Source organism: Eublepharis macularius, chromosome 17, assembly GCF_028583425.1.
Source record: "Eublepharis macularius isolate TG4126 chromosome 17, MPM_Emac_v1.0, whole genome shotgun sequence".
Taxonomy (NCBI): Eukaryota; Metazoa; Chordata; class Lepidosauria; order Squamata; family Eublepharidae; genus Eublepharis; species Eublepharis macularius.
In genome coordinates this window covers 18,786,256-18,857,423 of record NC_072806.1, presented here as the reverse complement: position 1 = coordinate 18,857,423, position 71,168 = coordinate 18,786,256, and the positions used below count along the sequence as shown (strand labels likewise).

The 71,168-nt window shown below is 45.7% G+C and overlaps 2 protein-coding genes across 2 annotated transcripts; both read left to right on the top strand.

Annotated features, from left to right (window-relative positions):
- Nucleotides 1-20,748: 20,748 nt before the first annotated feature.
- LOC129344897 (uncharacterized) lies at nt 20,749-26,096 on the top strand. The gene is made up of 2 exons (XM_055001811.1): nt 20,749-21,445; nt 25,954-26,096. The coding sequence occupies exons 1-2, from the start codon at nt 20,749-20,751 to the stop codon at nt 26,094-26,096; spliced, it is 840 nt and encodes a 279-aa protein (XP_054857786.1).
- A 5,056-nt stretch (nt 26,097-31,152) lies between these two features.
- BAZ1B (bromodomain adjacent to zinc finger domain 1B) lies at nt 31,153-64,553 on the top strand. The gene is given in 20 exon segments (XM_055001351.1): nt 31,153-31,398; nt 38,707-38,823; nt 39,580-39,724; nt 39,997-40,198; nt 41,493-41,614; nt 41,889-42,086; nt 43,417-44,028; nt 44,030-45,080; nt 47,262-47,400; nt 47,744-47,895; nt 48,390-48,501; nt 49,793-49,891; nt 51,080-51,254; nt 52,145-52,330; nt 54,686-54,833; nt 56,054-56,201; nt 56,895-57,016; nt 60,121-60,275; nt 61,847-61,950; nt 62,627-64,553. Coding segments are annotated over 20 exon segments (4,518 nt in total). The 5' UTR covers nt 31,153-31,237; the 3' UTR covers nt 62,997-64,553.
- The last annotated feature ends 6,615 nt before the right edge of the window (nt 64,554-71,168 follow it).

The following is a 71,168-nucleotide window of genomic DNA, read 5'->3' as shown; positions in this document are numbered from 1 at the left end:
TGCAGACCAACATGGCTACCCATCTAAAACTTCACCAGCTCTTTCACTGGTCTGAATCCCCATGAAAGGACAGGAGCCTCTGCTTCTGAGGAAAATATTTATTCTCTCCTATATACAAAACAGAAGCTTTGTTTTCAGGCCTATTCCTTGACAGATTTCTGTCAATCTGTCACAGGCTTTTTCCGTTTGCAAGCCAATATTCGTGGGAACATTCGAGAAAAAGCTTTGAAGACTCTCTCAAATCTAGCAGATCGTTTCTGGGTGGCGGCAGTTGCCGATGCATTCTTGAGATCTTGGTCAACGGTACAGGAAATGTCCGGAATGGTTAAGATGTTTAGGTCCTGCATATTGGAACAAAATGGAGGCTCTACTTCGGTTGCGACAAAAGCTTCCAGTCTTTCTAAGGAAGCTTGCACGGCAGCCAAATCATCAGCTCGGTTTTGTTTTGATGGAAGGGTGTGGATTTGAGGCTGATTGCCCCAGCTAAGATCATCAGCGGTGGGATGAGATGAAACAGTAAGTGAAACTTTCTGGAAAATGGTTTTCACCAGAGTGCCTGCCAAATTATTAACCACAGAATCTGGGATGGGAGTCTGGCTGCTGAACTGAATATACTCTTTAGAAGCAGATGGTTCCTCTTGTCGATGCCTGTTGTTTTTGCAGTGGGCAAAAGATAAAGCAGGGGTAGCTGGTGGCCCAGTACACTTGTCAGCCCTTAAATGCAGGAAAATTTCATTTAGGAGTTTCCGCACCATGTCAACAATCACAGGTAGTTCTTCCTCTTGAAACCTTTCTTCCATTTTTTCCAGAGCCTGACATATAATACCACTTGTAGCCTTTGTTGGTTGTCCAGTGCCTGGTATCTGATGTGGAAATGTGACCATTGGCTCCTTTTCAAGAGAGAGGAAAATGGCATCTTCCACCAGATTTTCTAAGCTACTTCCCTTCTTCTCTAAACTTTTTGGTTCCACATTTTTTTCTTTCTCCAGAAATGCTTTTGTGCCCCATGGGACTGATTCAGGGCTGGCTTCCCCGCTATATGCGGATTCAAGGTCTAAACTCTCATATTTTGCTTTGCCATGAGTCTCTTCCATGACCAATACTTTCTGCTCACTGGTGACAGAGGAGAATGTTCCAGACGGCTGAGTTTTCTCTTCTTCCTGCTCTTCAAATATTGCCATTCCAGGATAGTTAATGGGTGGACGTAGAAGTTTCCTCATCTCTTTCTCAGTAGCTGTGGTCAGTGCTGCAGTTTGTGTCTCATAGTCTGGAAATCCCCCCTGGAGTTCTAGGCCAGCTCTGGATACTACCGGTGGAGAAAAATCCTTGAAAGAATCTCTTGAGATAAAACTCTTGAGAAAAACAAGTTTTTCTGTACCCAAGTTCTGAGACGCATCACTCACGAGGTGAAGGAGAACGGCGCTCTCTCTTGGTGGAAGCAGTCCTTCCTGACTTGTCTGCTTCTGAATGTAGCTGAGGACTTTCCCGATAATTTCCTCCAAACGTTGGAGGATGTTTGCCTCTAGAGAACTCATGGTTTTGGAGTTTGGTTTACCAGCAACTGCTTTTACACTGAGTGCTTCTGACTGAATGCTATGCGGTTGAATTGGCACAAAAAGCTGCTCTAGAGGTTTTGTTTTGGCTGACAGCTCAAACAGTTTTACTTGACTCAAAGTAGCAAATACCTTGAGTTTATCCAGAATCATCTGAAAAATGTCCTTGTTAACCCTACTCACCAGTTCAGAAAACGGGGGGATCTGAGCTGAATCTAGAAAGCCATGTTTCCCAGGACCTCCTGGGCCCATCTTTTCGCCTCCTGCAACAAAGCCATTCTTGGAGAGGAAGTCATAATGCAGCGTCTCAGAAGCAGAATTCAGCTTGTCGAGCACGTGGTCAACAATGTCACTGGCCACAGAACTGGCGATCCTTGAGATGGAGCCGCTTTCATGGTGGCCTGGGTGGGGTTTGCCTAAGATGCTTTCCGAGACGGATTCAAGGAGATCCTCTGTGGTTACAGAGGCAGAAGTACCGGTGAAACCCAGATCGCCCAATATCCTTATGAAACAGTTTTCAAGATGAATTGCAGTAGCTTTGGCGATTTCGGGCTTCATTCGGTCAAAAATGTTCCCGTGGGGAGGGGGCGGAGCAACGCTTGGAAATGGTGGCTGCTCCTTTCTAGAGCTCTGGGCCCGGCCTGCTTCCAGCCTCAAAACAAAGCCATAAAAGCATCCTGATATGATGGGAAAGACAGGGGCAGGTAAGCCAAAGCCTCCCCACGCGCAGTCAGCCACAGTTAAAGCTTTTTTTGCCCCTGAAGAAGCCAAAAACTGCAATAAATCTTCAGCAGAAAACGGAGCTAAAATGGCCGACGGGGAAAGCAGTGTGGTGGGGTTAACAAAACAAGAGTTCTCAAAAGCTATCCAAATATTGGAAAGCAATATTATTGCCACCATTTCTGAAAAAATAGATGAAAAGATAAACAGCAGCCTAGAGCCCATTACAAAGCAACTCAAGGACATTAGTGAAACTATAGCTGCTGTTACTCAAACAGCTGAAAAAGCCCTTGAACTAGGGATTAATCTGCAAAAAGATTTAAATCAAACCCAGCAAATAGAAGAAGCACTATCAGTGAAAATAATCGACTTGGAGATGAAAATTAAAGCTAGAAATCTGAAGATGAGGGGTCTCCCTGAAAATGAGGAAGAACATACAGAGCTTCCCATTTTTATAATGTCCTGGCTTGCAGAAGTACTCCAACTGGAAGAAGGGGTTGCTCCCAACATTGAAGCTGCTTTTAGATTGGGATCTAGGGCAGCAAATAAATCACGCCTGCCAAGAGATATTTTGGTAATCTTTGGAGACCTACGATCAAAAGAAAAGATTCTAAGAGAGGCGCGCAGACGTGGATATTTGCTCTACAAGAACAAAGAAATTCAAGTGTTCCCTGATCTGCCATCAGAAATATTAAAAATGCGCAGAGACCTAAAGCCAATTACCAATGCACTTGCAAAAGCTAACTTGAAATACAGGTGGATTGGATCGACTTCCAAGCTCTCAGTGCTTCATGATGGAAATCTGATTGTTGCTAAGGATTTGGAAGAAGGACATGCTCTATTAAATACTTTGAACCTCACTGCTGAGCATAACCCACCTTTGAAAGATCTACAGGAAGAATCCAAGATACCAAGAAAGACTGAGAGTTGGAAGAGAGTCAGCTCTGCTTTGCAAGACAAACGTTGAAAACTAATCGCATGCAGTCAGCAGACCCAGGGTGCCTTTGTTACAAGACAAACTTTATGATCACAAAGAGGTTGGAGTGGAGGCCGGGATTCAGAGTCTAGGCAGTCTCCCCCCTATTTTCCTTTTTTGTCTCCTGGTTTAGGGCTGTAAAGCTCTTTTGTTTTCACCTTGTTGTAAGGTGGAAATCAGGGTGGCATATGTTATTTCAGTCAGCCGTTGCTGACTTTTCTTTTTTCTTTTGTCTTATCTTTTTCATTTTCAATCTAGTAAAAATTGTTGCTGTAAAGGATAGAAAAGGGGAGAGAGGGGGGGAATTAACAGAGGGAGGGAATGGAATTAGGGAGGGGGTGGAAGGAATTGGAAAATTGTCCTGGGGATTTGAGGTTTTGACTTGGTTGGGATGTATTGGTGTGTTAATGGATTTGATTTATGAAATCATAGTTCAAAACTGGCCACTGAACATACAAGTGGTGTTCTCTTTGTTTAGACTAACAAAAGCACAGGGAGATCTGATGGCAGATTTAGCTACATTTTTTGCTATGCACTATAAGATGATGGGGCCAAAATTAAGAGGGTCTAAAAGAACTTTGTTATATTTTCACCCTAGCCAAAATAATATTGATCTATCGCTAGACTTCTTACATAGATAATGGGTGACCAGAAATATAAAATTATTTCGGTAAATTGTAGGGGTCTAAACAATAAAATCAAACTTAAAAGAATATCAACTGCCCTTACAAGACAGAAACCTTCAATATTATTTCTTCAAGAAACACATCTGAAAACCTCTAACCTGCCAGTTTTTAAGACTTGCTGGTTTAACCAGCAGTTTCAATCCCCTGGGTCATCAAAATCCAGAGGGGTGGCTATACTATTCTCAAAAGAAACTAATTTTTCTTTAAAGGAATCAAAAATAGATCCACAAGGCAGATTTTTATTTTTAAAGGGCAGTTTAGATCATATGCTGCTAACATTGGCTGTAATTTATGCACCAAATCAAGACCAAATAAGCTTTATAGACAACACCCTAACACTTTTAAACTCTTTTGCAGAAGGAGAAATAGTTCTTGCTGGGGACTTCAACTTTATTATGAATTATGATTTGGACAAAACCCGAAAACACCACTGCCATCAAGTTAGGAGGACAGGTATCTCTGAACTATCAGGTATAATAAATAAGGCAGGCTTACAAGACATTTGGCGTATCCAACACCCAAGCACAAGGGATTATACTTACTACTCATCTGTTCATAACGTATATACACGAATAGATTATATTTTTTTGACACCTAAACTCTGTGATCTAGTTTGTTCAACTGATATAGGTGAGAAACTATGGTCTGATCATGCTTGGACGGAATGTGTTTTCAGTTTAGGGTGTAAAATGCAAAGGAAAACAAATTGGAAATTAAATACTTCACTTTTATTCAACAAACAAATCTATTCAAAAATATCCTCAGATATAAAGCAATATTTTGAACTAAATGCAGCTTGCGGTGTCTCCCAAGAACTGGTGTGGGACGCTATGAAAGCTGTTCTTCGGGGGCAAATTATATCAGCAGCCTCCTATCACAAAAAACAAAGAGAGAAAACTAGAAACGAGATAGTTGCCAAAATTAAAAGCTTGGAGCAGGAACATAAGAAATCTTGTAGCAAACTGATTTATAAACAGTTAACCTTAGAAAGGAAAGCCCTAGAAAGCTTAGAAACTGCTCAGATTCGGAAAAAATTACTTTATGTTAAGCAAAAATATTGGGTCAGGTCACCTAAATCCACTAAACTCCTTATTAAAAAAGTTAAAGAGAAAACCATGACATACGCCATAAAGGCTATCAAAGATAAAGCAGGACAAATGCATTCAAAATCTGAAGAAATAGTAAATATTTTTGCAGATTTTTATCAGACTTTATATACCTCAGACTCGCCAGAGCCTGCTAGGTTAATAGATTATATATCTAATAGAAACCTAGTTAGTAGCATTTCAGATGAACACAAATCAATCATGGAACAACCAATATCAGAATCAGAAGTTAAATTGGCAATTAAATCGCTCAAAAATAACAAAGCCCCTGGAAGGGACGGTTACCCTCCAGAATTCTACAAAAAATATATAGATCTGATTCTAACCCCATTGACAGATACTTGCAACTTTGTACTGAAGTCAGGCAAGATCCCCCCATCCTGGAAGGAGGCAGAAATTACTGTGATACCTAAAAAAGGCAAGGACACTACTGACCCCAAATCATATAGGCCAATTTCCCTTTTAAACCAAGACCAAAAAATTTTCACTTCTATACTAGCAAAAAGACTAACCTCCTTTATCACTAATTATATACATCTGGATCAGGCCGGCTTTATGCCCACGAGAAATCTCTTTGACAATATAAGAAAAACCATAGATTTAATTAACCATTGCACCCTAAAAAAGCTACCAGCTTTTCTACTATCGTTGGACGTGGAGAAAGCGTTTGATAGGGTGGAGGTCCCTTACTTATTAGGCTTACTTGAGCACATGGGATTTGGCAGATATTTTTTACAAGCTATCAGAGCACTTTACGACTCTCCTAAAGCCATAGTAAGAGCCAATGGTACTTATTCACCAGAATTTCAAATTAGAAGAGGTACCAGACAAGGTTGCCCCCTTTCCCCTATTTTATTTGCCTTAGCCATAGAACCCTTAGCAACATCAATAAGATTACACCCCAACATAAAAGGAATCACGATTGGAAAACAAACCTATAAGACTAGCCTCTTTGCAGACGATCTAGTGTTGTATTTAACAGACCCTAGTAGCTCATTACCAGCTGTGGAAAAATGCTTAACAGACTTCAAATTGGTCTCCGGTTTGGCCATTAATCACCTAAAGTCTGAACTATACCCCATGAATTTACAGCAAGACACTACCCAGTTCATTAAAACAAACTACAAATATAAGTGGATTAAATCCAATTGGTCCTATCTTGGTGTAAAAATACCATTAAATTTGAATGAAATATGGGACTTGAATTTCAATGAGCTCTATATTTCTTTATCTAGAACATTAAGTAGCTGGAAAAGGCTACAACTAACTTGGCTAGAAAAAATCAACTTAATAAAAACTTTAATACTCCCACAGATACTATTTTATTTTCGAGCACTACCCATCTTTATTAAACCACACACCTTAGAAAGATGGCAGAAACTGCTGAATAAATTTATTTGGGCAGGAAAAAAGCCTAGGATTAGTTTTGTTACCCTGAGAAGTCACACCAAACAGGGTGGGTTAGGAATGCCTGATATTAGACTGTATTATGAGGCTACCCAACTTACTTACCTGGTCCTTATGTTGCAGTCTGACTTTAAGGCTGACTGGAAAGCTATTGAACAGCACTACACACTACCCAAAACAATGCAGGAAACTATTTGGAACTCAGCACCTGAACGTCCCAAGGCAATTAAAAACCACTTACTTTTAGCTCCGGCACTAGGGATTTGGGACAAAAATAGGGCTTCAGTAGCACCGTCCTTTTCTCCTTTTTCATGTTTTACAGGACAAAAGTGGTTTATACCTGCCCTCAGTAAAGACTCCTTTGCAGAATGGAAATCTAAACAGCTTACAACGTTTGTCGATATAACCTCAAGAGGGCAGCTCTTATCTAAACAACTGATTGAAGCACGGTTGCAAGCCAAGATTTCTTGGCTCCAATACCTGCAGGTTCAACACCTTATAGCTGCTCCTGAGATACAAAGCTCCCTAAAGCGTGAGATAACTGAATTTGAAGAAATACTGAAATCAGGTGGCAGTGGAAGTAAGGGTCTTCTATCAAAGATTTACAAAATAATGTTGAAAGCCCAAAAAAGCAAGCCTTATTCATACCAACTGGCTTGGGAAACATACTGCGGTATTAAATTTTCTGAGGCACAGTGGTCAAGCATTTGGAACTCCCCAATATTTAAGACTAATTTAATTTCTGTAAAGTCACAATCTCAAAAACTTTTGACACGTTGGTATATCACTCCTCAGAAGCTTAACTATGCCAATAAAATAATATCGCCCAAATGTTGGAAAGGATGTGGTGAGGTGGGGTCCTTTATTCACTGTTGGTGGACATGTCCTTTGATAAGCAAATTTTGGTCCGATGTAACAACTGTTATCAAACAAATGTTGGGTATTATAGTTCCTTTTAAACCTGAAACAATTTTACTTAACTTATGGTCAAGCTATGATATACCCACTATTATAAGGAAAAGGGTGGCTATGCTTTTAGCTGCAGCTAAAACAGCCATCGCTTTGAGGTGGAAGGACCCTAGACCCCCTACACTACCCCTGTGGTTTAACAAAGTTTGGGACCAGTATTACATGGAGAAGGTAACATATCAAATCTGTTGTTCTGAATCGCCAATGATACAATCAGACTTTTGGGAAGACTGGCTTCCAGTACTAGATCATTTGATTACAGAAGACATTGGTCCCAGCAAAAAATATCCAATAGACCCTTTCTTATTGTAACCTTAATAGTGTGAAACTTTTGGCTCTCCAAATATGTACGTTTTATTGTAGGCTACATGTAGGCACTTCAAATCTCTCTCTCTCTCTCTCTCTCTGTTTTTGTTTTACCAATTTACCTGTACTGTTAAAACTTGTTTACTTTTGTTTACTGTTGATAAATTTGTTAAATCAAAAAATTGTTGAAAAATAAAAAATGTTGTAACAGGTTGATGAATAAACTTCGTATACCATAAAAAAAAAAAAAAAAAAAAAAAAAAATGTTCCCGTGGTCCTTTGAACCCATTCTGTCTGCCAGGGCACAGGAAGGTTTGCGTCCTCCTCCAGCGGAGGCAATTCCTTCTGATTCAGCCCTAGCTTCATGCAGGCATTCTAGAACTGTCCTAGACTTTGTGACCTTCCTTGGTTCTGCTAACGTAATGTTAGTTACTCCTCCTACCAAGGTCTCAAGCGTTCCATTCAAAGAGAAATCTACTGATGCCCACTTCCACGGCTGCCCAGTTCCGAGGAGAACAGTGCCAACTTAGTTAAAATCAGAAGCTTGTGTTGCTCCTGGAAAAAATGTAATTGGCTATTTCTTTGTGACGTGAAGAGTGGTTCCAGATGGAGACTGTTCCAAAGCATGATGCTGAATGTTGCTTTAAATATGTGCACCTATGGGCCAAGCTACAAGTGATGAATGACACTTGAATGGCAAGTGAACAGACTCACATGTATTCCTGTTCACTTGCACTCCACTTGATCACTGATCGAGTGGAGCGCAAGTGGAGTGCAAGTGAACAGGAATACATGTGAGTTTGTTCACTTGCCTTTCAAGTGTCATTCATCACTTGTAGCTTGGCCCTGAGCCAGCCCTAGAATTGCTTATATTCTGTTGCAGCATTTCTTCAACTCTGTATTGGATTCTTGCTAATGTTATGTCTTTGTAAACTTGCATTTATTTACCCTACGGCATTGTTTATGAAATTGTTCTTGATACTGACTGTACTACTCTTACACTGTGTAGTCCGCCTTGAGTCTCAGTGAGAAAGGCAGACTATAAATGACATAAATAAATGTTGACATGCTGAATGTAGATTGCATTTATTACCCTACAGCATTGTTTATGAAATTGTTCTTGATACTGACTGTACTACTCTCATATAGTGTAATCCGCCTTGAGTCTCAGTGAGAAAGGCAGACTATAAATGACATAAATAAATTAAATAAATGTTGACATGCTGAATGTAGATTGTGAACAGCACTCTTTAAGCTGAATTCCTGAAACTGACTTTGAGGAAGACTTTGTTTGAAACAAGATTCTGCCTAGGCTTCTGTTAGTTTTAACTCGGGTTCATTAAGTCATATGTTTAGAACCATTCCACTTGGGGTTTATTCATTTCCAGAAGTTTCTTGATGATTTCTATATACACTTGTAATTGATTTTGTTGAGTTGTGTACAATAATTGTTTGCATAGTTTTGTATGTTGTAATGTATCATTATAACTCTACTGCTGTCGCAACATTTTTATGTTATTGTCTTTGAATATTGTACAAGATTTGTTTTGGTTTTACAAGCCAATAACTTTATAGGAATCCCCCATGGCGTTTTTCTCTTTATTCAGTTCCATTTTAACAAAAATGTTATCACATTTTTCTGCTGCAACAGCCATCAAGTTCAATTTTACTTACAGGTTCCATAGGAAACAATATAAAATGAAGTTTAAAAATGATCATCCAACTAACAAAAACTCAACTCGTACAGCAGCCATTACAAAGAACCAAATAGTGGCATCTGAAAGCAAATTAATGTTAATTATGGTTAAAGACCCAAGCGAATAGGATGGACTTACTTTGGCCTTTAGAAGCTGACAGTGGCTGGGCAAATAAGACTGGCAGGGGCATCTTTCAAACCCTGGGGGCCATCGCAAAAAGGCAGGCAATAGCGCCCACAGCAATAATCTGCCCCCCATGAGGCTTGGGAGGGGCTTCCTCCCCAAAGACTTGCATCTGACCCCAAAATACTAGGCTAAGATAGGACACTCACTGGCCCCAAGGAAAATCCACCAAACTTAAACCAATTATCAGGGATTATTTTAATATGTTTCAGGTTTTTGCTGTCAGCAAAGGTCGGAAAGCAGAAGCTAGGACACTTGCTGCCTTCAGACTGTGATTCAGAGGCAAAATACACATTAAACAAAAATGCTGTAATGAAGCCACAACCCAGGGTTTTTTAAAAAAATGAAAAGCAGCCTTCAAGGCTGCAATTTGGAACAGAGGAAAAGGGTGCAAGGCGAATCCCTTCCCTGCCTTTTCTTGTTTGCACTCAAAATCTCCCCCTGCTGCTTTCCCCATAAATTAAATTATTATTATTTTACTCATCTGGAGGGGAAGCAACTTGGAGGGGCATTTTGAGCAGAAGAAATGTCAGCAGGGAAAGAAGGAAAGAGATTGCAACCTCTTGCTTGCCTTTAAAAAACACCTGTTGACACTTTGTTATGTTTATGTGTGGGAAGTCCAGCTTGGCTATAGTAAGATATGAAAATGAACAGCCTGGCCAAGAGAGGGGGAGAAAAGAGTCTTCTAGCCGCTTTTCTTCCTGGCTTGGTGGTGATGGTGGTTTGCTTTCATGCTCCCCTGGCTAATGGCAGGAGCTTTCCCAGGATGTGGGCTGGATTGTACTTGGGAGTCAAATCTTCAGGAAGAACTAGAAGAAACAGGCTTAGTTCTCTGTCCTCCCCATACACAACCTCTAGCCTAACTTGGCCCAAGTGGACTCTGTTTATTGACCTTCCGGTTGGTCTCAACAGACAAGGGATTATGTGACTTTTGCTTTGGAATTTTTCTGTGGATCAGTGTAGCAGCTTACCAGTATTGCCCTGCTAGGGGCAGACAATAATGGGGAACAGGGTCGTGGCAGGGTGCACCATGGTGACACGTAATAACAACATTTGATTTATATACTGCCCTTCAGGACAACTTAATGCTCACTTAGAGCAGTTTACAAAGTGTGTTGTTATTATACTCACAACCAGGGCTTTTTTTCAGCAGGAACGCGGTGGAACGGAGTTCCGGAACCTCTTGAAAATGGTCACATGGCTGGTGGCCCCGCCCCCTGATCTCCAGACAGAGGGGAGTTGAGATTGCCCTCCGCGCCGGCGCAGAGGGCAATCTCAACTCCCCTCTGTCTGGAGATCAGGGGGCGGGGCCACCAGCCATGTGACCATTTTCTCTGAGGGCAACCCACTGAGTTTCACCACCTCTTTTCCCAGAAAAAAAGCCCTGCTCACAACAATCACCCTGAGAGGGTGACTGACCCAAAGTCACCCAGCTGGCTTCAAGCAGAAGAGCCAAGAATCAAACACAGCTCTCCAGATTAAAGTCCTGCCGCTTAACCACTACACCAAACTGGCTCCCCAACATGGGCCGTTTCCACACCTCTTACCTGCCTGCGGAACATTGCGCGAAAGACCTGGAAGACACCGTCTTCTCATGCGAAATTGCACCAGGAAGACGCTGTAATCTGGGAGTTCTGAGCAAAGTCGTGCAAAACTCCTGGATATCATCATCTTCCTGGGGCGAGAAGACGGTGTCTTCTGGGTCTTTCACGTGAAGTTCCGCAAGCAGGTAAGACGTACGGAAACGACCCTGGTGCCATAATGTCCATTTCTTGACACCCATGACTTCTCCCTGCAAAGTAAAGAGCCAATCTTGGCCTTCTTCCACCTCACCAGAGCAGGAGGTGCTTCAGAAGACTCAGGACCAATCACCTTTGGGCTGCAAGGAGTGACCGTTCAGAAATAGTGGCATCTTCATAAGTCAGACCTTCCAACTGTTTGAAACTATCCTCCACAGCAACCATTCAGTGCTGGCATCTGCTACCCTGTCTCAAAGTCCCAAAATTGCCCGTGGGTCCAACAAAGCTGGGGACCCCTGCACTAGAGTTCATGGAGGAGAAAGGGGGGGGCACTCGAGAGATCCCTGTTTGTTTTGGCTTGCTTTTCCCATATGTTAAATAATTGAACTGATTTGCTTGCTGCAACCTACTATGTAAATCATGCACAGCATTTAAGATTTCCCCCCACACAAAATAAGGTAGGTCACAGCTGCAAGCCTAGGCCTTAAACAGGAAAAAAATGATAATGCTTCTCTCCTTCTGCTGTCACACAGATGTGCCCACTTTTGCCTGGAAGCACATGATTTTGTTTCTAAACTGGGAACAGGCAAAGAGTTTGGATTTTTTCCCCTTTGGAGAGGAGGAGGAAGCTGGAAATGTTTTCCAGCGCTGATCATAGAGTTCAAGCAGGTGAACAGGTGCACAACACAACCTGTGCTATGCCAGGATTGTTCGGGGGGCCTCCCACCTGTATAAGACTGGGCATGGCCCAGGTCTTTTGCACTGTATGGCCACAAGAATGCCTTTTGGATTTTTGTAAAATTTTATTTTGGCTCGCAGCTGAAAATCCAGATGGGCACAAGAACTGGAAAAGAAATGCAGACACCACATTAGGAGAACAGCATCAAGAATATATGTAGAATTATTCATAGCTATATAGACAGGATTGTGCATACATGATAATTTACAGCACCATCTTAAGTAGAACAAGATTTCAGTTCAGTATCACCTTAAAGACCAACAAGAGTTTCTAAGGTATAAGCTTATGAAAGTCAAGCTGCCTTCATCAGATACTAGATGTGATTCTCAAAAGCTTATACATTGGAAAATCTTGTCGGTCTTTAAGGTGCTACTGGATGCAAACCTTGCTCTTCTACTGCAGATCAACAGGGCTACCCACTTGAAACTATCCTAAGCAAAGTTACCCTCTTGTAAGTCCACTGAAGTCAATGGGTTTAGAAGGGGTGGCTCTGCTTAGGAGGTTAAAATACTGATATACTACTTTCACACAAAGCAGTGTCCAGATACATGGATAACATCATAAATATGAAAAACAACCTTAGATCAAAACAACCAGCACAACCACAGGTTAATTTTCAAGGATCCTTCCTTGCCTTTTTCTTCCTTAATAATTGCTAGAGATTACCCTTCTCAAGGCAGCCCCTTCCAATGGACTCAAGATGCCACTGGAAAAGCATGAATAAGACGTAAAACCGTCTTGACTTCAGCCACCATTGGGACTGTAAGCAGCCCCTATTGTGACAAGCGCAGATCTCTTCAGAACCCAGACTGGGAGAAATGGTCCAGGAGGTATGTAGCTGCTCCCAGGCTATCATGAGCTTTAGAGCTTATAACCAGCACTTTGGATTGAGCTATACCGGCAGCCAGTATAGATGCTTCAAGATTTCAGTTATATGGCCAGTCTTGCTAGCTCCCGTCTGCAGTCGGACATCTGCATTGTCTACTGGTGGAAGCTTCCAAGTTTTCTCAAAGGCAGCCCCATCATACAGCCCCTTACAGTAATCTAACCTTGGGGTTACGGTAGCACAGATCAGAGTAGCTGTGTGTGTGTGTTGAGCTGCTTCTCTAGACTATTCTGCACACATTGGATAATGCACTTTCAATGCACTTCAGCTATCGTTTGGAAGTTGATTTTTTGTTTCACACTCGAAAAATTCAGTTCCAAATGATCTCTAAAGAGGATTGGAAGTGCATTATCCAATGTGTGCTGAATCAGCTTCTGTCTGCAAATGCAGAAATACCCTGACACCTAAATGAATCCTTTCAATACTCACTGGAAGCCTGTAAGGGACTGCTAGAGGAATAAATCACTGGGAAATGCCCCCCACCCAATTTCACCTGTGTGTGTTCTCTTCTCCTTGTGGGTACCTAGCCTGGGTAGGGCCAGAGATACAGCCCACTGGGAGTGAACTAAGGGCTCTTAGGCCACGGCTCATAGCCTGAGGCTTGCAGTAGGCAGCTCAGTGAACCAGGACTAGCCCAGGTATATTTGTACTTTCTTTGTTGGCCTTATTTGTCAAAATTTGGAATTTTCTATATGCCACTTTGAGTGTCTTCAGAGGGAAAAAGCAGCACAGAAATGCTCCAGTGTTAAATAAATTAACTCAAATGTTCACAGTCAGAATGTAATAAGCTTTCAGCAACTAAAAGCTTATATATTCTGTTACTTATAATTAATGTGAGTTATATAATCGGCCACAGAAATTACTAATTTTCTCTTTTTTAATATTATTTGTATTATTATGTTCTTAGTAGGTTCTTATTCTTACTGTGTTCTTTTTGCATGATTAGATCAATTGTTTTATATATACAATAGGTCAATCTATCAAATGTAGAATGGGCAATTAATATTAAAATAGACTAACAGTTAAGCTAAATAGTGAAACTAGTAAATTAATAAGCCAAATATTGTGAGATAGAATGTAATGCTGAATACAAAATGTTTAAAGTCTCTCCTGTGCTGATTTCCCCCTCAAGCCCTCTGACATCCACATCCAATCAATTCAATCCCATGTTACTTCAGTTGCTGCAAAAATGAGTGTCTTGCGGCACTTCAAGGACCTGACAGGTTTCCATTCCAGCATCAGCCTTTGTGGACCGGACTGCTTATTGGATATCATGCACTATGCACTATCCACAAAAAGTTCACAAAAGCTGATGCTCAAATATAAAGGTATCCCAATCCTCCTGATACTTAATTTGTCCACCCACTTCAATAAAGCACAAAGTAGAGTTTTCACCGCAGCATCTCCATAACTATCTGCCCCCCTCACATACCTACCTTAACCAAGTAGGGAGGAAGAAGCACTGGCAGGGTTCGGCGCTTCACACAGGAGGATTGTTGTAGAAGTAATAGCCTCCATATGCCACTGTTCCGGCTGACAGCATGGCTCCAAATATCTGAATCAGTTTTGATTTGTCCAACCACATGGAGCTGGCTGTGGGGAGGGGGGGGAAATAAGAGCCTGAGAATTGCGGTCATAGATCCAGAGGAGTTCGTCGTGTTAGTCTGTAGTAGCAAAATTGAAAAGAGTCCAGTAGCACCTTTAAGACTAACCAACTTTACAGTAGCATAAACTTTCGAGAATCACAGTTCTCTTCGTGAGATGCATCTGACCAAGAGAACTGTGATTCTCGAAAGCTTATGCTACAGTAAAGTTGGTTAGTCTTAAAGGTGCTACTGGACTCTTTTTGAGAATTGTGGGTAATCTTCTTAGGGAATTTTCCGAGCTACCCTAAAAGCACTTTCCAGGAAATAAGCCCAATGGAATAGATCTGAGTCGGATTCCGTGTAGAGCTCCTTAGGGCAGCTCTCCTGCTATGGAATGGGGATGCCAGGTATGGAGGACGTTTCCAAAGTCCCTGGGTGATTAGACCAATGAACAGTTTGGTAAATTGGCCCTGCTGACATGGGTGACCAAGGTTTATTCCCCTAAATGTTCTCTGAAAGCCAGGGCTCAACTACAGAGATACGAGATTTTAAAGTCTCTGGTATAAGCAGGAACTTCCCCGCCCCATAAATAGCTCAGCACCAAGTATATTTATTTTAAAAATCACATTTTGCCAAATCAGCCAAAAAAAGGAGCACCCAAGGCATCTTAGCAATAAAGCAAGATCACCGAAATACCCAGAACCTAGTACATCAATTTATGTACGGTTCCTTCTGTACACTCTCATTTATTCCTGAAGAATTTAAAGTCTATGAAAGAACACACTTGCAATGCTAAGTTTAATTGATCGTGAGCCAGAAGAACTATGGGCTGAAACCTATCAATAAAGAATGGGCAAAGACTATTCCTGTGGCCAAAAGAAAAGAGAAGTCTAAATGAATAGCTGAGGAAACTCTTAAATTGCTAAAGACAGATGAGAAGCAAAAGCAAAGGGTAACAGAAATAGAGTCAGAATTCTAAATGCAGCTTTTCAGTGACTTGCACACAGGGACAAAGAAATTTATTATAATAACCAGTGCAAAGAAATAGAAGACAACAACAAAAAAGGAAGGACAAGAGATCTGTTTTACAAGATCCAGGAAATCAAAGGCAAATTCAAGACACAGCTTGGGATGCTGAAAGATCAAAACTGAAATACAGTATCTAATCAGGATGAAATAAAGGAAAGATGGAAACAATACACTGAAGAACTATACAGAAGAGATGGAAGGATGACCAATACCTTCGAAGAAGACTCTTTTGACAAAGAACCAGAAATCTTAGAAACTGAAGTAAAAGCTGCACTCAAAGCAATTGGAAGAAACAAAGCACCTGGAATATATGGAATACCAATAGAGATATTTCAAGTTACAGAAACTGAGTCCATCAAAATCTTAACAAGAATCTGTCAACAAATATGGAAAACAAAACAATGTTCTATAGACTGGAAACGCTAAGTCTACATTCCAATTCCAAAAACAGAGGATGCCAAAGAGTGCAGCAACTATTGAACTATTGCATTAATTTCCCATGCAAGCAAAATGATGCTCAAAATACTACAGCAAAGACTCTTAGCGTATATGGAATGAGAAATGACAGATGTTCAAGATGGATACAGAAAAGGAAGAGATATCAGAGATCACATTGCAAATTTATGATGGTTAATGGAACCTACCAGCGAATTTCAGAAGAAAATCAGCTTGTGTTTTATAGAATTGAGAAAACTTCTGTGAGGATCATGAAAAGCTATGGAGAGTGTTAAAAGAAATGGGGGTGCCACAACATCTGATTATTTTGATGTGCAAGCTGTACTCTGGACAAGAGGCTACTGTCAGGAGAGAATATGGGGAAACAGAATGGTTTCCATTTGGCAAAGGTGACAGACAAGGATGCATATTTTCTTCCTACCTGTTCAACCTCTATGCAGAACATATACAGAAAGCGGGATTAGATCTAGAAGGTGGAGTGAAAATTGGTGGAAGGAACATTAACTATTTGAGATATGCAGATGACACTAGGTTACTGGCAGAAAATAGCTAAAGACTCGAAATGACTACTGATGAAGGTTACAGGAGAAAGCACCAAAGCAGGATTACAGCTGAACATCAAGAAGACAAAAGTAATGACTACTGAGGAATTGCACAATTTTAAAGCTGTCCATGAGGAAATTGAAATTGTTCAAGATTTTTTATTCCTTGGCTCAATCATCAACCAAAAGGGAGACTGCAACCAAGAAATCAGAAGATTGAGACTTGGAAGAGTTGCTGGGAGAGAACTAGAAAAGCGCCTTAAAGATAAGGATGTTTCTCTGGGGACCAAGATCAAGATAATACAATGGTATTCCCTATTACTACGTACGGATGCGAAAGTTGGACAATGAAGAAAGCCCACAGAAAGAAAATTGATTCATTTGAAATGTGGTGCTGGAGGAGAGTTTTGCGGATATTATGGACAGCCAAAAAGACAAATAAGTGAGTTCTAGATCACATCAAGCCTGAATTTTCCCTAGAAGCCAAAATGACAAAACTGAGGCTATGGTACTTTGCTCACATCATGAGAAGGCAAGATTCTCTGGAAAGGACAATAATGCTAGGAAAAGTGGGAGGCAGTAGAAAAGAGGAAGACCTAAAACGACATGGCTTGACTCCATAAAGGAAGCCAACTAGAAACACTCCCCACTCAACGCAGGGCTCAGACGGGTCACCTCGCCCGGGCCATCGCTCACCCGAGGCCTGGGGGCTTGACGAGCTGCCGCCGACGCGCTTGACCTCGAGGGCGCCCTGGGGTCTGCCAGGCTTGAAGATGGCCGTGTGCACCTCGACGGGCGCGGCGCCTTCGACGTGGAAGACCTCGCGGAGCAGATCTTCGAGGCGCTCCCGCGCCTCCGCCTCCTCGTCCTCCCGCGGCTGCACGATCACGCCGACCAGGGCGGCCGGGGCGCCGCGACTCTGCTCTCGCACGCCCTGCAGCACTTCCCGCAGTCGCGGCAGCCGCTCCCGCAGCGACGACGCCCGGCACAGGAAGAAGATGAGCTGCCCGCTGGCCTGTCCGGGCGGAGGGGGCGCGGCAGAAGGCGGCTGGGGCAGGTCTGGCTCGCCCGTGCTAAGCGCCGGGGCGCGTCGGGCCGGGCTGCAGAGGCTGCTGGTAGGGGGCAGCACGTGGTGCGCGAAGGAGCTGAGCACGGCCTGGGCGCCGTCGGGTTCCCACGACTCACCCGCCAGCAGCACCACCTGCGTGCGCTGCACCACCGCTTCGGGCTCGCCCTCGCCCTCGCCCGGCCCGCTGCCTCGCCCGGCCCGCCGACCCGGGCTCCCGCTCCGCTGCTCTTTGCGCTCCATCCCGCCTGGCTTGGCGCCCGCGGACGCCGCTGCCCTCCTCCTCCGCCGCCTCTTGCGACGTGTCACAATCGCCTCCGCGGTCCACTCCACGTAAGGTGCTGCGTGCGCGCCTGTCCCGAGAAAGGCTACGCTTGGCTAGCCCGTGCGCCCCTCTCCAAGCCTTGCGCCCAGGGCGCACCAGCTCTCCAGCAACTAGCCCGTGTGCCCCTCTCCAAGACTTGCGCACCTGCTCCGTTAGCGCCCAAGAGGACGGAATGTCCTTTCTTCCAAGGCTCCTATTCTTTTGCAAAGGGTTGGATGCTGGGAAACCCCGCCAGCTCTCTGGGGCAACGAGCGCATCCTAGACTAGCTTCCTGCAAAGTCTTGCCAGTTGAAGGAAAAGGACCAAGCGCATCAGGAGAAGCCCGGCCTTTCGATTGTCTGCCTTCCTGGTTAGATCGTGTTGGGATTTACAAAAGGTTTTTGAAAAAGTTCTTGATGCTGGGCAGTCCACCCGCGCAGTACATACATAACCTTGTGGAATTTGCAATCAGTGTTGAGAAGGCCTTAAAGGGAAGAAAGACAGACCTGATCTATCAAAAGCAAGCAAGTAAATAGGGAAGCTTAGATGCTTACCTTGCTTCTGAGTAATCCTATGGACATATCTGTGGAAATGATCTGATTCCTGAATAAAACCTTTTAACCAAGAGCTTGGACTCTGTTATTTTGAGGAGGTTTGTTTCTCTGTTAAGTAGCAGTCTCAATAAGGGCCGGATAAGGTCAGCCTTCAGTGACTGGGAAGTTTAGACCATCGAGTCTTGAGGATTAAAACAGGTCATACCATGTCTTGCTTGTGTGAACTTCTCTGTGGCTGAATTCAGAGCTAGTGTGCCGCTATGAACCTCAATGGCCTAGCAGAACTCTGTGGTTTTTGATGGTGAGATGGCAGAAGGGCTTTCCACAAGGAAGTTTTGACTGAAGAGAGAAGAGGCCGCATCTTTTTCAGAGATGTCCGAATGTGCTTAAAACCAGAGGGGCCATTGGAGTTCACAGCACAGAAAGGGATTCATGGATCGTGGCCAGTTGGTCTTGCTGTGCTGCCAATGGTCTCTTAAGGTATCTCCTCTCAGTGCCAATGCCCCAGTTTTGGTCTACTGGCCCCACAGACATTCAAACATAATGATGATGATAATTGCAATAATTTTTTTAATTATGTCATTCATAGTCCACCTTTCTCACTGAGACTTAAGGCGGATTACACAGTATGAGATTAGTACAATCCATATCAAGGACATTTCCATAAACAATGTCGTAGGGTAAATAGATACGAGTTTTAAAAGATACAGTGTTAGCAAGAATCCAATACAAAGTAGAAGAAAATGGTGAAACAGAACATAATCAGTTCTAGGATTGACATTAGACAACATAAAGCAAACATAAAGCACAGGTAGTATACAGGAGTACATACTTAAAGCAACAGATAATATGTAAGGCAACATAATGGTGAAGTCTATGGTCCCTAACACATTAGCGAAGCATCTGAGACCCCATCCCAACAATACAGCCCTCCCATTTGAGTAAAAAGCCTTTTTGAGTAATTCAGTATGACAACAAGATAATCATTGCAATGATAATAATGAGAATAATAATAACAATAACAACAGCATTCAGTTTATATACTGCCCTTCAGGACTTGCACAATTATTTTTTTCTTTAAGTCTCTGAGACTTCAGGGACAGTCACAGCTTAGGTGATATGCAGTAAAATCTTAAGCGGAGTTACTCCAGTCTACGCCCATTGATTTCGATGGGCTGAGACCATAGTAACTCTGGTTCGGATTTCACTGTTGGTGATGGATGCCACCCATGTGACTTTGGGAAGAGTCTGAGGATTCATTTAGATCACAGCCTAAGGTCTAACTCTATGTTATATGATCCGGATGCCCACTCAGCCCTCCATGTCCACTCCAGTCCTGCCAGCCAGACGAAAGCATAACCGAGACGATTTCCAACTAAAATAGAACAATCCAGGAACGTTTTTGCCTTTGAATGTTGCTGATCGCACACACTGGCCTCATCAGCAACCCACTCCTGAAGCCCAGCGATCCCCCATCTGACGGGTGCCAGCTGTTGGTTTTCAGTCCAGCCCTATAAAGCCCCATGCGGACCAGCGTATCTGCAGGACCGCCTCTCCCTGTATGTGCCCCAGAAGACGCGCCGGTCATTAGGAAAACAACTATTGGTGGTCTCCGGCCCCAGGGAGGCCCGCCTGGCCCCGACCAGAGCCAGGGCCTTTTCAGTCCTGGCTCCAACCTGGTGGAACTCTCTGTCTAATGAGACCGGGGCCCAGCAGAATTTATTATCCTTTCGCTAGGCTTGTAAGACAGAGAAGTTCCACCAGGCGTATGGTTGACGCCAGGCTAGGTCTCCCCTACCAACCCATAGAGTGAAGAAGAAGGAATGTCTGATCCCTCCCTGTCAGAGGTACCCACCACCCGCTAGTTTTTAAGTGGATCGATTGCCTCCTATTAGCTGAGTTGATTGCTGCCTTTTGTGAACTTTTGAGTATTTTTACTGCTGTGTTGTTGTATTGCTTCGGTTTTTAACTTTTTAAAATGTAATTTATATGTGTGTTTTATTGGATGTAATCCGCCCTGGGCCTGCTTGTGAAGGGAGGGCGCAATAAACATCAAAAATAATAAATAAATAAAATGTTAAAGGTGGGGCTGTGCCCCTCTGGCCTGGCTTATGGGGAGGGTCTGCACTGAGCTTTGTGTGCCTGCCCGTGTGTGTGTATTGTGACATCATTGGAGGGAAGGTAACTGGAAACCCTTCAGGATTAGCCAAGAGCAGAAGGCAGTTGAATCCATGCTAGCAGGACATGAGCAAGGAGGGGCAGGGCCCAGGGCAGCCTCCCAGTACACCATGCCCAGGGGAAAAGGCTCTCCAGGACTTCCAGGTCCTGGCACAAAAGATCGGGGGGCGACCTGAGGTCCTCCTCATTGGGGAGACCGTGGGGGGCAAGGATATCCATGCTCTCATGGGCACTTTTGTAAAGGACCTGTTTGCGACCACCTGCCACTCCGTTGCCCCTGGGGAGGTCCTCAAGAACCACTGCAATGCCTTGTGCCCCCCTGGAATCAAGCCATGCCAGCTCATCTTCTTCCTGTGCCGGGCCTCCAGCATGAAAGGCAAGCAGGCCGAACTGCGGAAGGTCTTGAAGGACGTGAAACAGTTCGTCCAAAAAGCTCCGTGCGCCTTGGTGGGAATCGTCATGGAACCGCAGAAAGGAGAAGAAGTGCAGGCCCGTTGCCAGCTGGAGAAGCTGATCCGGGGCGTCTTCCCAAAGGTGCCGCACAAACGGGGCCGGCAACCAGTCAGCAAGGGGGACCAAGGCAAGGCGCTGGAGCTGGAAGACGTTGAGGTGGAGGTCGAGATCTACATCCCTGGCCACCCACACGGAAAGTTGGCCATCATGAAGGCGGCCTGCCGTGCGTCAGAAGCCCTCTCCAAATGTGGAGGTGCGACAAGCGCTGGGAGGGCTATCGAGCAGGGCGAGGGATTGGACACTGGCAGGGGTAAGGCAGGAGGGGGGGACCAAAAGGTACATCGCAACTCCCTTCAAAGATGTTGCCATTCTCTCTTGCACATGATACTGGCAACTCCCCCTTCCCACAAACACTCACGCTGCTGCTGTCTCTCGGAAGCTCATCAGTCAAGCCACCCTCTCAACTGAAATTAAATCAAAAGGCAGTCATGGGTCACTTTCCCCCGATTCATTTTTAAAAGCAAAACGGAGCCACAGAGGCTTCAATATGTGGTGAAAGACATACCTGCAGAGGGAAAAGCAGAAACACCACCAGAGGGGAAAGGGTTAAGAGGGGGAAGGGCGGCACTCCAGAGTGCAGCTGCCTCTGCTGACTGATGCCCGACTTCTCTACCTTCATGAAGACGAGCGTTCACCCTCACCCTGCCACCCAATTTGTTTCTCGCATATTTTAAGGGCCAAACTAGATATGACAAGATCCACAAGCTTGTGCGTAAGTTGAGGGAGGTATTTGATAAATAAATTGTATGTTGGCTCCAGAAACCTAATTAAAGTATTCCATGGTTGTTGTGGGTTTTCCGGGCTGTATTGCCGTGGTCTTGGCCAAGACCACGGCAATACAGCCCGGAAAACCCACAACAACCATCATTCTCCGGCCGTGAAAGCCTTCGACAATAAAGTATTCCATGTTTGCAGGGGTCATTTCATAGAAAAAAGAGCTGGAGGAACTCATTAGCATAACTCATTAGCATAACTCATTAGCATATGCCACACCCCTTGCCATCACCGGAAGTGTATCATTAGCATAACTGATTTGCATATGCCACACCCCCTGACATCACCTATCCTGGCTGTTTTGAACCCAATCCTGGCCATTCAGTGCCGAAATTGGGCCCAAAATGGCAAAAAGGGGCTGAAAATGGCCGCAAAAGGGCCCAAAATGGTCAGGATCAGGCTGCTGCTAAATGGGAGAGTGATCCACCACCCGTTAGAGACCCAATCCAGGCCGTTTCGGCCCCAATCCAGGCTGAAATGGGCCCAAAATGGCCGAGAGTCAGGTGGGCAGGGCCACCTGACATGTGACCTCTTTGGGGAATTGCCGGAACTGTGTTCCGGCGCGTTCCCCCTCAAAATGAGCTCTGCATGTTTGGGCTGTTAGCAGAGATTATCGTTTAGCAGTGATCATAAGTGGTTGTGAGCTGGTTCTGCTGGCTGGTGCGTGTGCAGGAAAGGAAAATAACAAAGCATACACTTGTTTATATTTAGAAAGGAAATAAGAGTTCTTTATTGTGGGAACTCCATACTCTGATAGAAGAGATATTCTATCTACCTATCTAGTCTAAGGATTGGCATGGAAGCTAGGACAAGTCCTACATCCATGCTGCCAAGATGGAGGGAGGAGAAGGAGAGAGAGAGATGTTACCGGGATCAATGCCAGGAAGAGAAGAGTGAGGATGTCATGAGGAGGAAGTCCTGAAAGTAGCAATCTACATATCAAAGGGATAGTCAGAGCAGTAAACAGTAAACAGAGTGCCCTAACCAGGGCCGGTGCCAGAATTTCTGGCGCCTGAGGCCAGGGGGCAGCTTCAGGGCTGTTGCCGACCCCACACACATGTGCACCTGGACTGCGTGATTATGTCACTGTGTGTGATGTCATCACGCAGCATGCCACTGTGAGCTGGCCCTTGGCACAGCTGGCAGCTGGGACAGCACGCAGGTGGCCTCCCAGTCCTCCCCCTCAGTTGCCCCGTGCCACCTTGCCGCCTGCTGCGCCTGGCCTGCAGCCAGAGGTGGCGCAAGGGTTTACCACGCTCGCGGCCGGCCAGGCACCCCTGCGTGCACGCGTGCGCGCACGCACGCACACACCAGCCTGCGTGATGATGTCACGTGTGACGTCATCTCGGGACTGCACGCACCGCCGCTGGCCCGATTGCTGCGGTGGGCGGCCTCCGAGCTCTCCCGCTCGGTTGCCTGCGCCGCCGCAGATGCCTGCCCGTGGTGGCTGCGCCTGGCCGGGGGCTTGTGCTGGCGGCGGCAGCGGCGCGGGGTGGGAGGGATAGGAGGCTGGTGCTTTGTGGCGCGCACTCCCACGCGCCGCGCCTCCTCCGGCACTCCCTCCGGCACCCCGTGCCTGCGGCCACCGCCTACCTGGCCTCAATAGGCCCGCCGCCCCTGCCTGCAGCTGTGTGCAGGCGGTGACGGCAACACGGGGCAACTGAGCGGGAGGACTGGGAGGCTGCCCACTCAGATTGCCCCACACAGCTTCCACCAGCACGCGCTCCCGGCTGGGCACAGCAGCTGCGGGCCAGGCACAGCAGGTGGCTGGGGCAGCACATGGGCGATTTCCCAGCCCTCCTGCTCAGCCGCCAGCACTGCCGCCGCCAGCTCTGCAGCACGCGCCCCCGGTGCCCCCTCCGGCACCTCAGCGCTCAAGGCAGCTGCCGGACCCGCCTCCATGGACATGCCGGCCCAGGCCCTGACCTTTCTGTCTTTTTAACTCTCTGGTTTGTCCTCCTCTGAAACCAGAGGAAAGGGACAGCCCTGAGTCCTCCTCTTCCAACAGTATTTTTAGCTATACTTACTATGACATGCTCCGTTGCTTCCAGCTTGGTTTACCTGTGATACTGTAGCTAGATGTAGAAAAAAATGTATAAAGGCATTTAAGAGGGGAGAACAGAGCAGGGGTTTGCTCTTGTTGTGGTCCTGTATGCTCCATTGTGGGTTAAAAACAGGGATGCTCGAACATTCTCTCATTCAGTTCACTACTTATATGCCAGTTTCTCAACCACTGTTTGCAACCTGTTGGTGACTGTTTTGCATGAACTGGCAAGGTGCAGCCCAGGATCAGAAACCAACTCCCAGCTGATTGCCAATCAACTGAGAGTATGCACAAACCTGCCTGGCAGCTGTTCACATTGTTTGGCATTGTTTGGCTTACAGTCTGTGTTCTATGTTCGGTGTGAAATTGGGATAAAACTAGAAAACCCACCCTCTCACACATGAACAGAAGGAGATGTGAATGAATACATATGGATCTTCCTCTCATGTCTGATTTGACACTCGGAAATAGTGACGGGAATACAAGAGACAAAGCAGACCGGTTACCTGCGGAACTGCTATGCGGGTTTATTTGTTTACATTTGCGTATTTGTAATGCTGGTATATTGTATCTTCTGACGAAGAAATAGAAATGATCGATAAATGCAATTATAAAGAAAATAAAGGATGAAGTCTGTCAAAAGCCTGCCCTAATAGCATCAAGAATGGTCCTCTGTGCTAAAACAAATTACCACTAGGAAAGGGCTCCTCTCTTATTTATTTATTTACATTATTTATGGTCCACCTTTCTCATATATACTCAAGGCGGGCTACTCAGTGTGAGTCAGTACAGTCAATTTCAAAGGCATTTCAATAAACAATATAATAGGACTCGCAAAGATTTTAACTAGCAAGAATCCAATGCAGGGTTGAAGAAATACTGAAATAAAACATTAGCAATTCTGAGACTGATACATAGGACAACATAGAAATTATCCAGTAGGATCATACTTACAGCAACAGACAGTACATAGTAGTAAAGTCTATAGTCTCTATCTCTTTACTGATGCATCTCTTTGAGACCACTTCCTTACTTTAAAGCCCTCCTATCCAAGTAAAAAGTCATCTTGAATAATTCAGTTTGGCACATTGTGGAAAGCCAGGAGAGTGGGAACTTTCCTGACCTTTTCAGATAGGCTGTTCGATAAGGTGGGGGCCACCAGAGAGAATGCATGTGTATGGGCAGCTGTTGATTTTCCCTCTCTGCGAGTTAGCACCTGCAGAAGGCCCTGTTCAGATAAGTGAGGCTGTCATGGTAGAACATAGGAAAAGAGGCATGCCTGTAGATAAGCTGGACCAAGACCATGAGGGGCTTTATATGTGATAGCTGATACTTTGAACTGAGCCCTGTAGCTGGTAGGCAGCCAATGGAGTGACTGCAGAATGGGAGTGATATTCATGTTCCACCTAGCGCCTGATAATAACTAAACTGCAGTGTTCTGCATGAACAGGAGTCTCTGAGTTAACTCAAGAGGAGACCTATCTACAGTTCATTACAGTAGTCAAGTCTCAATGTTATCATAGCATGGATCCATCTTGAAGGCCTGGCAGAATGAAAATTAAAATGTCAGCTTCTAAAAGGTCAGGGATTCAGGCATCTCTTGGAGGAAGGGCACTCCAGAATTGGGGTAACTACTGCTCCTAGTATGTGCATTTGGTGCTCTCAAGTCAGAGTTGACTTATGGCAACCCCTGCTGGGGTTTTCATGGCAAGAAACTATCAGAGGTGGTTTGCCATTGGCTGCCTCTGCAACTCTGATCTTCGTTGGAGGTCTCCCATCCAATTACTAACCAAGGCTGACCCTGCTTAGCTTTTGAGATCTAATGAGATAAGGCTCACCTGGTCTATCTAGGGTAGGGCCTGTTTCTAGTGGGAGGGCTAACAATATTGTGCCCACCAGAAATAACAGGTGTCTAAATATTTAATGACCCTTGCTTGCAGGTAAATCTTGGAGGTCGATAGCTCTCAAATGCTTACTGGGAACGGTGTTTATGGCCAGCCTTGCCTCTGCAGGGTGGTATTTCTACGACCAAGGCATGATCCCATCGAACATCATTCCATCAACCCTGTACCCTTTTGCTTGAGGTAGGTGTGTTTTCTCTCACAGCCAAAAGCCTTGCTAGAAACCAGCATTTGTCTTTGAGCAAGAGAACTTGTTCATTCCAACCCCAAATACCTAAACAACGGATGTCCCCCAACAAATGTGGTTGGTAAAAAGATTCAGCTCCGGGGAAAGAACCGCTTTCTTTCACACACAGTGTGCAGTGCAGTGTAGTGGTTAGAGTGGCAGACTAGGATCTGGGAGACCCAGGTTCGAATCTACATTCTGCCATGGAAGCTCACAGGGTGACTTTGGGCCAGTCACACACTCTTGGTCTAACCTACCTCACAAGGTTGTTTTGAGGATAAAATGGAAGGAGAATAATGCAAGCTGTTTGGGGTTCTCATTGGAGGAAAAGGCAGAATATAAAGGTAGCAAATAAATATATGAACTTAATAAGAGGAGGATAGTTGCTAGATTAGATGGCTTTGGAAAAGGGATTAGGATAATTTATGAAGGAAGAGATGCCTATGATTAACCAGGACAGCTTGAAATGGAGCCTCCAGGTTCAGAAGCAGGTGCAGCACCAGGTGCAAAAGACAGCCTCACCTTTGTACTATGCTTCCCAGAGGAATCTGGATAACCTTTGATGGAAGTAGAATGCTGCGTAAAGATGAACCTCTGTTGCCTTGCTGGATCAGGCCATTCTTATGTTCGTAAATATTCAAGTTGATGATAAATAATAATAATATAGGATCGATATAATGGATGTGGGGAAGGGGGTAAGCTGGTGTAGTGAAGTGGCCATGAGCTAGTGAGATGGGAAATTCCTGGTTCAAATCTCACCCTAACCATAAACCCGCAGGCCTTTTTCTCTCACTCAGTCCTAGCCTTTCACAGAAAACATCAATTGTTGCCTATGCCAAGGTAAAAATGCAAGTCTCCCCATACCCAGAGTTTTTGTGATGCACGTAGATCACTAGAAACATTTTCTATCCCTGCCAAGTATTTATTTGGACACTTGAAGATTGCCTTATACTGAATCAGACCGTTGGTTAGTGTTGCCAGCCTCCAGGTAGTGGCTGGAGATCTCCTGGAATTACAACTGGTCTCCAGACCACAGAGATCAGTTCACCTGGAGAAAAGGGTTACTTTTGGGGGTGGACTCTATGGGATTATGCCATGCCAAGGTCCTTTCCCTCCCCAAACCCCCCTTTCTCCAGGTTTCACACCCCAGATCTCCAGGAATTTCCCAACTTGGAGCTGGCAACCCTACGTTGGTCCATCAAGGTTAGTATTGTCTGCTCAGCCTGGCAGGCTCTTCAGGGTCTCGGGTGGAGATCTTTCACATCGTCTCCTGGAGATGCTGGGGATTGAACCTGAGACCGTATGCATGTAAAACAGGGGCCCTGCCATTGAGCCACAACCTTTCCCCATTTGTTGGGTTATAGCCCACTTTTCTTGCTGAGACTCAAGGCAGATTACACAATATTTAAAATGCACGAGACCTCCAACGAACAATGCCATAGGACTAGGATCTCAAAAATGAGAAACAATGCAAAAATATAGTATCAGACTTGATAAGTCACAATTAATAAGACTTAACACCACAGACTGGGGACTTGCTCTTTAGAAGGGCTGATGGGGTCACAACAGTCAAATTGGGCTTCCTGTGGTCCTTTGGCCACTTGACTATCTTGGCAGGTATCTCTGTTACTTACTCAATAATTTCGCTGGGTAGCCTGTGCTATCCCAGGGGCATAAGGTAGATTTGGCCATCTCTGTGTTCAATATAGATCTATGGTATTAACAGTTCAATCCTAAACATATTTACATGCTTGAGTCAATGGGCTTAGAAGAGCGTACCTCTCCGTGGGACTGTACTGCAAGTTGTTTTTATGCTTGTGGTGAGTCTGTTCTGTTTTAAAGGAATGCAGGTAGCCTTCTCATTGGTTCTGAATGTTAAAATGGTGAACTCTGTGCTCCAAGAATTAGGCATAAAGATGGATCCAGACATAAAACAGGGCTGGTCGCAGTTCCCTTGGACTCTCAATTCCCCCTCCTGCTGCTCCTCAGATTAGTTACTCTCACAAGGAAAGGTGACTCGCAATCTTTCAGCTTCTGTAAAGTTGTGAATAATGCAGGCCTACTATGCAGGGTATAGGTAAGAATTGCATAGACAGTGTAGTTCTCTGAATGGCAAATATCGTGTTTCTAGAACGTTACTGAAACACTGCAAAGTGTATGTTTTCGTACTTCTCAACATGTGGATGCTTAATGAAAACTTGGTTGTGGTTTGTTTGTTTTTTCTCTCCAGAGCCTGAATTTGCCTGGATTTCAGCTGTCCTTCAAAATAAACCAACAGCATGGCACAGTCTGTATGTGTGTGTGAATATCATATGGAGCTGTTGTCTTGAGATTCTAAGACCCGCGATTCTAGCACCCTCTACTGGGGAAGAATTTGCTATCTTTCTTTGCAAAATCCTCGACTCTGTGGGCATTGACTATAGATCATCTCCCCCACCACTGCCCTGCCCCCATTCTAAATGCTCTCAATATTGCAATTTCCTCCACCCCGGAATGGATTTCTAAATAATAGCAAGCTATCTCCTGCTCCTTGAGCTGTGATGAAGTTCACAGCAGCAGCCTGATTTTCAGAGGTAGTAAACAAAGCATGTTATGAGTCTTTACAGAAAACATTTACATAGTTTCAAATTGATCAATATTGGCTGAGAGACAGCTGTTACCACAGAGAATACCACTTCAAATGTAGAATCAATACAGATCCTAGAGTCCAAGAAACTCAGTGTATACCAGATGTTCCTGTCCAGCCTGTTTTCAGCACTAAATGGTAGGCCCTAAAGTATAAGTTTTTCTCCTAGATCCAGATTTAAATCCTATGTATGACTTCTCTCAATATATCTACTTCTCCATGGCCAAATCTATGGATATTTAAATCCAGAGACTAAATCCATGATCACACAAGACAGATCTTTCTATGAACCTGAAAAAGCCCTGGGTTTGCAGGGAAATCTGATATATATTTCATATTTTTCTGCAAATCTAGGTCTTTCAGGTTTGTAGAAAGATCCATTTTGTCTGTTTATGGCTTCAGTCTTTGGATTTAAGTGTCATGGGGCAGAGGGGAGAGAGAGAAGATCCAGCTTTGAATCACCACTCTACCATGGAAGGTCACTGGGTGACCTTGGGCCTGTAGTTTATATATGTACAAGAAAATAAATTTCTCAAATTATTTCTAGACATATTACATGTAATAATAGTTTGTGCATATCCATTGCTATGTATTCCATCTGCAGTATGGATGCATACGACTGAAAAGTGCTTTGACCTTCAGATCTGTAAAGAAATGCTGTTTTTGGATGACAATGCCCCTATTTAAAGTGCTCCTGGCCACAGTCTGTGCTTTTCAAATGAAGACAGTAATGTGAGAAGCTGAGGTTTGGCTCTGTCCTGTGTAATGTCAGCTATCAAAAACTAACATCTGCTGATGGGCCATCCAGTATATAATTGATCACTTGGAGAGGACCATCAGGAGTGCTGTGAGTAAACTGCTGAGTAACTGCTAAAGAATTACAGTGCTTGTTTGCATTAACATGCCATTTCTTAGAGTTTCTCAGATCTGCTCCTAATTAGTGGGAACAGATGCAACTAAAATCTGCAGAGGTAGCCCACTGCTAAATGTTTTAAAAGGAGGGGTGTTGGAAAGACTGCAAACCACACCCAAAAATGTCAGGGCGGTAGTTAGTGGCTTTTCAGATAAGAAGGGGCTTTAGAAGCAACTTTCTTATGCGAACTCCCTTCTACATATGCTAAGGATGCTATCTTTGGGTTGAGACATCACTCTCCAAAACAGCCATTTTCTCTGGGGGAACTAATCTCTGTAGACTGGAGTGGAGATCAGTAGCAATTCCAGGTGATCTTCAGACACTAGTTGGAGATTGTCTCCCAGCAGGCTTGTCAACCTCCAGGTGGTAGCTGGAGATCTCCCAGAATTACAGCTGATCTTCACGCAATAGAAACCAGTTCCCTGGAGAAAATGGTTGCTTTGGAGGGAGGAGTCTCTGGCATTATACCCTATAGGCAGCTCCTCTTCCCAAACCCTAGTCTCTCCAGGCTGCACTCCTCAAATCTCTAGGAATTTCCCAATTTGGAGCTGGCAACCCTATGTGGAAAAGCTGGTCATTTGGTGGAGGAAAGCATTTTGTGCATATTTGGAGGAGGGAGACCAGAGTTCAAATTGTTCCTCAACTATGAGGAACTGCATGACTTTGTCACCCTCACAGGGTTGCTGTGAGGAAAAGGAGAACCATATGTACTCCACCCTAGGGTTAAAAATGTTAAATATGAGAATTCTGCTCCTAGGAGACTTTGTGTATGCTCAGAGAGGCACTCTTTTGGTGACTGATACTTTCCAGGTTTGGATCATAAGAGCATCACCTGTCTACTGAGCTTTAGAACTGCGGTTACATGGGGAAATTGGTCCATCTTTCTTTCCCGTGATGCTGAGGCTTCCTTCTCTTTAAGAACGCTGCCCCTTTAAGGCAAGTCCGCGCGCCGTTAACCCAGACAAAAGCCGGCGGAGCGGGCTTTTTTTTCCTTTTTCTTCTTCAAGGTCCCGGATAGAGCGGCCCGTTCCCATTGGTCACGGAAGGCGGGACATAATCAGCAGCGACGCACAAAATGGCACCTCCAAAGCGCTCCTTTCTTGCGCTTACATAACGCGACCTTCCTCCTCCCCCTTACCCGGTCGCGCGCCCTCTCAATCTAGCCTACCTCTCTCTCGCGCGCGCGCTCTCTCTCTCCCCCCCCCACGAGGGAGTGACGTCCACGCTCTCCATTCGCACGGCAGGAACCGGTTTCGGTTCGTCCAATCGGGATATAGAAAAGCGCCGGAGAGGGCGGAACGCGTCGACGAGCAGGGTCGAACCACTCCCTCTTATTTATTGTGTCTCCCTCCCCGCGCCTCGCGTCCCGCTGTTTGCGCACGCGCAAGAGGAGGGAGGTGCGCGGGCGCGAGTGAGCGGGCGCGAGGAGAGAGAGAGAGAGAGAGAGAGAGGAGGAGGGGGTGGGAAGCGCGGAGGGTTTCGCCTGCCGGCTTCGCTCTTTCGCCGGTGGGGGAGGGGCGCCGCCTGTCCGCCTTCCCGCCATTTTTCCTGTGAGGCGATGGCGCCTCTGCTGGGCCGAAAGCCCTTCCCGTTGGCCAAGCCGCTGCCGCCTCCGGGGGGAGAGAAGGCCGAGGAGGGGACGACGGCCGAGGAGGAGAAGCAGCCGCCGGAGCCGCGCTTCGTCATCCCCCACACGCAGGAGGCCTTCCGCACCAGCGAGTATCCTGAGAGGAGTGAGTGGGGGAGGGGGGCTCCATCATCTTCGCCGCCGCCTCTTGTTTACCTCAGAGCCGAGGGGGAGGGGAGGCAGGCAGAGATCGCTCCCCCCCCCATCCTGACCCCACCGGCGGAGCCTGGGAGCAGCGGGCGGGGGAGGCGAGCGAAGCCGGCCCGGCTCCCTCCCTCCCTTCCTTCTCTTTGTTCTTCCTCTCCCGGGTTTCTTTCGCCGCTCTTGGGCCAGGCATGCGGGCGCCGCCGTCCCCCGGATGACACTCGCAGGCCCCTTTCTGCGTCGCCCCGCGGCCTGGTTGCCGTTCCTCAGTCGGCTACACCAGATCCGCCGGTCGGGGGGAAAAGCTTTGGGGCGCCTTTACCATAAACTTTGGCTGGGCGGGAGGCCACGGAAAGAGGGTAAAGCGGGCAATCTTAAAACAGCCGCGCCATGTAAGGCGGCAGGATTTGAGTCCGGTGGCAGCTGAGAGGCCAACAAGATTTTTAGTGTGTGAGTTTTCGAGAGCCTTTTACACTAAAAGGTTTGTTGGTCCCTAAGGGAGCCATCCTAAGGTCTATTCAGAAGTAAGTCCCATGTTATTCGATGGGCTTACTCTCAGGAAAGTAGCCTTGGGGTTGTAGCCTACGGCTACTGTTTCAGTCGTGATTTTTTTCTTTTGTGCATTTGGGTAGTTTTAGGGGGGCTAGCAGTGTTGATTTGCAACAGAACAGTAGATTTTGAGTCCATTGGCACCTTAGTGACTAACAAGGTTTTCCAAGCTTTCCAGAGCAAGATGTCTGAAGAAGGGAACTCTGCAAAGCTTATACCTAGTGCCGCTGGATTCAAATCCCGCTGTTCTTCTGTAGATCAACACTTCTGCCTACCTAAAAGTAACAAGGCAGTGATGTCTCTATGTTGCTTGTTGGCAGAGATGAAAAGAGGAAAACAGAACACTGAGGCTGAGGAGTAAGATTGTGGCAGATTCAAACAAGGGGGGGGGGAGCTCTTCAGTCATTCAGCCTTGATATTAATAACAATATTATGCCTATTTATTAATTCAGGTATCTTTGGCCCTCTCCCGTTTTCACATCCCCCTGTGTTTTCACTGGAGCTCAGGGTGGTATAACTTTAGTTCTTCCTCCCCTTGCCTTTTTTCACAACAACCCTGTGAATTAGGCTTGATTTAGCAAGAATGACTGGCTCAAAGTCACCCAGTGAGTTTCATGAGTAAGTAAAGGCCTGAACCGAGATTCTTGGTTCAGGGTCCTAACCACTACATCTCACTGTGCTTCTAAAGTTTTTGTGCTGCTCTTTTTGTGTTCAAAGTGTTATATGTGCATTTATTGTAATCCTGAGATGGTCCTCTAAAGGAGGCTAGTATTATAGGGGTAAAGTTGAGCTGTTTCTGGAAGGCAATCTAGTAACTTTTGCAGAGACAAGACTTGAGCTGGGATTTCCCCAATCACAGCTCATTCTTTTAGTTACTCCTCTTTACCGGTCCATTGTAATAATAGTACTTGTCTGTTGCTTTCAGTGTTCAAAGCACTTCTCGCACATAATTACCTGGAATATAGGAAGAGTGAGATACAAATCTCTTAATAAAAGTACAGTAATCATCACAACAGGCCTCTAAGGTAGGCGGGAATTACATAATGTAAGAGCCAGTGTGGCATGGTGGTTGAAGTGTAAATGGGTAACCTTGGGCTAGCCATATCCTTTCAGTGTAAACTGTCTAAGGGTTGCTATAAGAGTAAAATGGAGGAAGGAGGATCCATGTACACTGTCCTAGGCTCCTTAGAGGAAGGGCGGGACACAAGTGTAAAGACTCTGAAAAATGAGCAACAACTGAGGGACCGGGGCTTGCTGAAGGCCACCTGATGAAAGGATTTCAAGCTAGGACTTCCTGATTTGAAGCAAGTCTTTTAGTCATCATGTTTTCTAGTGGTGGTGATGGAAGCTTGTGTGTGTAAAAGTCAGGGTGAATTTGTTAGCAGCTCTGTTGGTTCCAAAGTAAAATCTAAAACACCACAACATAATCCACCCATAGTACCTTTTATTAGATCGGCCAAATGACACAACAGTTACGTGAGCTTCTTGAGTCCTCCAGAACTTAAAATAATTTTTAAAGACGGTAAAGGAAAATGCTTCAGGGCATAATGTTAAATGCAGATCTATTTCAGATGTTGGTATCCAGTCACGCCTAGTTTCTTTGAGCAAGAGGTAAAACTGTTACAATTCTTAGAAAACAAATTCTAACAAATAGCGCTAATGTCTGAGATAGGATGTATTTGAGGATCAGGTGCCACTCAGTAGTCACCCTGCTTTCTTCGATGCATCTGACTGGGCATTATAGAAAATGGGATGTTGGGCCAAATTCAGGATGGCTGCTCTGAGATCTTTATTAAAAGAGGATTAGGTACATTTGTGGTGAAAGCATTCATTTACAGTAGGTAAACGGAGTTATCTGTTTCTTGATTCAGTCTCCCTCTAAATCAGGTGTTTGAAGCAAGCGACATTGGGGCTTCTGGCTAGCTACTGTTGTGAACATGGTACTGGGCTAGATGGTCTTATTTGAGATTATCTAGAAGCACTAATAATTACTTTTTAATAGACGCCCCCACCTCCAATTCAGATGTGATCTGCCTCTGAATACTTGACCTTAGGGTTTGCTAGTAGTAGAGGAAGCTGTGGAAAAGACCATCCTTCAGCAGTGAAGAAAGATTAGCAGAGAGCTGCTGACATGCCCATACCAGTGACTGGATGGCTGGCTAAGCAGCTACTGATGCCAAGCTTTCCAGCTGGAAAATGCACCACATGCTGCAACCAAAAATGTATGGAGACCTGGCTTGGAGGCATAGCTCCAAAAGCATCAGAGAACTCTTAAATGGCTGGAGGTAATGTAGGAGGAGAAAGCAGGAGGTATAAAAGACAGAGCAGGAAAGAGTATGGGGATAGCTGGAGAGGGAGTTGAAGCACGTGAGAGAAGCAGGGAAGTTGGTGTGAGGAAACCATGTTTAAATACCAGTTGCTTTTTAAAAACAAAATTTATATTGCTAATCCATTTGCAGAAGAATCCTTGACCTAACTCAGTAAGGCAGTTCTCATATCTTTACTGATGGCATCATACCCTTTCTGTGAGGTTCTCCAGAGAATTGCTGTTGCTTGCAGTATTGAATTCTGTGTTTAGTTTAACTGAAAGGAATTTGCTATTATAAAATGTGGTGATGGCTTTAAAAAGGGATTAGAACAGATTCAGAGGCGAGTCAGTTTCTCAACTATACCATTAGCCCTGCTAATGTGGGTCCATGTTCAGTGGCAGTCTGGGGACAAGCAACAGAAGGAGGTCATCTCCTACATCCTGTTTATGAGCTTCTTGGAAGAATTTGGCTATCCAATTTTGGAATGCTGGATTAGATGGGAGTTTGGTCAGCTTAAATTTTTCATCAATACTAGAAACTTTATTCTTCTGTTTCTCAGCCACAGTTCATGGCTTTAATAATATTGGAGTGGCAGATTTGTTATTGCCTACCACATGTAGCCCTTTAACTGCTGGTGAATTCTTTCTATATTTTCTTTTTCTGCTGTGCAGGGTGGGGAGGTTGAGTCATAATTTAAGGAAAGGTCTGGCCATTGTTGATTTATTGTGATTAGCATCCACTGTTGAAGCTGTACCTAATAAAAAAACACCCATTACTTTGTAGTATGTGTCAGCATGTACCCAACACCCTTTGGGTGGTTGGGCCTAGAATGAAAAACCTTACATCCTCAGTGAGTTTTGATGCCTGAGTAGAGATTTCAAAGTAATATGCTTTGGAATCCTCATTTTGCTTATCAATGCATTGTTCAAGGAAAGCTGTGATGTAGGAAATGGTTGCTGTAATGGCAAGTACTTTTTGCTGCTGCATTAAGTTCTGTAATCCTCAGTATATAGGTGTGTTGCAATTCTGCTGGCGTTCATTGGTATGTTTTGTGACGTAAGTTAGACTGAGGATTTTTGTCCAAGGCTTACCAGGGAGTGGAAGAATCAGCCATATCCAAATCTGCCTCAGCATATTACTTCACTTATAGATACCCATTTCTTTTTGCATATAAAACATAGCTTTCTAAAGTCCTCTGCCTGCCCTGTCTCATGCTTGGGCACTTTTAAAAGCAAAATGAGCCAGATCCATATAGGCCTAGCTGTTTAGTTTAGCATCTGCACAAGGAAAAGCTTTGTGTGCTCTCCTTCACTCTCACTTCTTTGTCTTCTACCCAAGAGAGCCCCTTTCCCATGACTCAGCCGTCTCTTTCCCCCGCCCTCCCACTCACCAGTTCTCATCTGTCGGGGCATCTTTGGTTATTCCTTGATCACTGGCTTTGGAGGGGGCAGGTGCAAGAGGGGGTTCTCCTCCCCCCCCCCAGTATCTTGGCAGATCTGTAGTAAGAGTTTTGTGAAGCAGAAAGCGTGACTACTTTATAGAATACTGCATTTACTGATTTTTATGTTTAATATGTCTAGAAGCTATTCTGTGAAACTGGAGCCCTCTTGATTCATGACCATGTGCAGAGAACTTCATAGATAAGGCAGAAGTCTACCCAAAGTAAACATGCTGGACTCTTTTTATGATTAGTATTAACAGCAGGGAAATTCTAACCATCATACTGGGATAGGGAGAAGACACTTGTGCCTGTAGTAGATGCTGGGTGGCAGGCTGCACTCAGGCAAAGGAGCCCTCTTTCTCTCTGTGTGTGTAGGAAGCTAAAATATCTTGAAACAATGATCCTGTATGTTTGAAATCTGTTTGCTGATGGATAAGCTGATCATCTCTTAAGTGGAGAGTTTGTTCATTGTGATGACACTTTGTGTAAAGGGAAGACTTATAGTAGACTGTAGTAGACACTAATCAAGTCTTGAAAGCTCCTTGGAATTTTTGCAATACTGCATAACTAGAAAGTGAAGTCATACATCTGTCAGCGATGTAGAAGAAGGGATGTGATTAGCAGGGAAACCTCTTTGTGAGTTTGATTCTCCAGCTCTTTGTTGAAGGGCTAAAAGCGCACATGCATTTGTGGGCTCAGGCTCTGAAAATGGCTGTGATAGAGACTGTAGAGGAGGATATATGTGTGTATATGCCATATTTGAGGTACTGTGTAACTGTCAAAAGTAGAAGTCAGGCTGAGAGAGTTATGCGAGTTCAGTGAATGGTTTATGAACATAGGGTTGCATGTTCTTACACTGATCAAGAATGCATACAGAAAGGGTTACGAACAATTGTAGGGAGGAAAGGCAAGCATATGGTCCTCAGGCTTGCAGAGAGAGACTTGGGTAATATGAGAGCAATTATTGAGGAACCTTTGAAACGTAGAGGAGAAGTTCCGTAAAATTACTGCTGGTGGGGGCGAACACTTCTATGCTTTTGTAGCTTCTTCCTCTTTTCCATCACTTGTAAGAACAAAACAAATTATACAGATAAGCTAATGTATAAAAGGCTATAAAACTCACCAAACAGCCCTGGATTTAGTTTAGCTTCAGGGAACTGATGTGGAAGATGGGTGCAGTGCTTCAGAATAGTCTGGGGTAAAAGCAGTGGCTCCGGGTCCTTGCCCTCCCACCTTTTTCTCAGTTCCTGATGGCTGTTATTTGTTATTCTTGGAATGCCCAGTCAAATGCTTAACCCTGGCTGCTAGTGGCCAGTTCAAATAGAAGAGTATTAACAACTCTCCTGGAAGAGGCTTGAGTTCTGGTGGCTATCTTTGGAAAAGAAGTTCTGTAATCATTGTGTCAGAGGCACACATACTCTGTGTTTCTTGGCCAGGTGTAGCTGTTTAGATGCAGGCATGGAGAGTTAAGCTTTTGAGTAAAACTGTTGAAGCTTTTGGCTTCTGGTTTGCATACACCACTTGTAGAAGTTGCTGGTTTATTCAAAATGTAACTATTTCAGAACAGATTTACCTTAAGTTTCCTAATTGCTCAAGGTGTTTTACAGTGTAAAGTAAAATGTATCAGAACGAAAATGTTGTAAAAAATACTAATATGTAAGACAGAGATCTGTCTCAATTTACTGTCTCCTTATATCCAATAGTCAGTGGTGAAACTTGGAGCCCAAATGATTGAATAGGACCTCCTATTTTGATCAGTCTTGTGCACGTCTTTGTGTATATATGTCTGTGTGGTAGTGGTGAGCTTTCTGTTGCCCTACAGGGAAGATTGTCATGTGGCACAAAGCAGCCATCACATACTTCTATGAAAGTTACTCAGTGTGGTGTATGTTCATCATGTGCAGAGATGGCATCACTGGTTGGCGTTCACTGCTGGCTTTCTTTAACTCACTATGCATTACATATGGCTAGTTATCACTTCAATGCCACATTTTTTTCTATTTGAAAACAAAGTGAGTCTCTGTGCATGGTGAAGTAATTGTTGTGGATTCTTTGACAATAATGAATGAGGTTTCGAAAAAGCAGTTTCTGGGGCTTTCTCACCCAGTTAGGAAGAAGGAATGACTCTACTTCATTAAGAGATGACCTTCTTTACCCAAATCATACTTAATAAATCTTGTTAAATTGCTGTTGATCTTTGCACTAGGTGCGCTGGGTTGTCTGAGTACTACTTGCTTTTGCCCAATGGCTTCATCATTTAAAGTATTGTTGTAGACTATCTCCTGCAGTGTATGATTTATGTGCATTTGCTACTATCCGTGTTTTCCCTTTTGCTGTATTCTATTTCATTTTTCATTAGACTGTTTGTCTAGTTATATACAGTTTATCAGAAAGTAGATAGGTGGCCCATGAAAGCTTATGTAGCAACAAATGAGTGGGCCTTTAAGATGCCACAGAACTTTCCACCTTCGCAGCCATCCTGTGTGAGCATAAATGACATGCAGTTTAATTATGCTTTGCTTTAGGCACCAGCTTTTTTACAGCAGCTCATCTTGGACATGTCTGTTTATAGAAGACATCTGGCAATCTTAGATTAGGAGTGATCTTGTTGTATCTGTTGCATGCATGGTGGTATAGTATCTGTCCCTGAAGCAGCTTAACTGGGGATAAGGTGCTATTCAGCGAAGGTTCCAATAGATGGAAAATTATCCCAAGTAAAAACCTTCTCTGTGGTCTTGCACTTTCAGTGATGGTTCTTTCTTGAACTGGAATTTGAATTCCATGTGTGTTTGTTAGATTTGTGTTCATGCAATATTTACAGCATCTGTGTTGGTATACATCTGGATATCAGTGTTGAATTTTGTTATCAGTAAGTAATAAATGGTCTTTTTTCAAGTCAGAGGCAGTTTTGTTCTCCAATTCATGTACCTTGTTTTCCTGAGCTTTTGCTCCTTCAGAGAGTATGAAGCACGACTGGAGAAGTACAGCCAACGAATATGGACCTGCAAAAGCACAGGAAGCAGTCAGCTGACACACAAAGAAGCCTGGGAAGAGGAGCAGGAAGTCGCAGAGCTGTAAGTAATGTAGTCCAGAGCATCTGTTTTTAGAGGGTGGTGCATAGTCCCTCAGAATAGGGTTGGGAATGTGTGGCAAGGAGCACTCTGCTGTAAAAAGTCAGGATGAGTCATGGTTGAGTTAAAGCTTCAGAAGATGCGAGAAACCCTTTCAGCTGCCTGGGACAAGGATATGTGTTTATCCATTTGAAGACAATAGAGTTTCCCAATAGGGCAACTGAATCTTCGTGTCTATTTTTTATTGTTAGTGCATGTTTTTAACCAAGAATACTTTTCTATATAGTTTGTGTGGGAGGTGGGGCTTACCATCCCTCTGAAGATGCAGCTGTGTGATACAGAGAAGTTAAATCCAACCTCTGCCTTGTTGAAATCATAGCCTCTGCAGTTGCAAGCTGCAAAAGACAATCTGGCGTGCGGGTAGAGGATTGCAGACTGATGTGTATGTGGTGAACTTGACTGCCGTTTATGAGAATAATGCAGAAATGGGTTCAGGTCTGCATAATTCCCGTAACAGACTAATTTAAGGGCTTCTTCTATATAACTACTAGCAGTTTTCACTAACTAAATTTCTTTATCTAGACCCAAGCAAATTTCCACATCATTGTTTATATAATAGTTGGTATTATCAATGGCTGTGACAATAGGGACTTTAGGATTCACTTCTTGTATCTAACAAATACCATGGTTGTTTGGTAATCCTGTCAGCATGCTGTTTTAACTGTGCTCTGTTTATTCTTGTTATCTTATATCTACCAGCTTGAAGGAGGAATTCCCAGTTTGGTACGAGAAACTTGTCTTGGAAATGGTCCACCATAACACAATCTCTTTAGAAAAGTTGGTAGACACTTCCTGGCTGGAGATCATGACCAAGTTTGCTGTAGGAGAAGAATGTGACTTTGAGGTAAGGCCTTGAAAAACTGAGCAAGTATATATAGTTTGTGGAGCTTCTGGTAGTAGGTCAGTTGCTCATAGAAACCTGAAAGGGGGGGCAGATAAAATTGGGTTCCAGATACTTTTTAAGTAATAGGCTTAAAATTTCTGTGTGTTTACAAGGCCAAGATATTTGCTCGCCCTGCCAGCTAAAACCAGTAGTGACCCTAGCAGGAGCCCAGTGGTGGGTTCTCTGCCTGAATTTTTTTTTCTAGTTCTGATTTGCTCACCTTTTCTGCTCAGGTTGGGAAGGAGAAGGTTCTGCAGGTGAAGGTTGTGAAAATACATCCTCTGGAGAAAGTGTCAGAAGAGGAAGCTGCTGAGAAGAAAGCTGATGGAGCTTGTGATTCACCTTCCAGCGACAAAGAGAATTCCAGCCAGGTAGTCCCGGACAGCCAAAAGGAGCTGGCCTTGAAGGAAGATGAGAACAGGAGAGACAGTCTGAGTGAGTAGCAAGCCGCAGCTTGATCTAATGGGTACTTGATAGGCCCTCCTTTAAAAAGAAGCAGATTCTGAAATTTCATGTGTGGATGCAGAATGCTGCTTGTCTTGTTGCCTCAATAATAAACTGGTCCACTTGCACTGGACCTGCAAGTCATGAAGCATTCTGCAAAATCAAAAGGCTTTCTTTGCAACTATAAAATACTGTGTACAAGTGGTTTCCTTCCCATCTTGTTTCTATGGAATGGTCTCGGTCTGTTTTTTCCTATGTGCAATTTTTGGTGCAACTTCATGTACAGGTACTTAGACAGCAGTGCTAGAGGAACAAAACATAACAAACAGAACTTGTGCTGGTATACTTTTACAGTCAAGTAAGGAAGACTGTGAATTCCTCCTGGTAGGCAAAATAGTTATTGAGGCCCACTCTTGAGTCCATGGATGCAAACTTCTCATTTGGCCAGCCCCTCTCCCTGTCATTTCTAGTTTCACTAACAGTGCAATCCGATGCAAAGTTACTCCAGTCTAAGTCCATTGAAATCAGTGGGCTTAGACTAAAGTATCTCTGCCTAAGATTGCATTGTAAGTGGCAGCGATCTACTGATTAAACATTTTTTGAAGTATGTATGCAGCAGTGTACATCACCAATGGCACTCGAGAAAGCTGCTAAATTTAATGGCTTTAAAAGGCCTCCATGTACAGAGGCATATATATAGTATCAGATGCTTTTCAGGAACATCTGATTAACCCTTTTTGGAAACATGATGCTGGACTAGATGGACCATTTATGGAGGATAGATGTATCAGTGGTTGCTAGCCATAATAGTGAAATGGAACCTCCATATTCAAAGGCAGTCTCACTTCCATGTGGAGAAGTGTGGCTATTCTGTGTGTATGTGGTTGAAAGCCATTCTGATAGAAGGGATTGACTGTCTTTATGTCATTGAAGGAAGGTCCCTGTCCGTACAAGAATGTGATGTACTCAGTGAGGGCACTACATCTGCAAAGTGCTGCCTAATCGGGCTGCCTGTTCTCTTTCCTCTAATACCATAGTCTAAACATGAAATGTGCTAATGCTTTTTGTTGAAGTAAATGTTAGGTCCTTTCCTAAACTCTGTTTTGGAAACCCTTGAACAGACTGATGAGACTTCAGACCTCTCTGGTGTTCAAGTGAGCCTCTATCCATTTCTGGGCCATCTGTTCTTTGATGGCGCTCCTGTTAATGCTTCTCAAGCATTTGTTAGTCCCAGATCCCTTGCAGTGCTGCATTAGCTAATTCTCTTCCTTATGTGATTGATCAGATGACCGGGCACGTAGGTCTCCACGGAAGCTGCCTACATCTCTGAAGAAAGATGAGAAGAAATGGGTTCCTCCGAAGTTCTTGCCTCACAAATACGACGTCAAGCTGCAAAGTGAAGACAAGGTGAGGGAGCTGTTCCAGTCTTTTCCTGTGCAGTTTGGATGGAGAGTTAAGGAGGCTTATTAAGTTGGCACAGAGAGTGCAAAGCAGCTCATATTAATGATAATGCTGCCCAAGCCTGTGGTGCTACTCCTAGGCCAAGGAGTCCTTAAAAGTAACACTGTCTATTTTAAACAGCAAGACCTAAGTCCAGTGGGTGGCTAGAAGCATGCTGCCCTGTTGGTAGCTTCTGGCTAAAGGATGGGTGCCTAAAGACTTCCTTTCTTTGTCCTCCAAGATAATCAGTAATGTGCCAGTGGACAGCTTAATTCGTACTGAGCGGCCACCAAACAAGGAGATTCTGCGTTATTTCATCCGCCACAATGCACTTCGGGCTGGGACAGGCGAGAACGCTCCCTGGGTGGTTGAGGATGAGTTGGTGAAGAAATACTCCCTTCCTAGCAAGTTTAGTGATTTCTTGCTTGACCCACATAAGGTAAGAGTTGTATGGGGGGATGTGGGGTGGAGAGAAAATGAAAGAATGGCAATTCTTGGTCCTCTGCTAAAAGGGCTCTTGCATCTGATTCTCTTTTGCCTTCTTGAAAAGCAGACCTTTGAAGGCCACTAATAGCCAGTGGTGCGTGTTATATGGCTGAATCTGGAGCCTTTTTTGTATTCTACACTGTTGGCTTTCACTAGAGAGATCGGGATGTCCTGCTTGGGTCTGTGGCTGTCCAGCTCTTAATTACTTCCTTCATACTGTGCTTTTCTCACAAATGGGAACCCCAAGCTGCTTACATCCTCCTCGCCTCTGTTTTGGCCTCCCAACAGCCCTCTGATGTTAGTTAGACTGAGAGATTGTGACTGGCCCAGGGTCCCCCTGCAAGCGTCTGTGAGCTAGTGGGAATTCGAACCCGGGTTTCCCAGATCCTAGTCCAGCACTCTAATCATTGCTTCACACTGGCTCAGAACAAATATAATGTGCATGTAGCTCATCCTGATGCTGCACTATCCAAAATTATTCTTCCACAGGTGTAAGAAGATTGCAGTATCTTGCCTATAGCTTATGCGAGGTCTTTTGCCTGTGTGGATCATTTCTGATCTTTCCTCCCTGTGTATAAGCTGTTGTCTGTTCTGTTGTGATAATTACTGCCTTCATTTTCTGGACTCCAGTTTTGCCATTTTAATAATAGACTGCTCTGGGTGATACTGAATGCTTCATTCAGATCTCTGCAGGGATGACTGAGTGAGTCGTTTAATGCCTAACTGGCTACTGTGGCAGGGTGGGGGGTAGCATTGCCATAATTGGCCTGTATCACCATCAAAAGTTTCATGTTAAGGGTAATTAAAGAATAGGTGGGCTTTTTTCAGCAAGGAAAGTATGGAAAGGCATCTCCTTTTTGCTCCTTTTTGGGGGTTGGAGTCAAAATTGTTACAAAATAATACAGTATAAATGTTTTGTATCTTGTGCCTTCTGTTACCTTTTTTGATGTTTGCTGTTTTATAGCTGAAATATGTCAGCTACCCAGAACAAGTGTGTGGTTGGTTAGGTGAATGAGTTTGTGTTGGTACTGCAGTCTCATGTTTAACAGCATGTCTTTGCTGTGTTTTAATAAGCTTCCAGTTGGGAATGGCTTCAGTGCTTTGGAGCAGGCATAATCCTGAATCATTGTGATTTGTGTACTGTTGATATCTTACTTTTAACAATTGCTTTGCTAATTTCCACAAGAAAAATACCAGTTCTGAAAAGATTCCTCCTGGTCAGATTTTTCTGTTTTCCCAAAATGCAAGTGCTCATCTTCTTTCTCTTTTCCCCTCCATTCTAGTACCTAACTCTCAATCCATCGACCAAGAGGAAGAGTGGTGCATCAGGCGATCAAAAGACTTCGAAAAAACCCAAATCAGATAGTTCTTCTCTGGGCCAGGGACTGAACCCTTCGCTGTGGTGCAGTGTGCACTTGAAGAAGACTAACTTGGGCTCCCCGCTGAAAGTCAAGAACTCCAAAAACCCCAAATCCCCCACAGAGGAGTTAGAGGAGGTGATGCAAATGATGTCATCTGGTAACTTCAACAGGAAGCGGCTGGGGAAGTCCTTGGACCCAAAACAGAAAAACAAAAAGCTGCTGAATGGGCAGAAGTCTTCAGGGAAGTCCAGATCCCCCAAGAAGGATCCAAAGATGAAGATGAAGCAGATGACCTTGCTGGACATGACAAAAGGTACCCCTAAAGTATCAAGAGCACCAAGGAGTTCAGGGGGAACTCCCAGGTCCTCCAGTAAACCCCCGAAGCACCTCCCACCTGCCGCACTCCACCTCATTGCCTACTACAAGGAGAACAAAGACCGCGAGGACAAGAAGAGCGCTCTTTCCTGCATCATCTCCAAGACTGCTCGACTGCTCTCCAGTGAAGATCGTGCCCGACTTCCTGAGGAGCTGCGGGGGTATCGTGCAAAAGCGCTATGAATTGCTAGAGCACAGGAAAAAGTGGGCTTCCATGACCGAGGAACAACGAAAGGAGTACATGAAGAAGAAGCGGGAGAAGCTGAAGGAAAAACTGAAGGAGCGGGCTAAAGAGCGGCGGGAGAAGGAGATGATGGAGAAACTGGAGAAGCAGAAGCGTTACGAGGACCAGGACATCAAAGGGAAGATCCTGCCCACCTTTAAACTGGTGGATACTCCGGAAGGTCTCCCCAATACTCTCTTTGGGGATGTGGCCATGGTTGTAGAATTCCTTAGCTGCTATTCAGGGCTCCTGCTACCAGATGCTCAGTATCCCATTACTGCTGTCTCTCTCATGGAAGCTCTTTGTGCAGAGAAGGGGGGGTTTCTGTACTTGAACAGAATTCTGGTCATTCTGTTGCAGACCCTCCTGCAAGATGAGATTGCAGAAGATTATCGTGAGTTGGGGATGAAGCTATCGGAGATTCCCTTGACTTTGCATTCAGTTTCTGAGCTAGTCCGTCTTTGTCTACGTAAGTCCGACGTACAGGAGGAAAGTGTGGCTTCAGAGCTTGCAGAGGAGAACAAAGACCTGGCAGCCTTTGAGGACAACGAAGTCCAAGATGAATTCTTGGAAAAACTGGAGACCTCAGAATTTTTTGACCTGTCCTCTGAGGAGAAGCTGCAGATACTGGCTGCTCTTTGTCATCGGATTCTGATGACCTACTCCGTGCAGGATCACGTGGAAGCAAAACAGCAGATGTCGGCTGAGCTATGGAAAGAGCGGTTGGCAATGCTGAAAGAGGAGAATGACAAGAAGAGGGCGGAAAAGCAGAAACGGAAGGAGATGGTGGCCAAGAACAAGGAGAACGGCAAGGAGGAGAATGGCCTGGGCAAGGGGGAGAAGAAGAAAGTGGAGATGGAGAAAGCAGTCAAGGTGGAGCAACGGGTAGAGATGGAAGCTGAAGACATGATCAGTGCTGTCAAGAGCAGGAGGCTGCTGGCCATCCAGGCCAAGAAAGAGAAGGAGCAGCAGGAGATTCAGATGAGAGGTAGTGATTAATAGAGGTGTGCAAGATCCAAAACAACCGCAGCACACAGAGCATTGCCAGCTGTGGCACATATGCAGTTGCTGCCAGGCATGGATTCTCAAGTTCTGAAGTGCCCTAGAGAAAAGGGGGGTGGAATCTATCACAATGGGGTAATTGCTGTGAGAGGAACCTTGGTACTACTTTGTTATAAGCATTGGCAGTTGAAAGCTGTCTCACCAGGTGTTCCCCTTAAGTGCAGTGACCACAGAAGCCTCTCTGGCAGAAAACGCTGCACTATAACAGCTTTGGGTGCTGTTGTGCTACTTGTTGTCAACCTGATTTGATTTTCAGGATGGTCTAAGCGCCCATTCCCACTATACCCGTGACTAAGTATTGAAAGGGCAAGGAAATATCTACTGTGTCTGACTTGCACAGAAGTACAAATGTACATGAAAGAAATAACATTCTGGGGGCTGCTTCACGCTTGTAGGTACACTGTCCACTAACTGACGGGAATGTGTGAATGGATTCCATGGTTTGAAAAGAACACAGATTACTCATGTTCAGCGATGGTTTGTTTTTTACACACTTGGAATAGGCATGTGCAAGGCTCATTTGGAGGGGGAATGCACCGGAATGCCGTTCCGGCCCAACAGTCAGGTGGCCCCGCCCACCTGACTTTGAAAAATTTTGGGCCATTTAGGCCTCACTCCCCCACCCGGCACCAACCCGATCTGGGCCAAAACAGACCCAAAATGGCCATTTGGGGCCCATTTTGGTCTGGATTGCGGTCGAAACGGCCTGGATCAGATCGAGGCTGGCTGTTCAGGCCCCAAAACAGGCCAAAATGGGCTATTTTTGGCCATTTGGGGGCTGTTTCAGCCCGGATTGGGGCCCAGACTGTCCGGATTGGGTCAGTGCCAGGAGGGAGAAGCCTCCCCCGCCTGGCATCGACCCAATCTCGGCTGTTTAGGCCCCCAAACGGACCAAAAATGGCCATTTTGGGCCCCTTTCAGCCAGGATCGGGGCCGAAACTAACCAGATTAGGTCAGTGCCAGGCAGGGGGACCCTCCCCTGCACGGCACTAACTTGTTCCGGGCTGTTTCATCCCTGATCCTGGCCCAAACGGGCCCCAAATGGCCATTTTTGGCTGTTTGGGACCCATTTTGGCCTGCATTGGGCGAAACCGTCCTGATCTGGTCAGTGCCGGGTAGGGGAAGCCTCCCCCTCCCGGCACTGACTCGATTCCAGCCATTTCATCCCTGATCTGGGCCCAAAATGGCCATTTTTGGCCTTTTGGGGCCCGTTTCAGCTGGGATTAGGGCCAAAACTGCCAGGTTTGGGTCGGGGCCTGGCAGGGATCTCCTCCCCTGCCCTGCACCTACCTGATTTGTGCCGTTTTGGGCCTGATCCAGGCCAAAACGTGCCCAAAATGGCAATTTTGGGCCCCTTTCGGCCTGGATTAGGGCCAACATGGCCCTGATCAGGCCACTGCCAGGTTGGGGAACACTCTCCCCTCTGGCAGCAGCCAAATCCTGGCCATTTTGGGCTGGTCAAGGGGCGTGGCATATGCTAATGACTTATGCTAATGAGTTCCTGCAGCCTCTTTCCTATGAAATAATCTCTGGGCATGTGCAAACCAGCTATAAGTCACTTGGTCGCTGCCCGCCTTCCCATGAAGTTAATTTGAGTGTTCCATAACTTTTATTATTTTATTGTATCACTTTATTTTGTGAGCTGCCTCTTGCAGGACTCTGGCAAGGCACCATACAAACTTTTGAAATGGCTCACAAAGTAAAAGGATACATTAAAATCATAACAGTATGAATATAAAAATCAGCAATAAGAATGTTAAGCAGCCTGAAATGAGAATCCTGTTGTGAAATAGCCTGTCAATTAACTGTTAGCTTTAAGCTACAAGAATACTTTTTTAAAACTTCATTTATATCCTCCCCTTTCCCCCCCCCCAATGGGGATCCAAAGCACATTACATCATTCTTCTCTCCTCCATTTTTTCCCCTCACAACAAACCCTGTGAGGTTAGGCTGGGGATGTGTGACTGTCCAGAGGTTACCCTGTAAGTTTCCATTGCTTATCAGGGAATCCTTGTTTGTCAATCTAGCTTCTACTCTACACCGACTCTCTAATACTAATCTTACCTACATGAAGGGGGAGTTAACAGGTTTTTTTCTGCCTCATCAGTAAAACTTGAAAAAGAAGCAGAAGAAGAGAGAATCCGCAAGCATAAAGCTGCAGCTGAGAAGGCTTTTCAAGATGGCATTGCTAAAGCCAAGCTGGTCATGCGCAGGACACCAATAGGCACAGACCGTAATCACAACAGGTACGAAAGAGAGGAGTGGCCTGTGAGAGGGCGCCATTGCTTTGAAAGATGGGCAACTACTAAATCTGTCATGATAACTGCCAAGCGTTGTGCCTAATGGTAGTTTCTTGCTGGCTATGCCTGAGTCCTTCATTAAGTAGGATTGTTTTTGGCCATTTTGACTTCTCTTTGGTCTAGTTAGGCTGGTTTAGAGGAGTATGGGTTATGATGGGACCCATCTGTAGCCATCTGCATCTTTTCCCAAGGGTTGTCATCACAGCAACCTGGCAGTGGTGGGTAGAGTGACAAGAGAATGGGATTGGGTTTTTTTTACCTTACTTTATTCCTGATGTGATCTCTCTAGGTATTGGCTCTTCTCTGACGAGGTTCCCGGTTTATTCATAGAGAAAGGTTGGGTACATGATGGTATAGACTACAGTTTCACACCTCCATCTGTGGAGGAGGAAGAAGAGGAGGAGGAGGAGGAAGAGGAAGAAGATGATGATTACCAACAAGGTAAGTTCAGACATGTTTCATGTCATCTTGGGCAAGTAGCTGAGTATCTGCTTTTTATTTGTAAGTACCAGTTAAAGAATCAGCAACAAAAATACTGTGGCACATTAATCTGATTCAAAATTGGAACTCCCCAGGGTTATGTTCCATTGACGTCTGATATATAAGTGTCCTGTGAAATTCAAGATTTTTGCTGCTTTCCCACTGTGCACAACCTTTGTCTGAAGCCTGAATGTTAAGTTTTCCTTTGGGGAATCATTTTTAGTGTTTCTGTCACTTTTCGCTGAGTAAATCTTCCTAGCGCTTCAGAAACAGTGGCTTTTATCTTCCTTTGGGAGATGGAATCAAACTATATGGCAGACTGTATGCCCCCTGATGACAGACTGCCTTGAATTTTTCAGGCCATTATAGCTAGGTTTTGGCTCTGAAATTGTACTGGGTAGTAAATGCTCTGTGGCTGAGGCTGCCTCTTAGCTCTTTGTGCTGAATGTTTACAGATATTCAGGAGGCCATGGTGGAAGGCAGTGTATTAAATGTTCCACAGGGGGCCTTGCATGTCCCAGAGGTTCCCATTGAGACCACCATCCCGAAACAAGGACAAAATCTATGGTAAGTTCTCATGCCCATTGACAAGAATATTTGCCACAGGAAATACTCTCATCTCGAATTGGGGGCAGTTGTATTTGAGAAGTAAACCCTTGATGTCTGAGCTTGGCATGACAAACATACAAGTGGGAGATCTGTGAATTTCTTTGTAGCCCTGCACACAGCATAGAAGCAGGACTAAAGAGCATTGCACCTAGTTTGGGGAAATGCTTTGTTTTAGTGTAGACTTACTAGTGGGCAGGGTGGTGAATGGGACTCTGCCACTTTGGTTCTGAAGTCACCTCCAGCCTGCTTCAGAAACAGTTCCTGGCGATAAAGATGGCAATCCTTGAGTGTACTTCTGACAGTGTTGGTTGTTGTATGTTGCCCTCAGCCTCTTCCCTCAGCCTCCATGCTTGTGGCATGCCATTGCTACTAGAGCAGTGGCTGTTAACCTTTTCAAGGTGTGCTTGCTGGTGGTGACTTGAGAGCCTTGTTGATCCTTTCCTTTACGTTTCCTGTGTTATTCTTCATCTGATGAAATAGGCAAACTGGTGCTACCAGTACTCTTTATGGGTTGCTAATTGAGGTGTGTGTATGTGAGAAAGAGACTATTAATTGTAATATCTGGGCTGTTTAATCTCACGCTGGATTTGGTTTGATCTAGTTATTGCTGGACTGAACTTTCGATAACTTCCCAACTATATTTAATCACGTTCTGGATGAATTGCTTTATGTGGGTGAACTTTTATGCTCTGATTAAATGTAACATTTAAAAAAAAAAATCTTGGAGTTCTGTAGAATGTGCAGCCCTTCCCGTGAAGTGTGTAGGTCAGTTTCTTTCTGGAGTTGTAGTCTTTGTTCTCCATCTGAGGTGTTCCACTTTTGGGTTGCCATGCTCACATACCTGTCAACCAGCAGGGGGCAGGTACAAGCAGTACTGTTTGCACGAGAGGTCACGCTCCAGCAGTTGGCTCCAGAACAGTGGCTTAGAATTCTAGCTACCTCCCTTCCTTTCCTATAGACTTAGTTGGTTAAAACAATTTGTACGACTTTTTAAAAGCGTGCCTAAACAGAAGAGCTGTTAGGCAGATTGCAAATTCATTAGAGTGCTAGGTGGTTGCTGCATACTGAGATGTGAGGTAATAGGTCAGTGATCTTTTGCTTGCATATTTCCATGATGTGGCTTTTAAAACCAAGTAGAGCTTATAGGACTTGTTGTGGCTACCCATAACCTGATTCTGATGCCTGCTTACCTTCCTGTATCTGGCTGGATTTTTTAAACTTATGACACTGGCATTGATTTCGTCCTCAGGTTTCTCTGTGACACCCAGAAAGAACTGGATGAACTCCTTGATTGCTTGCATTCACAGGGTATCAGAGAGAGCCAGTTGAAAGATCGGCTGCAGAAAAGGTGGGATCCTGTCTGCTTTTATATAGTCCATTGTAGGAGGAACCCACATTGAGCTTTCCTTAACATTTCAGTGGCGAGAGCTTGTAGAATGATGTGCTTGTGTGCACTCTTAGCAAGGGTGATAAGGTAGGGGTTTTTTTTCCTAAGTGGTCAGGAATTTATCTAGAGAGAAAATTTCTGGAAGTTTTGAAACCATGGAGAGAAAACATTTTTTTCCTGTTCTCTCAGGAAAAAACAGAAATTTGGGGGGGGGGGGGATTGAAATATATGCAGTACTTTACGATTAATCTTATTTTACTACTTTAACAATGTAAAATGCACCATTGATAATTTAGCATATGAAATTGTACTAGATAAAATATTTATGGAATTTTAAAGTATAAACACTTAATTTCTGCAAGAAAAATTTCAAACATACCAAATACTAGAGAGAGGGGCGGGGCTGCCAATCGCTGCTCTTTAAGCGACATGCATATCAGCTTTGTCATCTGAGAGAGAGTAAAAAATAAAAGTTGAAATTAAAAACCAGATCTTGTGAAGAAAAGAGTATTATATGGACAGAAACAATCTTGCAGTCACAATAGGTAGAACTAACATCATATTTGGGCATCGGGCTTAACTTTATAATGTTGAAAACGCTGAACTCTAATAAATTTTCTTATGTTATAGTGCATTGTTGCCAGAATTATTCACATTTAAACTAAGATGTCCTTGACATTTTTCATGCAACACAATTTGCATAAGAAACTTTTTAAATTCTTTATTTTTGTAGTTTTTCCCACACATTAGAGAATAACAAACTTTTCAAGAAAGAAGTAACTTATTACAAAGCCTGGAGGCTAGCATTATCTTTACTATACATAATGTGATTTTTCAAGTTAAGTCAACAAAAAAAAAGAGTCAGAGATGTGTGGTTGTTTCGTATTGCATGTGTAACTTATGAAGGGTAACCATCGCTCAGAAAAGGTTGACTGGTACTGTGGGTTTTCAATTGAGTGGAGATAATTAGAAATTTTATCCATGATTAAAAATGTCCCATAATTCATAAGAAAAATTTAAAAGCATTTCACTCATTCTGAAAAAATATCTCATAGACCTTTTCCAGTGCTGCCCGAAATGTCCAGACTTTTCCATTGAACAAATGTCTTCAGTAAAACTCAAGAAAAAACTTGTCTCATCCCCCCTCAGATATCAAGACATCACGCATTCCATGCACTTGGCTCGGAAGCAGAACCTTGGTTTGAAGTCCTGTGATGGCAACCAGGAGTTGCTGAATTACCTGCGCAGTGACCTCATTGAGGTTGCTACACGGCTGCAGAAAGGAGGCCTGGGATACATCAGTGAGGCAGAGTTCGAAGCCAGGGTAAAAACAGACACAAGGGAATGGAGAGATCACACAAACATTTGCTCACTTATGTATGTCTCCTTAGTCATCTGGGGAGGGGAGAAACCCATAGCTTGACATTGGTGAAAGATCTTTCTCTGCCAGAGACCTGGAAACCGGCTGCCAGTCAGACTGTGTTGAGCTTGCTTTGTATGTTATCCACCCTTTCCAGCTATGAAGTTAAAGCAGCTGCACTATTGGTTGCCCAGGGGGTGGGGGGGCAGGGAAAGGGTTGCTTGGGCTGTACCTTGGATTCTGAATGCCCCTAGCAGCTGACATCTTGGTCTGTGCTACTTCCCTGCTGGTTTCAAGCAATTCTTTATATTCTTAATGAATTATTCTTGGTCTTTAAAGACAGAGGGATCCTAACTTTTTTCTGATGAAGTTGTGGAGTTCTGAAGGCTCTTGCCACATTCTTTTGGAGACACAAAAGCTCTGAGTCCAGGGGTTCCCTTTGTATTCTAGCACCGAAGGAAAAACACCCCTCAGAGAGCTGCAAGACTCTCCTGGGATTTCTGGCAGCTGAAACAGATGCACAAGAATAGATTGCAGGCCATGGGGCAGAGAGAATTTACAGCAGCTTCCTTGCCTGTAGCTTAGTGGAACTGAAACCTTGTTGACCCTGGGTAGGTGCTTACTTATCCAATGGAGGTCTTGAATTTCTTTAGCCCTGCTCTTCAATAACAGAGGGTGTGATGAGTGGACTCAGAGCTGAGAGACCCGATAGCCCTGACCGTCCCTAAATTGTAGCCAGAGTCTCCCTTTTTGCCACCTGCAGAATGAAATGGAACCGTTTTTATTAGGGCACATTGAGAACTGAGCTCCTTCTGCACATTGGAAACAAGAATGCATTTATGTTTTTTGAACAGGTTTGCACACTGGACAGTCTGAAGGATTTTGGGGAGTGCGTAATTGCTCTCCAGGCCAGTGTCATCAAGAAGTTCTTGCAAGGCTTCATGGCACCCAAACAGAAGAGGAGGAAGCATCAAGGAGAGGACTCTGTTGCCAAGGCCGAGGAGGTTGATGAGGAGAAGAGAGTGGCAGAAGAAGCCAAGGTCTTGATCAGTAATGATAAGTTTGGGAGCGGGTATGCTTAGTTGGTATTAAGATGTTTACTCATCCTCAGGATGGAGGGAGGGTAGATAGTGGCCTGGCCTACCTGACTGGGAGGGAGAACAGGAGGCGTCCTCTTCCTTCCTGCAAAAACAGCTACTGGGAGAAGAGTCCTTTGGAAGGGTGAAACTAAGCAATCAGTAGTTGCGATCTGAAATGAGCTTACTTGGAAAAGGTCACTTGAAACCAGTGGAATTTAGGGGTAAATGTTTGCACAGTAAATCTGCAAATTCCTCTTTTTTGTGGCTTTTGAATGGGTTCACACTCATTTCTGAAAAAATCTATCTCTGACAGTGAGTGTTTGCTCTCAGAATTTGCTAGAAAGGAAAACACAGGATTGATTTCACTGTTTGAAATTGTCTGCTGCTTCGCTTCTTCCCGGAAGGCCCTTCGTATGTTTGTTTGCAGCTATCAAGCCCACCTAAGGATCCCAGGTCCCCCTGTGAGGGTGGGGGAATCCCACCCCCAACACCCCCAACACCACTCCCACCCCCAACACCACTCACCTGGCTTGGGGGTGGGGACGGGAAATAGGCCTCCTAGGCACGCTCCAGGAACTGTGTGACAACATCATTTGTGGGATTGATGTCATTGAACCGACCGAGAGCACTCCCGTACTTCACAGCATGCAGATTTGAACCCCAAGCAAGCTGAAATTGGCCCACTGTGAAGTGTGTGCGCACTCCTGGGCCTGCGCCATGAAGTCACTTCTGGGAAGTGACATCATCACACAGGCCTGTGAGTGAAAGAAAGTGAGTGCCAAGTGTCCCCCCCCCCACCGGGAGGGTAAGGGGACCTGGCAAGAGGACTCCTGGGCCTGTGCCATGAGGTCACTTCTGGGAAGTGTCGTCATCTCACAGGCCTGAGAGGGAAAAAAGGTGAGTGCCGGGTGTCGTCGTCCCCCACCACTGGGAAGGTAAGGGGACCAAGGCCCTCACCTATTTGTTGTTTTCATCCTAGTAGGAAAGAGGAGGAGCAGGAAGGGTATTGATGTGGCCATGGTTGAGGGGGCCGAGTTTTCAGTTACTGCACATGCTGAAATATTGGGAACATCCTTTGAAATGGCCCCATTTTTAATCCCGCTGGCATCCTGGGCAAGCATCTTGCCGGTATTTCAGTTGGGTCTTGTTCTTTACTTTCCATCTTTATAGGGGAAACTGAAAGGGAAGCAAATGCTTTTTTTGTAGCACTTGGGTAGCTGGATGCTTTCCTCAATATAGGGGAGCAAAATCTGCCAACAGCTTCTGCAGGTTTATCTTGGCCCAAGTATATTAAGAGCAAATCTCCAGGAGCAGCTTCTTGGAAAATTGGTATGTCTGAGGAAACACTCCAAGCATTCAGTCAAAAGCAGAATGCCTGGTGAGCTACCACAATTTTCCGCTGTCTTGGCTGCCTTTTGCTTTCAGGTATTGCACCAGTGAGCCACCAGGAGGGAATTCTAGACTGGTGTGAAGGCTTGTTTTCTTAGGCGTCCCGTTTACACTGCACTTCCTTCGTAGTCAGTGGGCGGGGAATGTGCAACTCTGCAGAAATCCAGGGTTTAGTTTGGCTCCTGAACTGCTGTTAACAGCAGAGTTCATTCATTCCCTCTGAAACTTGCTTTGCCTTGGGCTGGAGGTGAACTCAGCTGAGCACCATTGTGTCCCTGTTGTACAGCAAAGGGTGTCTCTGTGGTGATCCCACAGTGGCTGTAGATGGGTTTTCTCTTTTTTTTTGCACACATACCCTCATTTAGCCAGAGTTTTTATTGTAATTTTCTAAGCAAACAGTTTTAGATGCCTTTTTGTTGATCCCATTTGCTAGTCTGGCACTTGTGCCTAGAACTCCCTAAGCTAGCTGTACATCATCAGCACAGCTGGTCACAAAAGCTTTTGTGGTGGGCACTCGGAGCCTTTTGCCTTGGGGCTAGCGTCTCCTGATTTCTACTCAGCTACTAAATCGAGGTTTGTTCTTCCAAGTGACCACTAGAGGGCAGCTTAGGCTGTTCTAGGGTTTGTGACCTGAACTTTGCCTCCTCAGCTGTCCCTACAATTAACAGAGCTAAAGTTCTGCTGTTTGTTTTCCTTGACGGACAAGCATTTGGTATTCGGCTTGGATTTCAAAGTCAAGAATGTTGCTGTTTCAGGCTGGGCCATTCAGAGTACATTGAGTAAGAGTTGTGGGCCTTGGAGGCTGTCGAGAGGAAGAATGTTTTGCTGCTGCCTGAACTACAGCTGTTGAGAGCCATGGGGGAAGGGGTGCTAAATGCCTCCAAAGTCCTTCAGAGTCTTTGCATAAACTGCTTGTTCTGCCCACAGGTCGCTTCAGCGGTGGAGAAGTGGAAGATTGCAATCCGTGAGGCACAGACCTTCTCGCGGATGCATGTGCTACTTGGCATGCTGGATGCCTGCATCAAGTGGGACATGTCGGCAGAGAATGCCCGATGCAAAGTGTGTCGGAAGAAGGGTGTGTATTGGGTGGAAGGGTTGTGTGGGGGAAGACAGCCACTAAGCACTAGCCACGCTCCACTTTCAGAGTAAGCTTCAGACTTAAGTTGTGGGCCTCCAGGATAATCCTGCAAATGTCCAACTTTCACAGTTTTCTACCAGAGATACGGCAGTTGAGTTCTGCAGTACTTTTGCAGTGCTATCTTCTCTTATATTGTATGGGAGAAAACATGCTGATCACAGCAGCTGTTTTTTAAGCATGCTTTTAAATACTCCCGTCTTGCCTGGTGGGATGTAGCTGACCCACACAGTTGAGGCTTTGCTCAGCCCATGGTCGGTTTTGCTCTGCCGTTCCTGGAGAGGCTGAGAAGGGTCTTAGTTGGCTGCCTTCAGTCTTGATAAATGTATGTTTCCCTAAATATGTGGTTCCTCAGTGCAGTCTGCGTATAACCTCCGGAGCATCTTTTTCTTTCCTTCAGTGAGGTTAAACTTTTTTGGGTGTGTACTTTGTATTCTTTCCTGCAAAAGTTTACCATTCAAAATCCAGCACTTTTTGTTCTTGTAAAGGTGAATAAAAGCCGTTCTCTCTGCCTCCTTTGAATATAGTATTTGGCATTAGATGAGTGCAACTCTTGTCCCTGGCAGGGCCGTGTTGGCTTACGAAATTAAACAGACAGGATAGACTAGAAGGGCATTTGTGCTCCAGTAACAAAGGCCCCATAAAGAAAGCAGGATTTGGGGGACAGGTTAAGTAAGCAGGCAGAAAGCCAACAGCATTGTGAAAGATGGGGAGGCAGGAGTAGCAGAAGGAAACAAAGCTGATGCTAAAGCATGAGGGCAGATTAGCGGAAGTGAGAAGCCAAGAATCATCAACAAGGAGAAGAAAACAGGCAGCAAGAACCAAGCCTTCAGTGTCCTTTGTTCTGCTTGAGGTAGAAGCATGCCCTATGGTGCTAGCATCAAAATTCTTCTTCTTCCAGTCCTTCTCAATTGCTTGAGTCCCAGCCAGGCGGAGCAGGCATGATGAAGCATCTGACATGGCAGCTACTTCCTGTTGCAAGTGTGGAGGCCAGAGTGCACTTTCCTTTTTGTCCACTGAGCTTTTCCAGCATTGTTCTTGGTAGAGTGGAGTGGTTTCTCTTTGTTTTGGGCCACTCTTCTGCTGGCGCAATTTTAGATGCCTGCTTCTCCTGCTGCCAACATTTTTTTTCTCTTTCTTTGCCTCCCCCCCCCTTCCAGGTGAGGATGACAAACTCATTTTGTGTGATGAGTGCAACAAAGCTTTCCATCTTTTCTGCTTGAGGCCAGCCCTCTATGAAATCCCGGATGGCGAATGGCAGTGCCCAGCTTGCCAGCCTTCTGTTGCCAGGCGCAGTTCCCGGGGCAGGTGAGTGGGATGCCTTTTGTTTGGGGAGTTACAATTAAAGAAGGCATTTTTCCTGTGTCTTCCATAGTTCTGCTTTGCGCACCAAGCTTGAAAGCTATGAACATGCAGGTTGTGCCTGACAGACTGTCAGTCCAAGCTGTCTTGCAGGAACGTCATGAGTGGAATCCTCAGAATGAGGGAAGTGAAAGAGGTGGCAACTTTGGTGTACATAAAAACTCTGGTTGTGTGGCATTTCTGCCAGCAGGCATGTCTCTGTGCCATGCAGATGATGTGCTGTAGGTGGAATACAGGGATGAAAGATTAACTGTTTTTATCCCACCCTTCTTCCAAGGAGCTCAGACCTTTTGTGGGGTGTACATAGTTCCCCCTCCCTCCCTTCTCTCTGTTCTCTCAACAATCTTTTGAAATAAAAGAATGGAGAATGACTGGCTAAGGTCACCCAGTGAGCTTTATGGCGGAATGAGAATGTGATTCTCTGGGTCTCCCAAGTGCTTGTCTCTAACCATTAAGCAGCCGTACTGGGCTCTTGATCACAGCAATCATGTGCTTTAGAAGCACTCGCCACAATCAGATGTATCTGCTGGTGTGTCTCTGTGCTGATGTAATGTGGAAAGGACAGGGGAAGCCTGCCCAGGAGTCTGAAATCCTGGAACGCAGAGGGAAACATGCAACGGGTGTTGTTGAACCTTGTAGAAACTATGCAGAAGACTCCGTTGAAGAGGAGAGCGAAGCTGGTGAAGAAGAATCTGAGGAAGAGGTTGATGACGAAGGGGAGGAGGAGGAAGAAGAAGACTATGAAGTTGCTGGACTGAAATGTAAGTCCTTGGTCCTGATGAACAAGCAGCAGCCCATCCATCAACTGTGTTCTTGCTTAGGAGTAAATTAGGCCCTCTTGTGCATGAGTGGTGTGCTTTGGACAGCCCTGGGTGGAGGGGCTGCTGCTTGGAATCCACAACCTCTTGGTTGGTCTGTCTTTAATAGGCAGCTGAGCATGGCAGATACTGAATCAGGCACTGCCCTCCTCTGGAAGAAAGGCAAGTTGGGTCTGCTTGTTGGATGTGGTTTGTGCTGGGCTCACAGTAGCCCTCCAATCCCTTCCTAGTCTTTCAGGTGTAAAGACTTTCCTTTTCACACTCTTCTGGGTGTTTCAGCAGTGCTGGATTGAGCTCTCTGCCCTTGGATCACTTGGCTTTAGTAGCAAGGCTAACAGTGTTAATGCTGCAGTGCTTGTTACGTGGGGGCTGGAGGGGGGAGTTAATCTATGGATGCAAATTAATTGCAGCTTTAAAATGTGTGCTGCCAATGATATTTTTTATAACTAGAGTGTCCCTGTGGGGAGGGGGATGAGTGGAGAATGTGCTTCAAATTATTCTTGAATTGAGAGATTTTTTTCTGTAAAGGAGATGCCACTGCTATGACAGCCATTCTTTCAGACTGCCCCGTCTGTGGCTGGAATAGGAATTCTGTTACTGGCACCCACGGGCTTCTGAAAGAGCCTCCTAAATCCCCCCACTGATACATTCGCATCTGCCAGATTGCTGTGATGTTGGAAGAGCCTAAGAGGATCAGTGATGTTTGTTATTGTCAATCTGTGAAAACAAGAAGGGGCCATCTTCCTAACCAGTGAAGGCTTGGGTATTAACACAGCTGACCAAAACCTGTTGGAGCAACTGACAAACAACAAAGAGCTATTGGGTCAGGGTGGAAACAGAACTGAAGCAATGTACCTGTGCAAACTACAGGAACACATCCTTCAGAGCTACTACAGTCCATAAACAATGAAACAAAATCCTCCCTTATTCTTCCCTTGCAACTGAAGGCTCGGTTGGTAACACTGTTCTGCAAGATCCCCAAGCTAAGTCGGGGGGGGGGGATCCTGACCATCATAATTATCGCTGTTAGTCTGGCCTCTCTAACATTGTGACGTCTTCCCATGCAGTATATCCTTCTCTCTTCCCTCCAGTCCTGCTTTAAAAGCTTCTGGCATCAATATTGAGCAAGCTTTGGTGCTAGGACACCCACTGTAGCACAGCAGTAGAGCATACGCTTTAGGTGCAGAATGCGTCCAAGTTCACTCGCTAGGGGTCTTGAGTCAAAGGATTTCAGGTAGCAGGTGACAGGAAAGTTCTGTTCTGCTGAGACTGGGAGAGCCACTGCTAGTTAGTATAGGCAGTACTGAGTTAGATTGACTTAAGTGTTTGGCTTGGTATGTGAGCGTAACACATGTTCAGTGAGTTTCATAGGTTGAGATAATCATGAATTCTGCCATGTATGCCTCCTTTTGCTGGTCAGTTGAAGTACATGGCGAGTTTGTCTGCATTGACTCCATAACTTCTATACACTGCTGTTGTGTTTCCCCTCCCCAAGCATATTTTTTGGGGGTTGAAATGCATATTCACAAGGAAAATCACTTGTTTAAGCCCCCCTTCCCCTTTTTAGAGAGTGTATGAGCCATGCCAGATTGTCTGCTGTTTTCGTTGCCTCATCTCCAAAAGCGATGGTGGAAATGTGGTGGCAACACAGTGGCCTTGTTGGTTGACTGTTGGGAGTCTCCAGATACCCAGAGTCACCTTTCACTGCTTTAAATGCTACAACTTTTAACTAAGAATTGTTTCAGCCAGTTCTGGGGTTTCTTGCTGTTGCTGAATTTTGTTCTAAACTACGAAGTGCCACAGAACATTTATTATTCACTGCCTTGGGGGGCCTTATTTTGGCGGAAAGGCATATAAACATTTTAAATAAATAAAAATAAGTCCTTATTCCTCTGCAACGACTGTGCAGGGTAGTTTAGTTATTGTCCAGTTTGGGGAAGTCATTTGTCCAAAGACACTCAGTGAATTTGACAACAGGATTTGAATCCAGGGCCTCTTCTGTTCAAGGTCAACACGCTGTTCCACTTGACAGCATGCTGGCTCCAATTCAGGACATTTCAGTGTTTGATTCTGTTTATATCTGCTCTCCAGACTGGTGTGGAGCCCCTTCCAATCTCAGAAGGGAGTTTGTATTGTAGGTATTTATGTCTGCTTTTGAAGTTTGTTCAGGCTCCTTCCTGCTGGCCTGGCCAGGCCCCAAGGACACAGGGGCCACTGTCACTAAAAATAAGGCCTTAACCCAACTCCCAGCTTTATGAGGCATTTAACCAGGGAAGGTCATTATGGAGAAATCTTCCATTTTGGTGGAGTCGCATTTAGTCCTCGTGCTCTGCTGATCCTGAGGGTTCTTGTCAGGAATGTTGGAGTGCCAGACATTTGGAACAGGCTGTAGTCTTGGTGCAAGTCAGAGCATTCGGGAGCAGAGGTCCTGCTATACCCCTCAAGAAGTGAGAGGTTGACATCTTAGACATAGCTGTGGTCAAAGGTGCGTGTGAAACTGCAGCCTGCTTTAGTAGAATCCACTCTCAGTCATCCTAACTGAGTCAGAATTTGCAGGCACAAATGCAGGCAGGGGTGCAAAAAAAATGTCCTATGAGACTGATCTGTAGCATAAAAAGGGCTTCTGGCAATTAGCAGTCTTAATTAAAATGAGCATGATGCTGTAGTATCCTAATGTGAGATATAAAGCTTGGAACAGAATGGGATTATATTTTTCTAAGTTGATAGTAAAACCTCAGTCTCGCTACACAAATGTCCAGCTTGTGAATTTGCATAATGGAGGCTGTATTGCAGTCCTGGTCAGCCTTCAACATGGGACTCCTTAAGTGTAGAAAAATGTGTGTTAGCCTTTCTGCTTTAGTTATGGCATGCATGGCCTTCAGTGACTCCCTTGCTCAGAGGACTTTGAACAGCTGCACCTTTGGTTAGTGAGTAACTTGGAGTCCATCTTGGAGAATATGGGGAGGGGGCAGGTTTCTCCCAGTTGATTTCTTATCCTCTCTTCCTTCATTATTAGCTCTCATTGAATGTTTTTCTTGGCCTTGTAGTAAGACCCCGGAAAGCAGCCAGGGGGAAGCAAGGTGGCACAGCGGCAGACTCTCTAAGGCGGGGCAGACATCAAGGGAAGAAACGGCCATCCCATGCCACCCGAGGGTCCCGGCAGCGGGCCACCCCTGTCAACGAAGTAGACATTGATGAACTGGTAAGAGCTGCAAGACCTAATGACAGTATTTTCAGGAGTTCCAAGCAGAACAGGTGTCTCTCTGCTTCCCTCCCATCCCATGCAAAGAAGCTCCCTGTGTATTGTGCTGAGCTGTGTAGCGCAACTATTCCAACCATTCCTCTCCAGCAGAGTTCTTCTCTCCCCCCCCCACCCCCCGCCCCATTAGCAGGCAGCCTGAAACTTGTTAAAAGCTTTTAAATAGTAGCCATGTGTCTGTGGTGAGAGACGGGGCACGGTGGGTTGTTGGCATGCCAGCAATGCAAAGCACTGCAGACCTTCCAAGGTAGCCTCCCTGGACACTTGTTGCCCATATGGTCCCTCCCCAGCATCCAGGACATAATTCAACTGGTTTGCATTTCATTTGTCATCTTAAAAATAAAGCATTCAGCCTTCGGTTCAGAAATTGCTCCCCCCCCCCCTCTATTCAGTGTCTTGGAAAACTGGCTGAGGCAGCCGATCAGAGATGGCTTCTCTTTGCTAGCTGTGCTACAGAGCAAGGGTCCCTTGTAGCAGACATGCAGCAGCCTGAAGACTTGCGGGGGGGAGTATATACGGAGTTATTCTTCCCTGACTAGATGCCATACTTGATTCATTGCATTTGGGTACTGGAGGCAACTGGGACATTCCCCTCCCCCCAATTGCATCATGAGTCAGGTGGGCACTGCAAACCCCAGAGTGTTTGTATCATCACTTGTAACACAACTGTGGACTTGATTCTGGAGTGTGCCTGCTACATTTTTTCCTTTAAGCCTGAGGACTAGAAAAGTGACCTTTTTAACTAAATGAGGGCTGTTAGAAGGTCTGTGTATTCTTGCTTCCTATCTCCAGTGCACAGACCTGAGCTTGTCACAGGAAATGCCAGAAGGATCTTGTTCTGTACCACTCTGCTGGTGCACACAAGGATTGCTGGCTGTGGGCCTTGCTCACACTTCTCCAGCATGACAGCTTTAGAAATGCTGCTGCCCCAGTTCCTTGAACTGAGCCTGCTGCTTCTTTTCTGCCGCACACTGCCCACTGGTGGGCGTGCTGCAATTTCTGTATCCCGTTTGCCATCGTTGATCCCTTGGCTGCTTTGAAGCTCTTTGAAGAATCCTGCTGCACCCCCGAGAGGGGCTGGGCAGCCTGTAAAGCTATTCTGATGGCTCCCGGCCTGAAATTCAAGCTGCTGGGGCGTTCCTTGGCTGCTCCATCAAAGCTCCTGCAGTGCTCGTTTTGTTTTACACTGATTGCCGGGAGAATGGCGGGCCTTGGAAGTCTTAAACCCCACTTTGTACAATAGTATCATTTCTCTCTGCCCCACCTGCTCCTGAGAGGCAGGCTTCCAAAAGCAATTCCTTTCTCCCACCCTTCCCAGATACACCTGCTACTCCCCATTCAGAGGCTGTATGTCGGGTGCTTGGCATGTGCTGATCACGACTTCTCTCCCCCCGCCCCCCCCCCCCATCGCAGAGGTGTGTTGGATGCAGGGCTGACTCTTGTATGACCTGTGCAGTGATTGTTGGCTGGCTGGGTTCTCTCCCTCTTCTTCTGACATAATTTTTCCATTGCAGGTGCTTCAGACAAAAAAGATGTCACGCCGGCAGACCCTGGAAATGCAGAAGTGTGAGGAAATCCTCAACAAACTGGTCAAGTATCGCTTCAGCTGGCCTTTCAGGTGAGGCTTCTGAAGACATGGGCAGCTGCTTAGTCTGGTACAGAATCCCCCCTCCCTTCCTCACGCTGCCACCTGGCCTGGAGGAGTCAGAAGGGAGGGTGCCTCTCCACCCTGTTGTTCTTTATACATCTCCTCCATAGATTACCAAGCAGTTGGAGGGGCAGGGCTGCTCCTTGAGACTGTGCTTCCTCTCAGGAGGGCAAGCAGCAAGACATTTATTCTGGGTTCATGATTCATGTCAGATTGCCCCTGGTCCTGCATTGGATAGAGTTGCTGTGCTATGTGATGAAAGAAACAGAAACTGTAGATGACCACTAAAGTGAAATCACACAGTTAAATCTGGTGGAGAGTGATTCTTACCACATGACTAATCCTCAGCTAGTCACTTGTAGCTGGAGGCTGCAAGTGATTACCAGCCACTCGGTAAATGATTAAGTGCACACCAGCAAATGGATGATTTCCCATTTTCTGGTTAGAAACACTCACCACCAGATTATTTGCTTCCTCTGTGCTTCTTGGGCCCCTCTGTGGCTTTGTGCTGGTTTAATCCCATTTATCAGTTTGGTGCTGGAAGGGTGCCAGTGCCAAATCTGGAGGGCAAGAATAGAAGGTTGACACTTCCGCCAACGTGGGCAATGTCCCATCTGTGCATTAACAAACTGGCATTGCTTGACAGGGAGCCGGTGACCACAGAAGAAGCGGAAGATTATTTTGATATCATCAGCAACCCCATGGACTTCCAGACGATGCAAAGCAAGTGCTCATGTGGCAGCTACCGGTCTGTGCAAGATTTTCTCTCTGATATCAAGCAAGTCTTTGCCAATGCCGAGCAATACAACCAGAATGGCAGCCACATTCTCTCCTGCCTAGAGAAGACAGAACAGTGCTTAATAGACATGTTGCACAAACATCTGCCTGGCCACACATACTCACGCCGGAAACGCAAGCGACCCTCAGCCCAGCCGAGCCAGGGACTAGAGGAAGCTGAAGGGGACAGCGAGCCAGAGGCAATGGAATACTCCAGGGGACGGAAGAGGAAGAAATGAGGGGCCAAGTGACAGGACGCAGTTGGAGCAGGCCTCGAGAGGCTGCAGCTAGATCAGCTGCTCAAAGGGAGCAGGCAGGTGGGAGCGGTCCAGCCTCACCCTGTGCCCCCCTTTTTTCCTTCCCTCTTGGCTCACTCTAGCTTCTGACCTTTTCTGCAGCTTCCTGAAGCCTTCAAGAGAAAGGGGTGGCTTCGTTCTTCCTCAACCATGCACGCAGTTGTAGCAGGTTAAGCAGGCAGTGGGCAGGCAGAGCCAGCTCTCGTCTTTGAGGAAATGAGGATTCCTTTACACCAGAGCTGCCTCCATCCTTCCCCCACCTCCCCTGCTTTTTTGGGTGAGGGGCAGGATTGGGCTGCTACATGGTCTGACTTAATAATCCCCCCCCCCCTCATTGAGGAAGCTGCCTCCTTGAACGGGCAAGCACTTACCTGTCTAGGGCAATCACCTTTCACCAGCATCATGTAACAGACCAGCATTTGCGGGTGCTTGTCTGTCTCTTGGATATCGGGGAGGTCGGTTCCTTCCTTCTCCCACCCCCTGTCCTCCCTTCTCACTGGCCCAGGCACACAGGGCGGAGCGTGGCACATCCCACAAGAGTTTGGGGGAAGACAAACTGATCCTCTGTAACTTTATAACCCCTTTTTGTAGTTAAGGAAAGACTCTTGTTTCTGGCAGTGACCTTGTACAAATGCCTTGTAAGATACAGTCGTCTTGGCTTTGACATGTACTGTACAGTTTATATGAGGATGTTTGCTTTATATTTGCCCCTCTTTAAACCACTTTTTTTCCCTTAGAGTAGCTGGAGTTGACCCAGGGAAGCAGTCAGCTTTGTACACTTTGTAGACTTGCTCTTGTCTCCTTTTCTAGTAATTCCTCTTCTGGCCCACCTCTTGCACCCCCCCCCCATCTTGGTCAAGAGAGGGTTCGAAGGTTCTCGGTAATCACCCAGTTGGAGGAATGATGTTTCTGGGACCATGTGAAGTGGTCTCTTAGCAGGCTGTGCCTCCTAAATGAGAATTTCTTTTTCTTTTTTCCATATCTGTTGAAGTTTTTTTTTTTCTGTTGGGCCTTGTCCATTTCAATTTTTTTAAAAAATAATTTGAAGCTGGGAGACTGGGTGGAAATGTGCAGGATGGAGTTGAGGCTAGGAGATTGGGGGGGGGGTGCAAGATGGAGTTTTCTTTCCATGTCAAAAGGCTCCTTCCAGTTCAACTTCCGCCGCTAGAGCGCGCACAACACTGTGCTGATGATTGGCCCAGTTTAGCTTTAGGTTCTTTCCTTCAGGTTTCTCTTCTGGCTTGTTCCCATGGTGAGAACAGCCAATTCCCAGCTTTCCTTCACATCACCATAGCTGGGGTCTAGCACTGACATTCATAAGGAATGACATGCCTTTTTTTCCTGTCTTCTCTCCCCCTTTGATTTTTTCGTCAGATGTCTTATGCGACTCCTACACAGTGAAACTTTTGGACTACGTTTTATAAAAGGTTGTCGTATGGTGGGGAGGAGGGTGGGGAATTCTTCTAAGGGCTGTACTTGTAATAAATTGGAAGTATAAAAGTGAACCAGATTCATCTGCCTGTTTGGAGATTTGCTGGGCCCCCTTCCTCCTGGCCCGGACTTGTTGCTCCTAATCTGAGTTGGGAGTTTGGTTCTCAGCTGCAAAAATGAGAATGTCTATAACAGTGAGAACATAACTGGCAAAGCAAGCAGGAGTTTCTGCTGCATCACCTCTGCAGCTTCCTTGTTCACATGTGGTTATTTTAAAATGCAGTAAGGAAACTGTTGCGTCAATTACATTTGCAATGTCTTGTGCCTTAAGGCTTCTGCAGCTCCAACCCAAAAACCAGAGGTAACAAAAAGATGTATTGCTTGTTGAATGGTTCTGATATATTGTCCTGTTTATGCACACTGTGCTCTGAGAGACAGCTCTCATATTTGACAGGAAGCCTAGAGTCATTTAATCCCTTCTGTTGCCTTAGAGATGGGTTGCTTTACAGTACATAGCTAGTGTCAGTGAGCATAAAGGCTGAACCCACAAGCTGCAGGAGAACCATGGTTCACTTCTTTAGCTGTCGTCTTGCTAGGTGAATTGAAACCAGCTGCCAGAACCCCCTTGCTCTGGCTGTCTTATGCTATGCTGTAGATGTTTGCTATCAAAACAACTTTCAGGATGAGCTGCCGGCAGGGGGCAGCACAGGCCAAAGGGTTCTTCCTGCCTATAGCTGTGTAGAAGACACTCACAAAAAGAAAGGATGGATTCCAGGACCAACTACAGGTACATTTAGTTCAACTTGCTGTCCTGAAGCAGCTTCAAGCATAAATTCCTAGTATTTCCTACCCAAGATTCTCACATATAGAGGCCAGGGCCTCTGAAGGCTAATATTGAAGTAGGGGAAATGGCACAGGGGCAAAGGCCCCTCTCCCACTGCACAGGTTCCCTGCATGAGGCTCCACCCATGCAGCTACTGATGGCCTGAAGACTAGGGAAAATCATAGATTGCATAGGCTTTCTGTCAAACCTTCAGGGGGCTGCTGCCTCTAGGCCTTACCTGGACTGGATTGGAATGGCAGAAAGGATGCCTGCTGTACAATCCATTTTAAGGCTTGCAATCCATCACTTTGGAAGGTACCTCTATTTCTGGCACACTGCTAGAGCCAGGAGTACCAGTTTGGTCAGCATAAAAGATCTTGGCCATTTCATGCGTGGTTTTTGCATTGTGAAGTACACTCTTGTGAGATGAAAGAGACAACTGCTTGGAATTTAAACGACTGATGTTTTGTCGGTATCTCCCTCAATGCACATTTGGAGACCACAGGGCCAAAAGTTGTGGGAGGTAATTCTGTGCCTCTGCTTCCCTTCATGTAAAAACTCCCAGGCACCTTCTTCATTGCTGGGCTATTCTGCCCTTTCCCCTTTTAAGGTAGGGGGGGGGGTCATCGCTTCATCTAGAATTGCATCTTGCACTTGGGGGCGGGGGGTGGGGGGTGAAGAGCCCTGGCCATTCTGGCTACCATTTCTTCATGGTGTGGTTTCAGTGTAAGGGAGGAGGAGCCAGGTGGCAGTCGTGTCTGTTAAAGACGAGGCTAGAGAAAACACAGGCTGCCTGCCTCCACTGGTGTCATCTCTCCCCTGCTGTGGCCCCAACCGCATCACCTTCTCTGCCTGGCAGCTGGCACTGGAGACAAGCCAGAGGGAAGTGGAACCTCCATGCTTGTCTCGGGGGCTCAGCATGAAGTGCAGTGGGAGAAAGAGCCCTGGGACACTTTTTCATATGAAAGCCACTTGGCCAAAGGCTGGATGGTTGCAGTGGATTTGTTAGAACCAGCAGGATGCTGAGCTGGGCCTTGCCCCCCATGACAGGAAAATTGCCACTCTGGGCCTTGCTCTCTTCTAAGATGTGGCATTCCGTGCCCCTGGGCTCCTCTTCCAGGTACTGGTGGGGTACAAAGAGCCATCACTCATCCCTCCGCCACAACGGGTCCATGTGAACCCAAGTGTTGAGTGCCTTTCCATTCCATCTCATCTGCTATTAGGGGACAGATTTCAGGCTATGCTCACATTATTTTTTTAATTCTTAAATCTTTACTGAGTGCTTAATGCTTAGGAGGAAGTCCTGCACGTAAGTGCAGGGTGATACACAGGATTTGGCAAGACTTAAGTGGAAGGGTATCCTGTTGTGGCTGTGGGGCCAACCCCCATGAATGCTGATCTCGGCCCTCTTTTTGTTCTATATTACTGGTTGCGTTTAAGAGAACTGCTTAGAGGCTGAGCTTTGAGATTCCAACTGGATACAAAAGAAGTGATGATCCTCTAGGTCTCAGTACTGGCCAAAGGGGAGCTGAACTTGTCCTCCCAGTTCTCTCAACCCCACTACCAAATCATTATGCAAAGTAATCCTGACTGGTGCAAATGAATTAACACCATATGGCTTATTCCAGCCAGAAAAATCAACTTTCTTCATAGTAGAATTGGGATGTTACTTATTTAGAGGATTTCCCCCCCCCCAAAAAATACCACTTTCTTATGTAAAACAAACATTCAAAGCTGTGTATCAACTCTTAAAATACAACAGGGGAGGAGGGGAAGCCTAAACCAATGAAAAGCTAAGCAATACAAACCAAAACTAAGTCAGTAAAACAAACAGGCAGCAGACCAGAAGAAAGCATTTTGCAATTCAGCTTCTGCAGACATAAAGGACAATGGAAACAAGCTTAGCCTACTTCCGCAAGGGAGCCCCCACAGTGTTCCCACCATATTCCAGAGCTCCGGGCCAACAACAGAAAGGGCCACGCTCATTGCAGGTACGTTGTGCATGGCTGTCTCTTAGTGCTGTCAGGTGCAACCAGCTCAGCAACCTCATCCATATGGTGTTCAGGGTAAGAGATGAGCAGAGGTGATTTGCCGTTGCCTTCCTCATAGGATTCTTATCTCACTTCAGATGCCAAATTTTGGTCTAATCCAGCTGCATTGTACCTTTACCATCCTTGCTCCACCCCTCCCGCTTCCTGTCTGGGGTATAAAGGCTCAGAGATCGCCACTCCTCCCTGTATCCAGAGAATGGAGCTTTGATTCTCGAAGGCTCGATACCCGAAAAATCTTGTTAAAGTGCCACCGGACACAAATCTTACTGATCCTCCACACAGCAGCCCCTGTCTTCCTTGGTCTCCCATCCAAGTACACCTTAGCTTCCAAGCCCTGACAAGTTTAGGCCAAACGGCTATGTGGCTTTCTTGGCAGATCTTAAATGGCAAGGGGGAGAAATGCCCAAGCTGCTCACATTCAAACCCACTCCTTGAATTAGGCCCCAAAATAAGCAAGTGAGCTATGAAAGCTGTGACAACCCCCTCCTCCATGCCTTGCGTAGCAATATTCTGAAGTTTCTGGACCACCTTTGGGAAGGGGAACCTCCAGACAATTCACCCCCACGCAGCCAGCTTTGGCTGCTGTGCAGTTGTGATGCACACAAACATTTGGCAACTAGGAAGAGTCAGCACATGCACACAGCCACATACTAGCACCATCCTCCTCCATATAACAGCCTCTTCTATCCCTCTCAAGACCTTCGTAGCTGCATCCTCTCCCCTGTACCTTCAAAATGAAGCCCCAAGGCACAGCAGCACTGGGGTGCGGGGAGGAGTTCTGGATGAGTTACAAATGAAGATCTTACTAGCGCACAGGATGGAGCACGCCACCTCCCACAGGAGGCCCATGTTCTCTTGGAGCTCACAACTGAAGACAGAGTGAGACCCCCAAGGAGTGACAGATTAAAGCAGCTCCTGACATCAATCACATCAGTGCAAAGGCAGCCACTCTGCTTTCATCTAGAAGAGCAGCTGGCTTCACCCACTGGCTACTGGAGCTGGCCCAGCATCCTCCAGGATGGGAGCCCAAGGCCAGTCTGGGGAAGTGCTTGAAGATGTGGGGTTCTACTCCTTCCAGCTGAGCAGCAAGAGGGATGCATGGGCCTCTACCGTTGTGTCAGTTTCCCAGGACAGGCCCTGGACTGTGATAAGGAATTGGAAGCCATACTTCTGCGGATGTGCAGGTTGCATTTCTTGCTCCAACCAGCAGCCACAGGCCACCTCCTCCCATTGGTGAGGAGGGTACAGACACGGGCTTCTTTATTGGAGGGATTTCGCTTCCCAGTGGTTCCAGCCCCATTAAAGCTGTGAATGCTTGCAAATTTTTAGAAAATGCAGAGGTTTCCCTCAACCTTGAAACCGCCCCCCTCCCAATGACATGACCCATGATGAAACTGAAGCCAAGAGAGCCCCAGAAAGGTAGAGGACAATTTGCAGACTGGATTAGCAAAAATGAGCTCCCAACCTAGGTGATGTTTCAGCTGAGCAATGCAGGTCCTGCAATGCTCAAGGGGGCTGGAGAGCAAGGGTAGTGCGGTCTCAAGCTAGGATGGAAGAGATCTGACCTCAAACCATCACCACTGCTTTGCTATGAAACTCACTCAGTCTAGCCAGGTAAGGGAGAACCACGTGCAGCACTCTGAGCTTCTTGGAGGAAGCGGAGTAAAACCACACTAGCTAGAGAGAACACGAAGCAGGAAAAGTATTCTTCTATTTAGATCATTTATACCCCCCTTTTCTCCCTAATGGGGACCCAAAACAATTCACATTATTCTTTCCTCTTCCATTCAGGCCAAGAGTAACTGTCCCCAGCCAGCCACGGCAGAGTCGGGGTTCCACATCCTAGGCTAACTCTCTTAACCATTACACTGCCCGGCTGTTGCTGTATTGGAGCTTAAATGGCAAGGTGACTAAAGGCCAGGAAAAGCTAGCAGGCAGCTGCAAAGAAGTGAGCAGACTGGGAAGGATTCCCCCCACCCTCCCCGATTTGCTGATGTGCTTTCCTGGTCTTTTGCAATCTGCTGTTGCGCAAAAGAAAAAAATACAAATTAACAGCACAAACTAGTTGCAGAGAAGCACGGAGTCATGACATGGCCCCTGGTGCACACTGAAAAAGGTCCCACAACCCATCCCAAGCCCCAAGAGGTCCCAGCAAAGAAGATGGAGAGGGAAGGCCATGCAATATGCAGCTCAGAGATGAGCTCAGGGAGAGTTGGGGGGGGGGGCGCTCAATGTTTGTTCAAGAGCCACAGTGCCAGCTGTGCCTGCCTTTCATATTGCCAGTAGTATTCTGCTGGGGGCGGGGAGGAGAATGTAATTTTTTTCAAAGGGCCTGTGACTTCCCGGACAGATGCAGGAATTCCTAGCCAGTGCCCCTTATTGCAGTTTCTGAGCTGTAGCTGCTTTAGATTGGAAGAGCCCCTAAAAACAGGCAAGCGAGGTGCTCAGCAGGAGACAAAAAGGTGATCGGCTGTTTCTAGTTAAACAAGGCTGCGGTGGTGCTAATTTTTCCATGGCAGGGGCTGAAGCCTGCCTGGAAGTTGCACTTGGGCTGACTGTAGTAGTGAGGGAAGGCACTCTGCACATGCTCAGGGGCTGAGCTCCAGCACTGAAGACAAGTTCTGGGACTGACCTGGCAGGAACTGTGCGCTAAACATTGGTTCAGAGAAAGCCTGGGGATCAAGTTTGGCACTGTGAGCTATTTTTTGCTAGAAATTGCCCTGCAAAAAATGGGGGAGCGCTCAGTCACGCCTTCACACTACAGGAATTCCCCCATACTATTTATTGTGCACCTCCCTCTGTGAATCCCAGGTGGCCAGGCCACATCTGGGAGCCAAGGGGCCTTTCCTTTGATGCTGGAGTCCCACGCAGACCATAATGTTTCCCGCTTGCTTGACTAAGAAGACACAAAGAAACTCTCCATTATCAGCAAACACCTCTGGAGCCCCCAGGGGGAAGAGAGTTTCTCTTTGATGTGTCTCATTCCCATCTGATCCCAGCAGATGTGGACCGGGTGATAGCATAAGACGCAAACAGAAGGGCTCGGATTTGTGTGCACAGCAGAGATGATGTGGGGAGGGAGAGAAGAAACGGTCTGAAAATCAAAAACGTATTGTGAACAGACGCATGCCATAAAAGATATCCCCCCCCTCCCTCACCCCCTTCCAGAGTTTAGCAAATAGCAATAAGCCATCTTGCAAGTGGTGCCATCCAGGGACTTCTTCCTCGTGCTCCCAGAAATGCCACCCTTCACAGGTGTCACTGGCACGGCCCCAGAAGAACTCGCCCTTAGATCTCCCCTATAAAGGGTCAGAAGGGGAAGCCCCAGCCGTGCCTTGCCCTTAATTGCTCTCCCCACAGTCTGATTGCCATGTGTTGAATGCACTACCCAGCGTCACAGCTGGTTGGCAAAGTGAAATCTCAAATGTGAGGCCAGGTGGGCATTGTGTGGCTCGCTGCATAGCAGCTGAACCATCTCCCAAGGCTTTTACAGACACCCACCACCTGCCCTCCAGGAACCATTCAGAGCTTTGCGATCACTCTGAATCCTCAACACAAAAGACATCTCACTTATCCAGATATGCACCCCCCCATCATGTATGTATGCATATACCATCAAGTTGCAACCAACCCCAGCAAGTGGTTTTCAAGGCAACTGAAAAACCGTGGTTTGCCATTGCCTTCCTTTGCAGAGCATGGTGAAGGTGGCAAACTTCCATCAGCCAAGTGTTGGAGCTGGCTGCTCCTATCTCAACAAGCTAGCCGCTTCCAAAATGCTCCATAGCTTTCTTTTTACTTTATCTTTGGGAT

Bases quoted from the DNA above. Each gene is read 5' to 3' on its own strand.
- LOC129344897 (XM_055001811.1), top strand. From the start codon at position 20,749: ATGAGCAAGGAGGGGCAGGGCCCAGGGCAGCCTCCCAGTACACCATGC. The intron at 21,446-25,953 runs GTAAGGCAGGAG...CCTTGCTTGCAG, and splicing joins GGGATTGGACACTGGCAGGG to GTAAATCTTGGAGGTCGATA.